Below are 72089 nucleotides of genomic sequence, written 5' to 3' on the forward strand. Positions count from 1 at the left end.
AGGAAGTTGTACGACCCTGACACAGTTGATTATACCAAATGGCTAGGGTCATCAAGAAGTGAGAAAAGCAATTCGCCTTCTGCCTTCTTTACAATAAGATAGCACATCTATAAGTTACGAAGAATTCTCTGAAATTGTTGGAGCAGAAAAGACTGAACAGTCTGAAACGATTCAGAATATGATGGGTCAGGAGGCAAATAATGAGTTTATCATTCTTTTCCATATATGGAGAAAGTTTCAAGTCAAAAATGGGAAATCAGATGGGAGTGCTGAATCATTACAAGCTAATTCCCAGACATTAGATAAAATACCTCCAAACATAGCAGTTAATCTACCGACAACTTTGAGTGATACCACCTCAAACATAAATGATGAACATCAGTTGGGGGTAACTCCAACGCACCCAGCAATCCTATCCAGGGAACAGATTCACAAGAATCCAATAAATAATCTGTCATAAGAGTAGCTAAAAATGATCACATGGGTGAATTCTAGGTTTGGCCTGAAACCCCTAAAAGGAAAGACAAGCGCGCATCTGAGAGATTTCCATTTGCAATTACATCCCCAAAATACAAACTCATGTATCACAACGAACAATAAGCAAAAATTAAAGCCCAAAAAGATAAAGAAAGGAAAATAAAACAGGAAGAGAAAAAGTTCATACCCAGTGAATTTATCCTGTTTTAAAGTAGAGTGATATTAACATTGTGGACGTTTATCAATAATTAATATATTGGCATCAGTGCGTAGGAGGAACGTATAATACTTCTGTACTTCAACCACCTCAGAATTGATGTCCTTTGTGTCAATTATTTACCTTAATTTAAATAAGGAGCAAATGGCCAATAACTGTATTTTTTAGCATCTTCTTAAACTTATTAAAATTTGGGAATTATATTATTATCTGATCGAATAGAAATTGTACTGCACGTTAACAGACACTACATAGACGTCAATAACTCAATCAAAAAATTAAACTACATAAGTAGACTAGTTTCTTTGTGTAGAAATATAAAAATCCTTAAGTGGGCAATCACTATGTGGTTTACCCCACTTAAACAGCTAAACAAAATAGATCCACATATAAAATTTACTATGGAAACTGAGAAAGATCACACATTCAACTATCTTGATTTATCTGTCACTAAAACGGAAGACCCCTTAACCTACAAAATCTATAGGAAACCTACACAAATCTCCAACACAATAAAAATTGATTCCACTCACCCAAACGCACACAACAAAGCAGCATACTACAGCACGATTTACAGAGCGTTCAACATACCTCTCTCTCAGGAAGAATTGAAAAAACAACTGAACATTATTAACGAAATAGGGGAGCATAATGGATACAATAGAAACATGATAATATCATTTACAAAATAAACCGAAATCCAAATAAAGCAGAAACAGCGAAAGTAAGAAAGACTACGCACTTTTTACATTCAACAACACCCACATCCACCCCATAACATACATTTTCAAAAAACACAATCTAAGAATAGCTTACAGAGCCACACGTAATAATGCTTCTATTTTACATAACACTAAATCTGTCAATGAGAGTAACAAATACAGCCACTCAGGAGTATACCACATAAAATGCAACGATTGTGAAGTCAGCTACATCGGGCGCACCGGCAGATGTTTTTCTATTCGATACAACGAACACATCAACGCCACTAAATATGATCACTTTTAATACTTTTAATCCATAGGGCAACATGTTGAGGAACACAAGCATAAATTCACTAATATCGGGAATGACATGGAAATTTTAAATATGAACCCCACAGGCCCATTGCTCAATATAACGGAAGAATTTTACATCTACATGGAGCAATATGCTAATCCTAACTTCAACTTAAACGAAATCACAGACAGAATAAACATTATTTTCAACACAGCCATACCCATTCTAAAAGAGACATATTTAAAAAGAATCAGCAAAAACAAACCAACACATACCCCAGCAGACGCACCCCAACCCACACAACCCCCTCCACAAGTTGCTTCCTCCTCCCCACCACCTCTCTTTTTTAACGGTACGACAGCCACAAGATGTACACGCAACAATGTGCAACATGCACCCAAATATGCTCGAGGACATGTCCAGTTCACACGTAAGTAACACGCACACCATGTACACAACCTATTTAAGTCACTATCAGTTAATCTAATACCTATTTTCCTTATCTTCTTTCTCAATTTTTTTAATTTACCTGAGGGAACGCAAGTATGGAAAGGGAAGCGCCCACAACTCACTTTCATTGATTTCAGTATGTCGCACACAGCAACATAAACCTCAAAAGGAAATTTAATATAAACTAGCATATTTTTCAGCATTGAAATAGACTGAGAATGAGCTATGCATCTATAAACAGGTTACTAAACCTCTTATTCTAATGAACACGACGTCTCCGCATATTTGCGGCCCAACAATGCACATTGCATTATCTCATAAAACCGCTGGACATAGTGTTGGCATTTAACATTAGATACCCGAGCCTGACACCAGAATGTCTGTGATTCTTCATAAACTCCAAGAACTGTATCCAATTTCAACCTCAACAAATATAATTTTTGAGATACGTAGAAATCATGGGGCCAGGATAAAAGCCCTTTAACCCCAAAACTTGACCATTGGCATTTAACATAGATATTCGAATTTGACACCAGATGTCAGTGATTCTTGATGAACTCTTAGAATTGTATCCAATTTCAACCTCAACAAATAAGATTTTTTAAATATGTAGAAATCATGGGGCCAGGGAAAGAGCCCTCTATCCCCAAAAACTGTACCAAATGTATATATCTTAACCTTAAGTATTTTTTAGAATAGTGGCATTCATGGTTATTTTAACTGCATTCTTGTTTAATGTTTATTTTAGTAGGATTTATTCTGTACAGTCACTATTAAGCAGGTTCTTCAGCAGCTGAAGATGACCTATTTACAGTTCAAAACCAGTACTGTCCTTTTATGTAAATTACATATTGACACTATGTAAAATAAAGTATTGATTAGGTGGAAAACTCATCCTTCATACTTGTGTACATTCCCCGTAGGTGTAATAGGGGTTACATATACAGCAAGGTGCATCTTGCCTAGTCTCTAGTTTGAATAATGCACGCCTCTAGTATCCAGGTAGGTCTACCTTTAGTAGCCGTCAGTTTCTCTACTTAGCCTATTAATTCGTGTAGCTGCTGCTGCATACAATGCCAGAATGCGTATCCTTTATAACTATGTTATACTGCATCAAAATAGACCTCGGTAGAAATGAATGTCCTAGTCGCTTGCTGACGCATATTTACGGAATGGGGAAGGCGCATGGTTTGACATTCGCAAACTCGGCACAAACAACATTTATCTCATTCTACCTGTAGGCCCACGACATGCTGCTCACCACACAATGCGGGGACCAATTATAAATTTCTTTTGGTTTTCTTCCACCATTTCTTAATGTTCCCCCTCTTCCTCCAGTTCTCTGAATTTTGTATTAATTTATTTAGCAAAATCCTGCTCCCATCTCTGGAGAATATTGACTGTACACTAAAAGAAAATTACATAATTGGACCTCCTTAGTCAATACACAAATAAGTCTTAAAAGGAAATTTAGTAAGAATCGCACACAATGCTTAAAATATAAGGTTGATAAAACACTCAAAAAACATACCACGGAAAGTCCTATGAAAAATTTATCTTGAAATATCTAATTGTATCGTTAAAAACTTAACAAAAAATACCACACATAGGAACATATGAAAGCACTCATTCTCGAAGTCTTGATGTAAGAAACGTTTTACAAATTTATTTCTATACCAGTGGTTCACACTTCTTAGGTCACTTCTTACATCAAGATTTCAAGTGCTTTTGTATGTTCTTCAATATGAAGTTTTTGGTTATGCTTTTAAAGATAGGATATTACAAGATTAATCTTTCATAGGACTTTGTGTTTTATTAACTTTATATTTTATTTTTAAAGCTGAAAAATGGAACAAACATGTGTTTTTCCTTAAATTTTCTTTTAAAACATACTGTTATGTTCACTATGGTCGACCAATTACATAGTTTTCTATATTTGTTCATATTTCTGGCTTTAGTATAAATGTTTATATTAAGGAAAACTTTCTTATATTTATGTAATTTAACATTATTTTAAATATATTTAATATTTCATAGTTTTCCTTAAAAAGTTATTTTGCTAGAATCAATACTTCAAAGCTGGATTTTGGTATTTCTATGAAATGTGGCAGGAAGTTCTAAGCATTTCCTTTCTGGCCTTGTCACTCAACCTTTTGTGACCCATAAAGACGGTTTCATTTGAACTCTTATTTCCTGGTTTTCATGTTAACTAATGAATTAGTAACTACTCTTTTTGTAAGTATAAAAATTTAATTTAGAGTAGATATGTTTCACAATATTTTGCACAATTTACATGAATTTTAGTCCACATGTAATACATAAGCCAATTTTGTTACCTAGAAATACTAGTCCGGTGAGCAAAAGTAATTGAATTACATGCAACTATTATATTCTTAGTAATTTCCACTTGTAATTTATTTCTTGAAATAAAATTGCAATTATTACATTCTAGTAATTGATATATATCGCAAGGAAGAAGAAATGTGAAAAAATAAATTATGATGACTTGAAATAAAATTGTAATTGTAACATTCTAGTAATCAATATAGTTTGCACGGAAGCAGAAATGTGAAAAAATAAATTATGAAGATAACATTTTCAGATCTTCTACAGCAGAATCAGTACCTTTACTAGTTCTGGATGAGGTGCTTTCTTACCTCTCCAGTACGTCCAAAGACGTTCCAATGATATTCTTAAAATTAAACACAGGCATTCCTTCAAATGCCCCAGTAGGGAGTCTTAAATAAATGCAAAGATGTACATACTCCCCCTCCCCACTTAAGACATCAAGGATTAGCGATGAGAGTTTTAAGAACCAATTAATTTATTTTCAAAGTAAATGGAAAAAACCCCAGACTGAAAAGCTCGGACAGATCGCAGCACAGGAAAATTGGTCTTAAAATCTCAGACGTCAGTCTCGAGCAAGAGCATTGCTCTTCACTACGGTTCTAGTAGTGATGGGAAAAGCTAGCAGAAGATGGAATCTTGCACTGAAGATGTTACAACAATAATATAAGTGATTAGATGACCACAGTAATTAATGAAATGCCATACTACAAACCATAAGACAACAGGTTTTTAATATTTATTATGTAAAATTATAAAACTGATTATACTGCATATACTTAAATTATTGAACTTATATACAATATACATATGCTACACAGGTACAAGACTTGACAACATCTCCCTTCTGCACTGTAACTATTTACAAAATAACTTACAATATAATAAATATATGAATTTTAGTAGCGGTATTTTGTGGAATAATCTTTGGGAGAAACAACCAAACCCCTTCCTTTCCGTGCACCTCTGTATACAGTCTCTATGATGTCAATCATTTCCTGCTTGTCTTCCAAAGGCCAATTGATTTTGTTGTTGTTTCCTGTTCCCAAATCAATCATGATGTGTTTGTTGCGGAAGAAGAACATCACTGTGCAGGGATCATACAACTCGTACCTAAAACAAATAGAATAATGATAGAAAGATGAGGGAAGGCAGTTTTTAAGAACTTCCTGAAAGAAAAAAATAAAAAAGGAAATAAAAAAAGGCTGAAACATCGTCCTAGGAAAATAGTTATAATAATACAATAACTTATTTATGATGACAAAACTATCTGGCAGTAATAGTGAAGTTTCCGTAATCTTGTTTCATTCCTTTGCAGATCTGCATTGTAAATTGTAATGGTCAACATCAGAGCAGGATTAGTTTTTGCAAGAAGTTACTGAATCATTATTTTCAACAACTTCCTTTGTTGTTTTGATCTTTCTGCATTTAAGGACACTTTCAATTTGTGTTCCCGCATAGAAGGAAATAAGTATAGTGAAACTTCTCTACTATGGATGCCATCAGTTGCATGGAAAAATGTCAGTTATAAGAGGTGTTCTGCTGAAAAACAGTTGTAAAATTTAATCAAACACCTTAAGGCAATGTATCAGTGAAATTTGGTGAAAATTGTGAAAAAAATCCATTTTTAGTTTTTTACGTTCTCATAATGTTTATACCTTGTACTTTATTTTTGAGCTTTGTTTTATTTAAATATCAGCCATTTAAAGCCCTTAGTGGCCATTTAAATGACCCGGTGCAAGTGGGCGTTGCCGCCCATCGACACTATTCTCATGAATATCTTTCGTTTTTCGAAGATTTTGAATTGAGCGTGCAGGTTGAATGTAAGAAATTTTGTTGCTGTGGTTCTTTATGTTGGCTATTCTGATGGACTATCTTGGCTATTCTGATGGACTATCTTGGCTATTCTGATGGACTATCGATATATCGAGTGGAATTGGCGATTATTTCAAGGATGGAGCTTGTCCATGTGTTGAATGTAAACAAAGAGTTGTGATCTCACGTTTTGTGTTTATCATTCATGTTTTAGGCCTACTCTGCTTTTCTGTAATTTCTTAAATATTACATTTGTAATAAGTGTATTATAAATGATCCATAAACAATAACAGTATCTACTTAGTGCAAGCAGCTTAGTTTTTGAGGCTGGGATTTGTGAGGTTGTGTTATTATCAGTGTACATAATGGGCAGAAGAATTGAGACTTGTCGTCGCCGGAAGAAACGACCTAGTAAAGTGTTGGATAAAGTGAAACAATGACATTTCTGACAGGAATAAGAATGTAAGTACTATTTTACAAGATCAAGTAGGGGAAGTTAAAATCCCCACACCAAATATTGTGCCCGGGGAATGCATAATGTAATTTGGGCTAAGTATCCGAAGGAAGTGTTTATGTCAAATAAAGATATGGAGATTGCTGTAACATCAGCAATTGCTGAATTCAACATGGGTTGTGAAGCAAGTGAGAAACTAAAAGCTAGTGTTAGGGGTGTTAAAGTTAGCAGCTCAGGACAGAAAATTAGTGTAATGAGGGACAAGGGTTCAAAACAGCCCGAAGGAAACTAAAACTCTCTAAACTGCTAATGAGGCCAGGAAGAAGGCAGCAGAGGGTCCAACATATGGTGCTGGGGAGTTTTAAGTCAACTAGATTCAGGTACTGGACTATTGTTCATCTCTAAAATTTCAATCTCTTTTTCCTCAGAATTTATTTTCCAGCACTTTTCAAGATTCAAAATGCTCCTCATGCCACAGTTTTCAATCAATCTACTTGAAACTTATAGGATAGTTTCAGATACAACATAATAACAAACTGATGTGCAAATTTTAAAATACATGCAATAGTTCAGTGGCAATCTAGTTTTTTCTCATCATGATCATCATAAAATATATTTTAAAAGTTAAGCCTATATGAAATAATTTGTTCCCTTCAGTGTAATTAAAATTTGTCAAAACCCACACATCACTTCTTTTATATTGGTCTTTTAAAACCAAGATTAAATTTTACGCCATATCTGTTGAGCCGTTTGGCATGAGGAACATTTTATAAATACATCGAAAATTGTTAAAAATATTGATAAATTTTTGAATATCTCAAAAACTGTTATTGATAGAAACTTGAAACTTTGTATGTTGTATCATGCTGATACTGATATTAAATGAGCAAAATTCCAAGGTGATAGGATGAAAGCTGTAGATTTTAGGATTTTCACAGATGCATTGCCTTAATGACAAAGAACATCCACCTTAAACAGGGCTATCAGCACACTGGTAGCCTAAGGGTACGAACATGCCGAGTGGATTACTCCTTGCTCAGTGCTCATCACTAATTCCTCTTCACACAGGAAGCCGAGAGACGCAAAACAAATCCATATATTTCAATAGTGATGTTCATGCCAGCACTTCACTCATCCCTCTTCTCTCTGCTCCTCCCTCAAGAATAAAATCGGTTTGATTTTGGAGCGCTGTGCTTCTTGAGCGCTGTTCCGCGATTGGTTGGCTCAAGGCCACGGCCTCCTACTCATAATATTATCGGCCTGCGTTCATTGAAGGTAAAATATCCAGGCTACTTGTTGAATATTATCTTTATACTCTGTAAATTTAATCTTTCGATGAAGTGCAGATTGCGTCATTGAAGTGGAGAATAATAATATTATATTACTACAGCTTACTTTATTGTAATGACCAGTTCTTCTTCAATGCAAATATGATTGACATGATAGTTGCTGTACTTCCGTGGTTTCATATTGCCTTCAATTCCTTTCAGCAAATATTGAAATGTCTTCATTCTGCTTCTACCGCCTTTTGCCACACTTTGTGGGGCCGCGGATGTGAACCGTATCACACATGTGAACTGACCGTATTCTACGGATAGATGCCTTTCCTGACGTGAACTATATGTGGAGGGATGTAATTACTATTGCGTGTTTCGGTGGTAGTTGGTAGTATGCTGTGTTGTCTGAGTAGTTTTGTCTTCGCGGTCAGGTCTTTATTCATGAACACCGGGGGTGATAGCCATCCAAATGGCGCATGGGCAGCACCTATTCTCTTCTCCACATCATTCACACAGCTACACCACACAGAGAGACCATCCAAGCAAGAAAAGTGATCCACTTGCTCCAGTGGAGTATATGAGATGGAGATGTTTAAATATGGAAAGGTTGTGCCACCACCTTGATCTTTTGAATGTTAATGGTGAGACCAAAACAATTACATGCACTCTTGTAGCAGTTAACTGACCTTTGCAATTCCTTTGGCGTGAATGTAGGTGATGCAGCATCATCTGTTATATGGTTACTTTTAAAACCTGGGAGAGCCTCAGTGAGCGAAGTCTTGCAAGGCTGAAAAGCTCTCCATTGAAACGATACTGAACCTCCACGTCTGGGTTGTTCGTAGAAGATCCATGTAGCATGGCAGCCACATATAATGCAAATAGTGTTGGATCAAGCACACACACCCCGCTTTTAGTCCACGAGTAATAGGAAATTCATTCGAGGTCCTATTCTGATGGCAAACTTGTCCGGTTATGCCACCACAGAGGGCCTGAATCAGATCAACAAAATGATGAGGACAGCCAGTGTTGTTGTACTGCCCACACAGCAGGTCTTGGAACAGAGTCAAATGCCTTTTCCAGGTAATAAAAGACTAATGCCCGGTTTCTGGAACGCGAGATATCGAACCTATAGCGGTATCGAATGGTTACCTTGTCTTCTGGCATTGCATGAACGCAAGATATATCTATCGGTTTGATAAATTGCCTGCTAACTTAGAAGGCCCTGAGCAGGGGATATCTATTTGTTAACTTGGTGGGCACGTGCGCAGTACTTCAGTATCGGCAGCTAATATTGTGTTTGTTAACATTTTCTATGGCTTTCTCATCTTCTTCCAACAAAGAAATTGTAGATATGGTCAACATTCTAGAACAGGGCCTCTCAGGATGCATGCACCAGTGCATTGCAAGGTGCAAAAGACTACTTAGCTTGGTTGACCAGAGTGCAGACCCCCACTCCTCGATTTGGAGAAATAGAGTTATCTCTCTCTTTCCTCATGCCTCTCTCCCTCTTCCCCACTTGCTCCATAGCGCTCCAAATCCGAGCCAAGCTTAGCAGAGTCGGCCTGAGATAAAGCGCTAGTCCGAGCCAAGCAGAGTGGGACCGATGCACTGTGCACAGGACCTCTGCGCCTCAGATTGCACGCGTGAGACTTTGGGTGTTTGAGAGGCCCTGTTCTAGAACGAACTTGATTATATGAACGTCGGCCTAATGTTCTAATGAAGTAAAGTGAAAGTGAATTCAAAGACAGATTCAGGCTAAATAAGTATACTGTCGACATGATATTGTATAGGCTTTTGGGCTTGTGCTGTGTCAAGAAAATAAGTCTCCCGAGAGTTATTTTGTTTACACCTGCTGTTAAGCAACACTCTCTCGCGGGAATTGTGGTTGACTTAATCGCATTTACTGCTATACAGGCTGACCAAAAATTCAACCAGGTGTCATTCAGACAGAAATCAAAGTTCCTCCGCCTGTACAGATTTCACCCAGAGAACCAGTCGTGATGTAAACATAAGCACGTATTTGGGTTAACGTTTATTGGTTAGTGCTGCCGCGGCACACCTACGCGGAGACATGAAACTAGTTCGTTAGCCACATCATGGCTAATGCGATCCTAGATGCAAAATGTCCGAAATATAATTCCACAAATAATTTAAGGCAGAGAAATATACAAGAAACTATTTGAATTCAATGTTATTTAATATAAACAAGCATTTCAAATTGAAGAGCACAAGGGACGCATTCGCTCATGCTTGACCGCCATTTTGTTAAGCTATGAGCTTGGGAAGCAAGCAGATACAGTGCGTGGGTGAGACATTACTTGTTCTTATGCAATGTGGATCACAGAGTTGAGTTCGTTAAGCATCGCAAAGGGAAACCTTTGAAAAGTGGTGAGAAGGCAATTGCATTGAATGTGTTTCATAAATTTTGTAAGAAATACCCGACTTTAGCTTTAAAGGATTTGCGAAGCTGACATCCGAGTTCACTTGTGTTTCGGAGTGGAGCATTAATACCGCGCGCAGCGAACGACTGCACCAAGGATTGGTAAGAACACCTGGGAAATCGAAGAAGCGCTTACTTGGAAGACGTTCGTCCTTTATCATATTCTGCTTAGGTAAAGTATGTACATTTTGTTTTAATATTGCCTCTTCTAAGTTCCTCGCTACAATTTTATTTTACAATTTTATTTGATTAGAATATTAAATATGTGAAATTTTACTTATATGCGCTGTTATGATTGATTACGTATTTACGTTTTGCCCATAAATTCAAATCTACCTTTCTTTTCTGATATGTTAAATATCGAGATGCCATTTATCATTCATTGTTGTTTATTTTACGCGGACAGCGAGTGCAATTTGTGCCGTAATCCGCATCACAATTGCCTGTTAACTACTGTACATGTTGACGTCAGTGGTATCCGGCAACAGTCTATGTAGAGCTAATCCTGATGTAATCGCCGCAATCAAGCGAAGTAATGACAGTTTCGAGACTGCCCACATGGTTCCTGCCATGTGTCCGGGAGTAGTCCAGTGATTCTCCAATCAGCGTTTAGACCGCGAATGGATACATACGGATACACATTTTTCTTTGTTTACATCAAGATCGGTTCTCTCGGTGACGGAAGAATAGCTCAGAAACGGGCGGTCTCTTGCACGAACCCGGATGCTAGTAAAACTGCCGTCAATCTTTCCAAGAAATCTTTGGACGAGAACCAAACAGCAGTTCTAGCTAGGGGTAATAATTTCGCTGTTGCTCCCTCTAAAATTCCCACTGAGGAGTTAATTGCTTCCGTTGAGGCAGCCACCCACAAATTACCTACGGATGAGACTGAGGAGTTAAGACAGAAATGTGTGAGACTCATAAGGTCCGCTATTGTACCCGCACCCAATTTAACAAGAGGCGAAAGGAGAGCTCTGAATGAACTTAGAGATGATTCTGAACTGACCATTCTCTCAACTGATAAGGGTAATGCGACAGTGGTTATGGACACTGACGAGTATAAGGATAAGATATCGGCTATATTGTCAGAGCCTGTCTACAGACTGAGCTCACGTGCCCCACCGCTCGTGTGTCCAACACCACCGCGAAGCCGTTAAGGCAATCGTCAATTCCAAAAGAGGAGGCTAAACATCTGGCCCTGGGAGATGCAGTGTCACCTAGATTATATGGACTGCCTAAGATCCACAAGAAAGATGTTCCCCTCAGATCTATTGTTAGTGCGATAGGTTCTCCTACGTATGCTCTGGCTAAATACCTAAGCAAATTGCTTCAGCCACATATAGGACTACTGAATCATACGTCAGGGACTCTCGGTATTTCGTCAACAAACTGTCAACCATAACCCTTCAACTTAATAAACTCTTGACGAGTTTCAATGTGGAGTCCTTGTTCACTAAAGTGCCGATTAACTCGGTCATGTCTGTCATTGAACACCTGTTCCCTGAGGACATTACTAAGCTATTTTACCACTGCATGACATCCAGCTATTTCTTGTGGGGTGGGAATTTTTACGAACAGACAGACAGAGTGGCTATGGGAAGTCCACTTTCGCCCTAGTGGCTAATTTCTTTATGGAGCATTTTGAGGAGGAGACTGTTGCTTTGGCGCCTGTCAAGCGTATGATATGGTGGAGGTATGTTGATGTATTTGTGATCTGGACAGAAGGTCCTGAGAATTTTCATCTATTTCTAGATCACCTAAATCAGCAACGTCCGTCAATAAAATTCACTATGGAGATGGAGTCGAACGGATGCCTTCCTTTCTTGGATGTTCTAGTAAGAAAGAAATCGGACGGCTCCTTAGGACATACCTTCTATTGTATGCCTACCTGCACAAATCGCTATCTGCGTGCAGATTCTCACCACCATCCAGCACAAAAACAAGGCATCCTCACGACACTCGCCAAGAGGGAGAGACGAATTTGTGAGCCATCACATATCCAGATGGAGATGGACACGCTCAAATTCGCATTTAAGGGTAATGGTTACAGCGATTTGCAAATTCATAGTGCCCTACATCCCTACGACCAAGCAAATCTCACAGAAGGAAGAAGTGAAGGGAACTGCGTATTTGCCTTACATTCACAACACCACAGATCGATTGCCAAGGTCCTCCGCAAACACAATATAAAAACCGTGTTTGGCACCACCACTAAAATTGCTCACAGTCTGAGTAAAACTAAGGACAAATCATCCCCACTTTTACATCATGGGGTATACGAAATTCCCTGTATGTGCGTCAAAGTATACACCGGCCAAACATGCCGGTCCAGTGGTACCCGTATCAAAGAACATGAACGTAATATTAGTCTCAACCAACCTGACAAATCGGCAATAGCTGAGCACGCTCTATCGTCGGGACATGATGTCACGTTCCAAGATGCTCAAGGTCTTATCCACACTAGAACTACAGGTCCAGGATTATACGGGAAGCTGTGGAAATACGTAGAAATCCTGACAATTTCAACAGGGACACCGGCTATCAATTAAGTAATACCTGGTTGCCAGCCATTAAGAATTTACATAGGTAGTTCCCTTCCCTGCCCCTTCACTATTGTTATTTCGTGTCGGTGTTTTTTCCAAATTCGTACATTCCTCGTCGCCAGATTTTTCATTCCAGGCTTATGTCTATATCTTACATCTGTCATATGTTACACAAACACGTTATGTTAACCACTTAGTCTGATTGTGATAGTCTGTCAGCTTCCGCTTCGAACGTTAGCATTGTGCCACGTCCTGGGGGCAATCTGGCGGTGAATGTGAATGAACGTACCATTTCCACTTCTACTTCTATTATAATGTTCCAAATTCAAAAGTGTCATTGTTTAAGAAGCCTTTCTCATGGACAGTCGAGAATTCTTCTGAGGACGCAGAGCACAGTTTTCTGTGAAACATTAAGAATTTCACCTTATTTTCTTGACACGGCACAATCCCAAAAGCCTATACACTATCATGTCTATAAGTACGGGCCGTGAAAGCATTAATAGCAAATATACTGCCATACGTTTGGGTGAGGTTATAGGCGACAGTTTGTGTCCTATGACAACTTTCCATTGTCCCCTGCTGATCAAATATTAATTACAATACCCTTTAATATTACTGAGTCTTATCATATTTGTATCTGTGACTGCATTCGTGTCCATAAATGCACTGGTACCAGTAACGGAGTATAACAGATAATTACACATTTATCGACTAGGCCTTCTGCAGGTCTGCTTGCATTGGCACTGACCATACACTTTTATTGTGGGATTGTTTTTAATTAACAATATTACATTACAAGGAATTAAAAGGTTAAACACTATGAAACCGACACCCACGTCTGCAAGAACTAGTCAAATACCAGTTTCTCGCTGCATGGCAAAGAGGAGTTAATAGGACCAGCACGGAAAGCTTAAATGCGATGCATTACTTGTGCGCATGTGCCTGACAGTGTACGGAACACATCCAATGCACAAAAGGAAAGCAGCTGAGGGGTGGGATCTAGTGTATTTATGAAACTTGATCAATGAGCCAACAGTGAGCTTCTATTCCGCTGTGCAACACAGCGAAAATTTATCGAGTCGACAACTGTAACAAATCAATAGCTTCCACACAGATATCTCACCATTCCAGAAACCGAGCATACGAAGACAGGATTCTGTTGCTCTCTGCACTGTTCATGAAATCGCCTTGCACAGAATATCAGATAAGCTGTGCCAATGGAAGTTCAAAATCCACACCGGGACAAAGAGAGGACTCAGAGATACCCGGGAGGCAGTTAAGCCGAATTCTTGCAAGAATTTTACTTACAACAGATAGTGATACACTGCGATAGTTACCACAAACACTGATCACCCTTGTTGAAGATTGTGATTATAGCGGCAATTTTTTGGTTCGCAGGGTACTTCTACAACTTCCCAAATTCTGAGGATAAGAGTGAAAATCCTCTTTTTGAGTGACTGACCAGCAGCTTGAATTAACTCCAGAGGAATATTAACTGGGCCATATGCCTTTCCGTGTATCAGGCGACAGAGCTGCACTGAATTCTTGGTAAGTTCGCGGAACTGCCATCCATGGTTGTTCGGGCTGTTGAGGCACATCACAAAGAAAGTCTTCATCAACAGTGGAAGGACGAAGGGTGGAGAAAAGCTTCTTCCAACATTTCCAGGAATTCATGGCTGTCAGTAAGAGTAGGTAGAGTTGTCAGCAGTTTTCATTGTACCTGTTGGAGAGCGAGATGGACCATACAGCTCTTTTATTATTCCTGCGTAAAATTTTTGAAGTTCCTGTTGCCACCAGTTATTCCTAATTTCTCTTCTTTTAGACACATTCTTTTGAGTTCTAAAAAATGTGCTTTCTTGAACATCTTTAAGATGGGATAGATAGGCTTAACATCTTGCATTAAGACAAAATTTCCTCGTCGTCAAACTAGTCTTGCCACTTCTGCTTTACAAAACCAATGTTTTCCTTAGCTGACTTTGTGATTACCTTCTGCAAAGTAGTTCATTCTTGCTGAGCGACATTTGTGCTAACTAGGTGAACTGTTACACTGAAAATATTCAGAAATTCTAAGGCAAAGGATTCTTCCTTAAGTTTAAAAGTGTTAAACTTTATTCTGGTCAACTGGAGATGTCTAAGGCCCGGTTGTATAAAACTTTTGATCTGAGTTTAAAGAGGAAAAATGGCTGCCAGTCAAGTTGAACTTCGATTTTCCGTTGTATAAACGCTAACCTAAGATCATCTCGTCTTGATCTAAGTTCAGATTTGACTGCCGAATATTCGTCGGTTAATCTCCTTGAACTTAGATCATTATCATTCATATTAAACATTGAACTAGACCTGAAGACTTGAGAAGTGTTTCCTTGTATCGTATATGCGTAAGAATACCGTACCTTAATAATATCGAGGTGCGTTATAAATATATTGAATGCTAGTAGTTAAATAATGCTAAAGATCGCTCGATTTTTTCAGAAGTGAGGTTATGTGAATATCATAAACAATAGCCTACTGCTATACCAACATGTTCTTACTTAGTTTTCTATTATGTTTCAAGTTTACAAAACAAAGCATATATATTTTCTTTAGCAGGGATGTCAGATTATTCCGACTTTTCGTCTGATGAAGAGTTGATTTTACAACGAGCTCCTCGCGTCTTTCAGCACAGACGGAATCCGATTATTGAATTGTGTGAAATGTTCAAAGTAAGATTTCGTTTATCGAAAGATGTTGTGGAACGACTGGAACTAAAGTTAAGGGACACACTACAAAAACCTAGTCAAATAAATTATCCCCTGTCACCCATGTGTATGTTCCTAACAACTCTTAGGTTTTATGCTACAGTAAGTTTTCAAATGGTTGTTGGAGAGCTCTTTAACATTGACAAGTCAACGGCTTTCTCTTTCAACTTTGATGTCACCATATAGGTTCTTTTATTTTATATTATATGTTTGTACCTTGATAGTACAATATCCACCAGATCGCCCTTTTCTTTCTGTGTGAAGTTCCTTCCATGTTTACTTCGCAAGATTACAATATAATCTTCTTCTCCTTCTTCTTCGACAGTCACGGCAATTTCGTATTTCATTTGTTGACAGTCACGGCCAGGTCAATCCCACTATTTAAGTATTATCAAACGGACCGAGCTATTTCGTATTTCATTTGTTTTGAGGTGTTGCCACGTCCAATTTTTTGAACTCCGATTACATTTGAACTACACATGTGTAAACCGAGTTCAGTTTTATACAACGCGATGAAGTCGCAATCTCAGTTCATTTTCAGAACTAAGTTCTTAATTGATCTCCAGTCAGATGTCTTTATACAACCGGGCCTAAGTGGTTTAGGGCGTATGGAGGTACTGAGTTGACATGCAAGGAGTTTGTAATCAGTCCAACAATCATCAATATTTCTTGCTTTTCTGGTAATAAGTATGTCATTCTTATCACAATGCCGTGTAATGACAATGAAGAATGTGCCAATGCTTGGATCGAGGATGCATCCACATGGTCTTGAAGCGGTTAGGCACTCTAAACTGAGTGTTGGCGACGAGTTCATATTCTGCACTTAGACCAAGAAGCAATAGTTCATTCGCATTACAATTGCCAACTCCTTGCTTACCCATCACATTTTTCCACAGCCGATTATCTCTCCCAACACTACTACTACTACTACTAATAATAATAACATCAATGTTGTAATGGTCCACCTTTTTCAATGCTATAATATGCAATATTATTGAATTACATTACTAAACTAGGGACTAGTTTAGGCTTTAGCTGACCATCTTCAGCCTTAATGTAATACATCTAATGACTAAAATGTACAAACACACAGTTGACATAGAAACTAATGTACAAACAAATAACATTAAAAACTGGGATGAACTATGTGTAAAATCTGAAAAATAAATTAAGCTCTAAATTCTTAGCATCTGGAGTAAGCTCATCATCCAGACTCTTTCTTGTATTAATATTCATAGAACTGTTAGTTCTATCACTGATAATCATTACAATTTCAATTGCGAAACTGGAAATGGTAAAGTTGATTCTGTAGTCAGATTGTCAATCACCAATCTACTTGAGCGGTGACAGCAGCATGCACGCCACTGGATGCCACTGTAAATATACACCAGCTGACGCAGAACTGCTAGATGGTGTTTCAACATCAACGAATGTAAATAAAATGCGATGTTCCCGTAGTGCTTGTTACAATCATGCTGAAATGCTGTTGGACATTGTCAGGACAGCACATGAAGAAACAGTTAAAACTAACTTTCTTAATATGTGGCTGGTATAAATTTGCAATTCATTGTGGTGTCCATGAAGTTAACCTGAATAAATGATAGATAAAATTGGATAAAATTAATGAATAGAATGAGAGAGAGCAGGTTAGTCAAATGGCATAGGTTATTTGACACTTACCCCTCGTTGCGGCAAGTGGTGCGTAGCATATTGTTGTGTGCTTCATACCTCATACTAATGGTTGTGAGATTCAAAGGAAAAGGAAGGGGCGGGGCAAGGAGAGAGAGGCAGGGTGAGGGGTGTGGGGCAAAGGGAGAGGTCCGGAAAAGGAGAGAGGGAGGAGGGGAAGGGGGATTAAGGCGGGGCCGAATGATGTGGGAAAAGAGATGGCTGCCGAGGAAAGGTGCTATGAATATAATAAAAAAACTTACTAGCGGCGTAACCGCAAGGTAAACACAGCCAGTGCCTGCGCCCCATATTCCCTCAGTCGTGATTGCCCTGTTATAGTGTGCGGAGTGTAGCCTTGTGGTGAACGTGACAAAATAACGGCACGACGCCACCATTTGGACCCCGTTTTGCAGGGTAGAATACTCGGGCGCCTGGAAGCGGGCCAGACAGAGCAAAGTCGCAGTATGCTTGAATGTGCCACTAAGTGTCATTTCCAGGCTTTGGAGACTATTTCGAGACACAGGAGATGTTAGTCGTAGGCCAGTACAAGGTCGACCAAGAGTAACCACTGCACAGCAGGACCAACATCTGGCCTTAACCGCCCAAAGAAATCGGAATGTACCTGCAAGATGATAGTTGGCGGAGCTTACAGCTGTCTCAGGGGTTGCCCGGCAAATTGTGTATCGGAGGCTCAGAACAGCAGGGCTGCTTGCCCGACGTCCAGAGGTGTGCGTCCCACTCACTCCAGCACAGAGACAGGCCCGTTTACTGTTGAGCCATCAACATAAAAAACTGGACTATGAATGAATCGAGGCATGTGCTCTTCACAGATGAATCCTGCTTCAGTTTTCATACAACCATAGGAACATTGTGGAGTGGGATCAGTATGGTGGTGGTGGTGGCGGCGTCATGATGTGGGGTGGCATCATGTTGAATGGCCGCACGGACCTGCACATCTTCACGGGTGGTCACAGGAACACTGTTAACGCTCTGAGATACAGGGTGAAGTACAGAGACCACATGTTCAACTCTTCAGAGGTGCAGTTGGTCCAGACTTCCTCTTAATGGACGATAATGCCCAACTGCACTGTGCTGCTCTGGTGGATGAATTTCTGGCTGGGGAAGACATTCATCGCATGGACTGGCCAGCATGGTCTGCGGATCTGAATCCTACAGAAAATGCCTGGGATGCATTGGGGAGGCAAATTGCATCCCGTCAGCCTCCACCAAGGACCCTCCAAGACCTTCGCATTGCCCTTTCAGAGGAATGGGATCGATCAGCACAAAAGCTCTTGGACCATCTGAAAGAGAGGATGCCACGTCGCTGCAAAACGTGCGGCTGTTAGGGGTAACCATACACCCTATTAACAGCACATTTTGTTGTGGAAGACATTGCCAAGTTTTGTTAGTTGTCAAAGGTGTATAGTACGCGAACTTTTTCTTGAGTCCTAGTTCCCATTCAACATTATGGAGCTCAGTTCAAGAAAATTTTCACGTACTATAGTTTAACTATCAGAACCGTTCTGACACTGTTTTTTGGACATGACATGGTGTGTGAGTCAGCTTCCGTTTGTTCAGCAATCCGTCTGACATTCATATCATGCGGTATGACCTCGTTTAGTGATTATGCTTAACTGTTGGACACTAGTATACATGTATGAAACAGCTTTCAGTAATGTTAAGAAGAAGTCCTTTGTTGATGATTTTGAGAAAATTCGTACAGTAAAACCCCGTTAATTCAAAGTCATTGGGAAGCAAAATTCGGACTTTGAATTATGTGATTTTGAATTAACCGCCAACTCTTAATTCAGAAACACTTGACGCGTCAAAAAAAAACTTCTAAGACCCCATACTGCATGCAATTTTCCTTAATTCACAGTTCAAACCTTTGAAATGCCATGGAAAAAAGAAAAGAGTTTCCAAAATGTATCCAACAAGGTGCATTTATAGTATTCAAATTCACAATACAGTATTCACTTGGATAACTCACTGACAATCAACCTACATGCAATGAAAGAAAAAAAACATGATTCAAAGACTAGGAGAAATCTATGCTGGCTCTCCTGAGCAAATCCTTCATTCACTGGATTACAGAACTGAATGCATTTTAGATGTCCTGTACTTGCACGGAAAGTGCCTGACGCCCTTACCACATTGCTGTCCGGCCCCTGTGCCCAGAAGGTTTTGGCGGAGACATGCAGTTATTGCAGGGTATCATAATTTAATAATTTTGGGTTCATTCACAGTTATACCTATTCACGTTAAAGTTTTTGGTGAGATTTTGTATTTTGGTTCATTCTGGTAATGATATCTGTTTGATTCCTCCACCATATACTCCAACAAATCATTCCAAATGAACAACTTAACATCACAACCTACATTTCCAGGTTCACTTGACAAAATTTTTACGCTAGGCGTCCCCGAGAAAGACTCCAAAAACAGTATAATATCCTGTTTAGACCACTCACTGCCAGAAATAGGGAGAATATTATCAACAGTACTTACATCTAGACGTCCTTTGCTATCTGAAACAACAGGTCATTGCTCGCAAGGTGCAATATACGTGTCATTCAACGCATCACTTCCACATAAACGCATGACACTAGCACTAGAATTATCATTAGACAATTCATCTTCACTCTCCTCACAATCACTGGAAACATGACGAATTATCAGTGTATAATTCACGTATAATATGACCAGGAGTCAATCCACTGTTTACCGGTGCTGTAATTTTTGTTTATTAGCATTGATGGATACACGGGAGATATTCAAAGGCAAAAACAAATGCCATTGACGCACTAAAACGGGCAAAACTAGTACCAAACGAAGCGCAGGTTTTCTATCATTTAGGTGCATCAACGATAATCTCCAAGTAGCTCCTCATTAACCGTTAGATGGCATCAGAAGACTGAGCTGCATCAACATGTATTCATACGTGATCGGTGCAAAGCACCGTGCCAAAACATCCTGGCTTATTACAGAACAATTTAAAAGTTATACTTGAATCCACCTTGTCAATACACCTTATAATGAAAGAACACTATTTTACCATGCATGTTTCGGGAAGTCATCAAGTGACCACTGATGAAGGCAATGTACAAGTCTTGCATAATGCCACATCCATAAAAAAGTTCAACAGTTTTTCAAAATCAGGAGTACACAGGATTATTTACAACAGTTGTAATTCTTCTTACGTCGAACAGACTGGGAGGAATTTTAATATAAGGTACTCGAAACATGTCAATGCCCTGAAGTATAATAAATTTTCAGCTGTAGGACAGCATATGCATGACTACAATCACAAATTCACAGACATAAACAAGATACAATAGAACCTCGATAATTCAAAATCCCACCTAATTCGAAGCAGCTCTCATTCCCAAGAAGTGAGGTACGGTTTTGCATGTTATTTAAACAGTTTAATTCGAAATACAGATAATTCGTAATTCGAAGAACAATGTCGGTCCCATTACCGAAATTCAGACTTAATTCAAAACTGCCTTTACATTTCGAAAAGAAAAAAAAAGTATTTTACACAGTAATTTAAATTCAAAATTTCTCCGCGTCATAAAAGAATGCGTCTTCCGGAACGTGAAGGGATAACTTTGCGCACTTTCACCTACTTCGGAGTTCCTACAGTGTGCTTCAAATCTGCTATGTTCAAGAGGAATTGTAATTATTTTGTATTCAGCGTTTTAAGGAACGCCACAATGTGTGCGAAGAGGTAGAATCAGCGAACACTGGCGATGCCAACAGTTGGCGAAAAAGCGTGGTTTATAGCCACGCAACAAGCAATATTATCAATGCTGATGGAACTGCACTGTTGTTTTATTTTTTTAAATGCTGAGGCCAAACGGCCTCATGGTTTTAAAGGAGAGAATTGCCAGCCGGGAAATGTGTTGCTATACAGTACACACGGAAGTGAGACTTCCTTCCCCTGTCATACATAGGAAAGTTCGAAAAGCCACGATGTATTAAGGGCGTCCGACACTTTCCATGCCAGTACAAGGCATCTAAAAATGCAGACAGTACAGTTTTTTTTCTAGAGGCTTTACGTCGCACCGACACAGATAGGTCTTATGGCGACGATGGGATAGGAAAGGCCTAGGAGTTGGAAGGAAGCGGCCGTGGCCTTAAGGTACAGCCCCAGCATTTGCCTGGTGTGAAAATGGGAAACCACGGAAAACCATTTTCAGGGCTGCCGATAGTGGGATTCGAACCTACTATCTCCCGGATGCAAGCTCACAGCCGCGCACCTCTACACGAACGGCCAACTCGCCCGGTGACAGTACAGTAATCAACAAGATAAAGCATTAGCACAGGGGAGCCAGCATCATTTTTCGTCTTTGAATCGTGTTTTTCTTTCGTTGCGTGAGGTTATGTTTGTCATTGTTTTATTCAAGTGCATTATTTGAATAATGTAAATGCACCTTGTTGGCTGCAGTCGCTTAAGTGCGGCCAGTATCCAGTATTCGGGAGATAGTGGGTTCGAACCCCACTGTCGGCAGCCCTGAAGATGGTTTTCCGTGGTTTCCCATTTTCACACCAGGCAAATGCTAAGGCCACGGTTGCTTCCTTCCCACTCCTAGCCATTTCCTGTCCCATCGTCGCCATAAGACCTATCTGTGTCGTGGCTATAAACCACGCTTTTTCGCCAACTGTTGGCATCGCCAGTGTTCGCTGACCCACCAATGATTTATGTTACCTATTGCTGATGATGCTCACTAAGATTGAGCGAAACATGTCCAATTTGTAATCAAAATGGTTTCATCCTAATTATAAGGATTTTGTGTATTGGAAAGGTGGTTTTTTAATTTTAATAATTTATCACTTCATTACTGTAGCGGAACATCCGAACAGACTTTATATAATCATAGCAACTGTGTCAAGAATTTGAGAAATCCAAAGTATTCCTCGAGGTTCTGGTTGAAAGACCGATATACTCACGGCAACTGTATCAAGAATTTTGAAGAAATCCAAGTATTCTTTGAGGTTCTGGTTGAAAGACCGAAGTTGATTTCCAAATATAATTCTGGCATGGCCGCAACTGATACAATGGACCAAAATGTTTGGATTCGAGGCCAGAAACGGTACTGGGCCCTGTTTACGTGGATGTTGGATATAGCTATGCAAAATAGCGGGCTACTATGTAAGAAATCAGAAGATACCACAAATTCTCTTCCAGCCATTTTATGATCTAACAGGACAAGAACGCTGTGTTATATTAACGGAGAGTTTAACAACGTGTTAGCATTAATGATGGCTGATTAACAAGCAGTCTGTTAGCAAACCCATTAAAACAATTTAACTGTGATGTTAAATTCTTACCAGGGTTTGATCAAACCACCCCATAATCTATTTGTGAACTCTTAATTTTCCATAAGAATACAGTAACTTACATTTTGTTGAAATCTGGAACTTTGGTGATATCAACCAAATACAGCACAGCAAAGTTTTTAACTTTCTCAGCAATGCTGTACAAAACTTCGTCCATTTTCATACATGATGGATCCCAGTCATGACCAAAGCGTATTACCTATAAAAGAAAATAATACACCTGTAGCACAATGAGCAGATTAAAACTAGTCACACCTGTGCAGTGAAAGTTATTTAACGGACTAGGAAGGAGCCACTGGAGTCTCCATAACTGATAAGCTACTAGCGCCTAAAGACACATTACAAATATACTTTTTTCCATGAGAACAGTAAAGATGACATACGAAGAAAATAAAACATTCATCAACAATATGGATGTATGTATCTAGAAATGGCAATAATTCATATGCTCTAAAGAAATATACAAACAAAAGATACATCACTGTGTAACATTTTTTGAAGTTTGGAGAGCATTGTTTTAGAGCCTTGTACCAAAATTGCACAGAATAAGAAATATATTGCTGAACTACAGTCCCTAAGATAGTACTCGTGACATGCAATTTTACCTCCCCTGAATTTGGGCAACAACTTTTGCTCCTTACACCTGTGCCAAATAGTGTAGCTTACATAAACAACCAGCAAAGATAAATAGGGTTATACACTGACTGTGCAAATGTCATGGGATAGCAGAGCACTGATGCGCAGGTGTGTTGTCTGCGCACCACACGCCCCCTGTGCCAGCGGCAGTTGTATACAAGACCTTGTGAGCAGTGGCTGTGCATGTGACAGGTGTAACATGGAACGTCGTCATGAGCTGACGACACCAAACGGGGTATGGTGGTCGGTGCCCGATGGATGGGAAGTGCGATTTCGGAAGTGGTGCGGGAATTCGCCTTCACACGATCAACCGTTTCCAGGGTGTATCGTGAATTGTTGAATGCCGGTGTCACTGTCATCAACAGACGAACGACCGATCGTCCAGCCACTCTCGATGACCGTGACCGGCGACATCCAAGATGGATTGTCAATAGTGACAGATCGGCAACCATGCAACAAATCACTGCTCAATTCAATACAAGCCATGCTAGACACGTCTCCCAGTGGACAATCCGTAGGAACATGGATTCTATGGGGTATGGGAGCTGGCGCCATACACGGGTGCCACCGTTAAAGGCTTGGTTTCTCAGAACTGACGCATACGAGGTGCGAGGCCGACGTTGCGTACTTTCGTCCCAATGACGCTGCGAGGCTCGTGGTTTCCCAGGCTGCGAAGCGGATCAGTTGCCGAGCACATGTCTCGCAGCCTGTGCGCTAATGTTGGAAGAGGAAGCGGATTATGTGTCAGTACTGGAGGGTTTTCTTCACCCCTATAGCAGTATCAGTGGAAACTGTTGATGATCTTATGATGTCAGCCTGTATCGTCCACAACCTTCTCCGCAATGAGCGAATTCCTTGCCCAAATGAACACTTTATTGTCAATTTGGAATTAACAGAAGAAAATATGATTCCTCTGGCAGCTGACAACGGAGGTAATTCTACACATGATGCTTTCATGATAAGAGACAGCTTCAAGAAATATTTTTGTAGCAGGGAGAGAGAATCGGTATGACAAAGAATATGCTAACAGGGTGGAGTGAAAGTTTTTTTTCTAACGGACAAACATGTATTTGTTTACCTATAGTTTACTTTTTCTGTGACCCAATTAGCATAATAACAGAATGAACACCGTTATTAAAATAAAACACGTGATTTTATGAAATGAACAATACTGAAGTCAAATTTTGTAAAATTATATATATATTGGCATATTTGATATTAACGTACCGGTAATGGATTTATTGGTTGATATATCATTTCTAAATCTGTTAATTATTTAATCCTTTGAAACTGAACTCATATTTGTTATAAGTAACATCAATAATAACAATAATAATTATAATTGTTACCGTGTTTTTGCTGTAGTTAGAGGTGAAAGAAGGTGCGGGTGTGAACGGGTCTCAAGCTACGAAATTAGAGTTCATGTAAAATTAACAAGGTTATATTTTCTTTTCAAAATAAAGAAATAACAAGCATGGCAGGTACAGAGTAGCAAGGCAACAAAATGTAGTTACAATATTTACCGGATTTGGGCTTCGCGCCCCGACTTCACAATTCTTGGGCAATCAGCCCAACCTTACTCCAAAATAAGTTTTAACAGAGGGGCAGAAAACCCCATTCATGCTCAGGAGCACTTGCTCCAAATTACACAGAAAAGCCTCCCCGAGGCATACAACACTCAATTTCCGAGAAAGAGCCACACGCTCTCAACATTAAGCCTATTAAAGGCCATACCAAACTCCACCTTCAAGTTGTCCTCTAAGGACATAGATACAGGGGTAAAATACACAACCTACTGAGGTCTATTAAGTAAGAAAAAAAAGGTTAATTACACGACCTCTAAAATAACCACTTGAGAGGAGGCGACCTGCACTCCTAATACATTTGTTTAAAACCTACTTGGCACTAGGCATTAATGCAGGGGCTAATCCCATACTAAAGAGGTGACTTTAGAAAGGAACAATTTACATTACGTTAAAGAAGAATAGGTTGAGAAAAAATAAGTTCACCTCAAACAATATGAGTGGGAGCTCGAGAGGGTTAAGCACTCTCTATCCCGATATGCAGTTTAAAGATAGAATAGATACCAAGGGGCTTTACATTTTAAGGAAGGTTACATTATGGAAAAACTTCGGACCCACCCCGAGAGTTAAACTGCTGAGCTAGCAAAGAAAGAAGTTATTAATCGGCCATTACCTTGTTGTTGACCGCTGCCGAAGAAAGAGGCGCTTCCCGCCCCCTGCTATGTACTTTACATACTAAACGATGGAACAGAAGTGGCGCAGAGACCCAAAAATCAGCAGTTTATATACTCTCGCGGAAAGTTCGAGGCGTTTTTGGAATGAGAACACCCTCCCACCAAAACTTTATTGGTTAGGGATAAGCAGCATATTCAAGTTGGGGGAAGATACATCAGATTGGTCAGAAATTAATTAAAGAAATTCGGGATTGGCTAAATACAAAACAAGGAGAAAGAGAGGGGTATACAGCCAACTTAAACAATAACAGAAAGAAATTTAACAAGAAACAAACTTTTGAAATAAAAATTTCTCCAAAAAACAGTTCTTTCACATCGCACTAGGGTGCACCATTGCAGTTTTTCAGTAGTGTCCTCTAGAAGAGAAAGTTCACACTTCTTACTACCGGTAAAACAAAGATACATCAAAAGTGGCACAGTTCAAAAACTCCAAACTTTCCAAGTAGTGACATCTTCTGAGAAACTTGAAAATTAATACCGTCGATAATGTTCAGACTTCCTCCAGCAGAGGAGTTTCAACTGGCGCACATTTTAAATTAGCGGCGTGGAGGTGTACCGCCCGGTACAATAATAATAATAATAATAATAATAGACACCCTACCACCAATCCACAGAGACAGCTACCACATCAATGTAAAAGCAAAGAATCCCAAGAACGGAGGTTCCAAATGACAGTAAATTAACATTAATCGTCTGGTACCTCCGTTTTTTGGAGTTTCTATTTTTACGAACTCTTTCCTTCTCAAGATCATCGTATAATACATAAAACTAGCAACATTTATTAGCTGTTCTATCCAACTTCAGTGATATAATTTTCCATAAGTTGTCTTTCACAACGTTATTTTTGTAGCTCTTGTGTTGTAAGTTATACAACACTGGGTGCATTCGAACTTCTTCAATCAGTTCCTCGTCCACTTCGTCCGTAAAGATCACCGTGTTGCTTAAAACAGTAAAAACAAGAACAGAAACAATGTCGCCTCGCACAAATCTGGCCGGACGAATCAGTGCGCGGTGACGCTGCGAGGTCTCACTGCGAGGTTGCGCACCGCGCAGCTTGAGAAACCACTTGCATAAGTTCGTGTAGTCCGGATTTGTGCGAGGCGGGCCACGCACCTCGCATGCGTCGGTTCTGAGAAACCAAGCCGTAACTCAACGCCATCAGGCACAACGACGCGCATTTGTCACCAGTCACCAGGAATGGACACTGGAACAATGGCGTAACGTGATATGGTCGGAAGAATCAAGATTTCAACTGCATCATGCCGATGGGAGGCACCATGTATGGCGCAGACCACGTGAAGCGATGGATCCCGCCTGTCTCAAAGGTGTGGTCAAGGGCGCTGGTGTCTCTTATGGTCTGGGGTGCATTTTCCTGGTATGGAATGGGCCCCCTAGTTATTCTGGAAGAGACTTTGAATGGTACGCGGTACGTTAAGCTGCTCGGAAACTATCTCCATCCATTTTTGGCCTTTCAGCGCCCAGACGGTCCAGCAGTGTTTCAAGGTGATAACGTGCCGCTACATCGCTCCCACGTCGCCCGGGAATGGTTCCAGGCACATACAGCGGAGGTCCAACAACTGCCATGGCCACCCAGGAGCCCCGACATGAACCCTATCGAGCATATCTGGGATGTCCTGGAACGCAGGCTCCGTGCCATGGATACTGCACCCACGAACAGACCAGCATTGGCGGCCGCTCTGCAAACTATTTGGTGTCAGCTGCGTCTAGAGGACTACCGGAGACTTGTCGACTCACTTCCATGGTGTCTCACTGCACTTTGCACGGCCATAGGAGGTCCCACACGCTATTAGGTGACTATCCCATGACATTTGCTAAGTCAGTGTGTACGGATATGCTTGTTTCAAGGGGCCCAACATCGAAGGTCATCGGCCCCTACAAAGATAAATTATATGCCCTATATTGGCATATATATACATACACATGTTCATTACAGCCTGTTATGCCTTTCAGCATTCAGTCTGCAAGCCTCTGAATTTACTAAATGCCCCCCATAATCCTCTATTTGTAACGAGTTCTGTGGCCTTGTTTAGTTCAATACAGCTTACCTTTAAATCATTATAAACTGGGTCTAACCATCATAGCCTTGGTCTCTCTACTTCTCTTACCCTACCGAGCTTGATGCTGCAGTCGCTTAAGTGCGGCCAGTATCCAGTATTCGGGAGATAATGGGTTTGAACCCCACTGTCGGCAGCCCTGAAGATGGTTTTCCGTGGTTTCCCATTTTCACACCAGGCAAATGCTAAGGCCACGGTTGCTTCCTTCCCACTCCTAGCCATTTCCTATCCCATCGTCGCCATAAGACCTATCTGTGTCAGTGCGACCTAAAGCCAATAGCAAAAAACTTCTCTTACCCTCTATGACAGAGTTCATTATTCTCCTAGGTAGCCTAACCGCCTCCGTCTCGCATGACCCCATCACTGAAGTCGGTTATGTGTACAGGTTCATCAATAGAGTTCATTCTTAACTTAGCCTTTATCTCCCCATTCTGAGTACACTCCTGCCATTGTTCCCACCTGTTTGTACCAGCAATCTTTCTTTCTACTTTTGTGTCTTACTTTTAACTTTATAAAACGTTAGTCTGTAAACAGACTAGGGTTAATGTACTGATCTACACTGCCGAAGAAACTGACTTCCATCCTACCAAACACAGTCGATCGTAACAGTAAACGCATTAGCTTTGTTGCACCTTGATACATTCTCACATATTACACAACCATCCTCAGAGAATACACATCCTAAATATCTGAAATTATCTACCTATTCCAGCCTTGTATTCCTAGCCAGACATTCAATTCTATGATTCCTTATTACCTATTCACATCACTTTATCCTTGGAAAGGCTAATTTTCATATCATACTCAATGCACCTACTTTTAAGTTCCGGGATATTAGACTGCAGGCTTTCAGTACAATCTGCCATTAACACCAAGTCCTCAGCATAGGCCAAACTGCTTACTACATTTCCACCTAACTGAATCCCTCCCTGCCATCTTATACCTTTCAGCAGATGATCCAAATTATGATCAATGGCAAACGATTACATCTCTGTCTAAATCAAGAATTTGTTCTAACATACATTTTTTGTTAAGAAAGATTGCATGTGAATATATGTACAGTATAGTTTACGTAGCGTGAACTTGTCAATGCTATGGAGTTAGGTGATAATATGAACCATATGTAAATAAAAAATGATTGTATGTGAAACAACTAACACCGTATAATGAAATATTTTGCACTTATGTACACTGCCAAAGGAACTTCTGTTGTCACCTCTGACAATAACAGATCTGAGATCCTGGGAGAGGAGCGGTTTTGAGCGCTGATTATTAATGTTGTAAACTTTTGGCTAACAGTCTTTAATATTTCACCAGTGATTCTATAATGCGTAATTTCAAAAAAAAAATTCATTTGACAGCCATGCCCCCTTGCTTATGAGACCACAAAAAACATGGTGGACGTTCGTTCAATTAGCTTCAGCCAGGCAGCGCTTCTGCCTCTATGTTATCTAGCTCGTTGATTTAAACCCAAAATGTTGCTGTTATGACATATCAAATCCCCTGGAAAAGTTATTGATTTCTTCTGGAAAAGGACTGATGTTGCTAAAATATGAGACTATTCCTGGCATTCCAGGTTTCTTCATCATTAATAAACTGGAAATTTTGTTCAGCTTCATACCTTTCCATATTGTTGGATGAAGTCAAAACAGTAAGCGAGGAATCTTTCTAGTCTCCTCATAACATAACATTTATCAAAATTAATCCCGTACAGCACTCAGTCAAGGCAGTTGTTTGCATTATTTGCTTTTATGCGCTATAATGTTCTCTTGCAAAGAATCATCTTTCTGTTCACAAGTGATCCAAAAATGTGTCAATATTTTTTTTCAAGTTGTTCAAAACAAAGCTGAGCATCAGCAGTCCACCTATCTGGAATAATTACAGTACTTTCATATATAAGAATACCTTATAATCCTAATAGGCACAGAACATAACCTTTCTATCAAAGCAATACTTAGAAATATTAACGGGTTAGCCCTACTCAAGCCACTGTTCACAGGTGAGAGGATTGTTATAACACGCCCATTTTTCTTTACATGTTACTCCCTTCTGCCTGCTGTTATTTCTTGATGGATACAGTACTTTTGCATCCATCTCTTGGCACAGGCCAGAGTAAAGTGTAGCTTCCACTGAAGTCCCAGTCAACATCCATGGCTGTGACAATATGGAAGTTGCTGGGGTATGGGTAGTGCTGAGTAATGACATTCAGAGCATGACTAGTGCATCTGAGTGTTGTGAAAGGTGCTGCTCATAGGGTCAGTCGTGCTGCAATAGTACTTTCTGACCCAGTGAGGAAAGCAATGGCAAACTACCTCACTCCTCATCTTGCCTAGTACGCCTCATTTTGGTGCTGCCATTGGTTTTTGGGGTTTCCTTATAATCGCATAACCTTGGGTGGTGCTATTTGAGGATCCAACCAGCCTCTGGGCTGATGACCTAACAGACAGACAGTTACTCCCTTAATAAACCATTCATGGAATTAGTGACAAGCCAACAAGAGATTAAACACCAAGCGGTGAGTTGGCTTGGATGTAAATTCCTCCCAAAGTAATGATCAATTTGGAGTCGTGATGTAACAACGTCCCATGTCTTTGGATACACCATATCCCCCAGACTGTCTACGGGGCTAGTCGATGGATTCTCTCGCAATGCTGTTGCAATTTCCCACGCATGAGGCCTTTCCGATTGCAGCAATTCTTCAATGCCTCAACATCCACTTGTGCTTGTGCTAGTATCTGTTGCTAAGGCAGATCACATTGTAATGATATCCATTTTAATCATTATATCGTAATCCCCAATCATGTATTTTAAAACGAGGTAAACTTACATTTCTAATGCTCACATGCCAACTTTGAAAGTAAAAAAATCAGGAGAAATTTGACAGTGAACTGTGACGTATTACACATCACTGATGGCAGAACATGAATTCATTAAAGTTCAATACATTAACAACTATTTGGCCTACACATACATATTTCTTTTTCATTATTTATGTGTGAATACTAAATACTGGACATGCCTGAACTTTAGGAACATGTGACTTATCCTTCAACATGCGGAACACCATATGACTAATTGTTGTCCCGTAGCTGACTTAGCCTTCATCAGAAACTCTGAACTAAACTTCTGCTCAAAGCACTTGCCTTGCTGAACTGATTTTAAAGTTTACAGTTTCTCCAAAGTTTGTACAGGCAGCAAGGATCTGAATTATAGTTTTGTCTTTGTGACTGTTAAAATTCCTTTCACACTCTGCATTGCTATGTGGAAATGATAAAACAGCAAGCAACATAAAATATCAAGCATCGCCTTAGAGAAACTGTCATACCATCAGCTGATTTCATCTGACCTAACAATACCCACTGAACATCAATTCTCCCTTTTGTCAGGTCTGTTTCTTCGAGCTGAACGTTACAGAACGGAGTGCAGAATATCAGTTTCCTCATCTAAATGTTCTTTTTTCACTAGTGAGAATGTTCAGAAACTTGTTAATGAAAAATCTAAAGCTAGAAAATGCCTTACATATAGCATAAGTATTTGCAACTTCTGCATCCATTAAAACTTAATCACTGAACAGAAATGTGTGTGCCATATAGACATATGATGAAAAACACTTTCTAAAAGAATACACACCTTTCCACAAACTTAAAAAAAAAAAAAAAAAAAAAAAAAAAAAAAAAAAAAAAAAAAAAAAAAAAAAAAAAAAAAAAAGCAGAGTTCCCTATTATCAGACCACAATCATCCTTTCGATTTGCTGGAGTATGATAATCTACATCAGTAGAGAGGAGGAGCTTTTAGTAACGTGTGGTTTTGAAAACCTTGCCATCACATTCTTCAATAGTTCCTCCAGAACTGACGTCAGTAAGTGGATGTGCGACATACTTGACTGAAGAGCTACATTTGGATTCCCAAAGATAGCCATAAAAATTGAGAGAAAAAGGCAAAAAGATTTATGTAAATTTGGTGAAAGGAACATGAACAGTCTTTCTTCATGTGACAAAGCCTCACTCTTAGTATCATCAGCAGTTTCACTTCTTGGGAGTGAAACCGATGACTGGGTTTACCTTTTGACTGAGTAGTTTGGTGAAACACTATGACAAAGCTTCAGCTTTTCAGACAAACAATAGGAATTTTGTAAATCATCCAAGTTCCCATCTGAGAATCCTTACTCACAATTTTGCTCCTGAATAAAGTAACCAAAGGGTTCCACTGCTGCAAAATCCTATCTAAACACCTTAACGATAATCACTGAATATGCACGTTTCAGAATTTTCCTGATCTATGCGTTATCCAGAGAATTTTGAAATTTACACTTTTTCTCCCCCACCTCTTTGCATTCATTTCCAGATAATGAAATTATCAATTATATGTGCATTTGCTGGCAGGACCTAGTGTTTACAGTGCACTATGTCTTCTGGTATAGGCTAGAGCAATTTTGTTACTTTCATTGATCTGTCTCAGCTTTATCCTTGGCTTTGACAATATGAAAGCGACTGAGGTATAAGTGATGCTATAATGCCATTCCTTCTGCAGCCATTCCCTGCTATGAATGGTGTGAAAACATTGCTCATAGGGTCGGTTGGTGCATGCATTTCTGTGGGCTTGGCAGACTGATATGTAACAGCAACTTCTGGCTCGGTGAGGAAAGCAACGGGAAACTACCTCACTCCTCATTTCCCTAGTATGCCTCTTCAGTGATGCTTAGGCCATCTATGACAGCTGATGGCAAAGCTGTTGAAGATCCAACCAGCCTTCGGGCTGAGGACTAAACATACATACATCAATTATACAAAGCGTACTAACAAAGTTTTGCAATGTGAGTGAACACTTTAGACATTTTCAAAATAATATCCACCACACTCAATACACTTCTCCATACGTCGAAACCAGTCACTGAACCAACTCTGCCACTTTTCTTTGGTTACATTTTCACACTCTTGATTCCATGCTGCCAGAAGCTCTTCGTCAGATGCAAAACGCCGCCCTTTCAGGTTCATGTTCACTTCTGGGAAGAGTGCGAAGTCACATGGGGCAAGATCAGGACTGTATGGAGGCCGATCAAACACAGTCAACACTGATCTGGCAAGAAAATCCATTGTTACAATACCACGATGTGCTGGAGCATTGTTCTGATACAAGAGCCAAGTGTTGAGCCGTGACCTTGGACGGAGCTGCTTGAGAGCCTGGATGACCTAAAGGCAGACAAGTCTCACTGTACTACTTCGCAGTAACTGTCCTTTGTGTTTCTAGCACAACCCGAGTCAGGATGCCTCGTTTAGTGAAGAATACAGCTATCATCCTTTCCTTCAGGGACCTTGACTTTCGTACAGTCACAGGCGTACCCTCATCTTGTTCTGGGATTTTGCTGGAACATCATAATGATAAAGACAAGTTTAGTCACCTGTAACGATGCTACTGACGTTACACGAAGTCCCACTTTCAAACTGTTTTAAGTGAATGGGGCACCAGAAGGGAACAAACATTTCTAACATGGAGATGATCGTGTAGAACTGAATGAATAGCTGGTGCAGGGATGTGGAGGGTGTCTACCTGCCGGATATGTCAACCGCCTCTCTTGCTGCAACATTTTCCTCACAGCTTCACTGTTTTCCTCAGTCTCTGATTCAGACCGTCGCCCAGAACGAGGATCGTCTTCAACCCCAAAATTTCCCCTCTGGTACTCTTTGTACCAGCAGAAAATATTTCCAGGCATTGGTCAACAGTTAATCCACGAGCAAAATTGTAGCGGATAATTACACTTTATTCAGCTTTAGACCACACTGACATCTTAACTTGCTTTCAATCCCACTGCTTGGTAATAACTGGTGTGAAAGTCGCACTTTGCTGTCTTCTAGACCGATTTTCACCCCTCTTTTCATCCTTCACCATAACAGGGGTGTTCAACTACCGTTTTTACGTATTGCTAAACTTTCGTAGTGCCCTCTGTAGGATATATTTTGAAGTTGCTTTTATTACTGCCATCAGTACCAACAGAAAATGCATTCACCTGCAAATGAGATGCAATTTTCTCCCTTTCTTCCATGCACATTTTTGTAATGACAGCCGTGGTAATGACAGGTAGGTTATGTTCTGCGTTAAATGACGTAAATAAAGCCTTGGCATTCGTCACAGGATTTACATCTTTGTTTCTATAAGAAAAGTTCAGTTTATGGTTTCTTTGTACAAACTGGATACTCTCCTTTGTTTCATTGTTTGCACATATGAGTATATCACATTTCCTCCTATATGCAACTGAAAATTCACACGTACATATACATTATAACCCCGACTTTGCGTGACCTCTATTTATAACAAAATTAAATTCTTTTCAAGGTCCACCTATTCAATACAATGACGTTTTATTGTGATTTAATCACATGTCAAATAGTCAAATGGTACCAGTTTCGGCATCTATGTGCCATCATCAGCCTTGGGTACAAATTAAAACAAGATATACATTCCTAAAACATCTAAAACACATTTTAACACATTATAAAATAACATACAATTAATGTGGTGATACATGAAATACGATAAAATTATGATACAATTGGTATGATATAAAATTCTTAAAATTCCGGCTGTTCGTTACATAATTCAGTCTGTGTGCATCCGGGTGAATTTTTACAGTTGTATGCTGTCTATGTGAATGACATTTGTTCCTTTAGATATTAGGTGGTTCCAGGGAAGTTTACTTTGATCATGTAAACCCGCATTTAACGGAAGAAATTTCAGGTTCTGAAAATTATTCCATATGAGGAATGCAATTTCATATTTGTTTTAATGCAATTCACAACACGGCAAAACACGTATTTGGCGTGAGGAAATGTTAAAATTCTCCAGCAGGGCTTATTTATTTCTATTCGTTTTGGTTATGGGACATTAAGAACCTATGAAAGGACGTCAAACTTTCTAATAAGGATGATTCAAGGATTTTAGAGCGTGGGCACTTAGGGCTAAAGTGAGAAGTCTGACTGATACATATCAAACCACAGCCGCTGCAGTAAAGTTGAAGAAAACATCAGTTTTAATAACAATATAATTATCCTCTTCGAAAACTCCTATTTTAATCTGTGCAATATCGTTCGGTTGCAATGAGAATCCTTTTACTGATTCATCCAAAATTATGGGAAAATTTGGGTGTGATAGTTTTTCCGTTATCACTATTCATACACTCTACTCCAGCGTTTATATTGAATGCGATCGATCATCTTCCGTATCGATTCCTCGCTACGTATGAGTGAATCAATCCTGAGTGAGCCAGAGCTTTCCTCACAACACCGGTGTAAACAAACATTGGGAGAACATATTTTTGCAATAAGTACAATGACAGCAGTTAACTCCTTAGAAATAAAACTGAAGTAAACGATTGCTTAATTTCAATACTACAGTATGTACAAAAATAAAATAAGAATGTGATACTTCAAAATACAGCGGTGTGCACAACTAATTTCAGAGGTTAGGTTATGTGCTTACGCGTCTTGTTAAATTTCAGAATGGCTGCTCCCATCCAAATGTACAGCAAAAAGGTTATCATTACTCTACAGGGAGCTTGAAATATGTTTTCATAATACATTCGCAGCAAAACCTAGGTTAGTGACTCCGGTTTAAGAAAGAAAATGAAAACGATTGCACAAGCCTCTGGAGGGATATTAATTTTTAGAATGAAACTGAATATGCGTGTTCAGACTATTGGAATTTGAAAACTTGTGCTAACAACTAAGCTGCCATTTTTCATCCGTGAAAATGTTTAAACTAGTCTATTGCTGCTTCATACTGATTTTAACATGTTTTTGTGCGAGTTTCACATCTTTCCTGCCTTTTATGGAAAATAATGAATAACCTTATAAGAACAACCTTAAACCGAAGCGGTTTTGCATTCACCAACGAAAACTGCCAAAAGGAAGTGTTAGCCAGGGTCTCACCATTATCAGGTATAACAGTAAAGATCATATTCTTTCTTAACTTACTGTACTAAGAGACATAGAGGGAGAATTTTCTAAGGAGAAAGCACGTTAAACTGTGAAACGTTTTATTATTTACATTGTTATCGTCTGTTACTGCGACCCTCAGGTGCTTAGATAATTTTTTCATGAAAGTAATCAATGTAAATAATAATGCAAATGTTTCACAATTTAACATGCATTTTTGTTTGAAATTCAAGTGATCCATTATTTTTGCCGGTCAGTGTAAAAGAAACTACAGAGCTGGTAACTATTATAGGATTATGGAAGCACTTAGCTAATTTGCAGAAGCTTGCAGACTGAATGCTAAAATGTGTAGTGTACAATGAAGATGCATGCATGAGATAATGATCCATCATCAAGCAACCACATTTCCTTATGTGTGTGCCTTCAGCAACTATTCAGTTGGGTTCACGAAATAGCATAGGTCTGTTATCTGATGAGAGTGCAAAAGAACAAATTTGTTAGGGTGCTCCCAAACATTTGATTAAATTTACTTATTTTCAAAGAACAGTCTGAGCCAAAGTTAGTTACGGAGCAATACAAGTCTCGCTTAGACAGCAGGGACAGTTCAACACGATTAATCAGCACACTTCATAAAAGGAAAGAAAAATTCCACCTAATCAATACATTTATTTTCTTGTAAAGTATTACAATCTTTCGACATATATAAAAAAAGGCAAATTATGGAAATATAACGCAAGAATCAAGGCCAACACGTTTCAGTGTCACTAAACACACTGACTATATTACTAGACATTCAAGTGTTTTTAAAACTTCTGTAGTAAATGATAAGCATTCAATTTAATAGACATTTATGTTTTATACAATACATAATCAACATAATATGAAACTTGTAATTTTATGCAAGAAGGAACTGACATTTAATCATTAGATTTAAAAGCCAACCATACACGGCATATTTAAACATTATCAATATCTGATGTTATATAAGACAAATTGTTATAATATCTTACCACATAACAACGCAAGATCCAAGCAATAAGTATTTTAGACTTTAAAGTACAATGATTAGACTTTAAAGTACATTAGTGTGTGTATGTAAAAATATTTTATAGAGTTCAACTCGCATTTATATTTTGCCTAAAATAATATCACTCCAGCAATAAGGTATAAAGATGTAACATGATATTTTATTATAATTATCACGCAAGCTTTATTTATCAAATTTTACTGATAGTCTATTCACGATTGTACATAAGTATAAAAGGGATTCGATTCAACAGAATAAGCAACAATACCTAAGATAGATGCTTAATCAACCCAAGGATGCATTCTGTCAGCCCAAGGGCATGTATATAATAGACAAAGTTTTGTAATTTTAATTTTTAATTTTAACACAACGCTTAGAAATTTGTAAGTTTTTAAGATAAGTTTTCACTGAAAATTATGAAACAATATATCATGAAGGTCTTTCAGAGGTATAAGATAGAAATGCAAATGTGATTCTGATATAGCTGAGGATGACCTATGAAGGGTCGAAACCGGTCCTAGATTGTAATACTTTACAAGAAAATAAATGTATTGATTAGGTGGAATTTTTCTTTCCTTTTATGAAGATTGGTAAATGTCAATACGGAAAATGAAATTCATACATCAAGATAATCAGCACATACCGTACAAAGTTGTAACTACAGTATTGTGTGCAGGGTATATATCTCATTGTTTTATAGCTGTCACCGTGTAAATAATGTGCGGTGGTGCAGTTTATGTTAATACAGGCAAAGATTTCTGGAAAAGGTGTGCTGTCCAATTTAACCTGTTCTTTCTGCGAAGGCCCAGTAGTGTGGTTAAATTATACCCCTATGTAAATATTGTAAAAGTGTAAGACGGACCTATTGAAACCTCAATGTAAGGTAAACACCCATTTAAGGTTTTTAAAAAATCAGGTCCCTGTAAAAACATTAAATAGGGATTCTATTGTAGTACAAACATTGAACTTTGGTCCTTTCCTGGACTCATTCAAGCAGGGATACTATTCCCTATAAGCGCTTTTAAACACTGGATCATATTTCTTTTTTGGACATTTTGGTAAAAAAATAATTAAGACATACAACCAAGAAGCACTACTACGTCACATGACATGAGCTGATGCAGATCCTACCCAGGGGAGACATCTATGGCGTGCCACCTCTAAGGTTAGGTTATTTGCTTGCGGCTTCTACAAATTATTAAGCATTTGACTGTATAATAGACCCAAGAGGAGCACATGGCTGGCCAGTGTGACTGACCACCCTGGCCAGTACCACCCTCCGTTGTGGTTATTAGAACCTTTTTTCCTAGAGTGGCTTTACGTCTTATGGCGACGATGGGATGGGAACGGGCTAGGAGTTGGAAGGAAGCGGCCGTGGCGTTAATTACGGTACAGCCCCTGCATTTGCGCGGTGTGAAAATGGGAAATCATGGAAAACCAGCTTCAGGGCTGCCAACAGAAGGATTCGAAACCTATATCTCCCGGATACAATCTCACAGCAGCGCGCCTCTAACCACAAATCACCCGGTGGTTATTAGAACTACTATCAACCAGACATGATCAGCCATATATCAATAGAACGAGAAAACACGCGGGAGTTTAAAATAATATGAAAATTACCAAAAAATGCTCTCAAAATCGGGGGTGGGGTGGGAGATCGGTCCTGGCGATCAGAAGTCTCCAACGTAATTCAGGAGAGCTGGCATGTCTGCTTACCATACACACTAAAAATATTTGGATTTGCTAATTATTTGAGTAATGAAAGGTACAGTGAATGAGACCCCAAGTTCAATCTGCAATAGTTGAAAAGATAATTATATTTCATTTGCCACATATTAATACTTACAACAACACGATCCTCTTCCGACAAAATAGCTTGATCCACCTGCCACCCATTGTGAAGATGTCCTAACATATACGACATCCTGAAACTAAAATAGAAAGCGGAAAACTGAATTTAAGTTCTGTCTAATAGAAGTACATAATATACCCTAATCGATAAAAGAGCAAACATTATTTGTCCTTAGCTAATAAGGATATGATAAAAGAGCAAACATTATTTGTCCTTAGCTAATAAGGAACATTTACAAAACTAGCAACATACTGCAACTTTATCAGAACTATTATCGAACACACAAGGCAACAACACACATATATACATTATCATTATAGACTGTTATGCCTTTCAGCGTTCAGTCGGCAAGCCTCTGAATTTACTAGAAGTCGCCACTATCCTCGATTTGCAATTAGTGTTGTGGCTTCATCTAGTTCTATACCTCTTATCTTTAAATTGTTAGAAACCGAGTCTAACCATCGTCGTCTTGGGCTACCTCTATTTCTCTCACCCTCATTAACAGAGTCCATTATTCTCCTAGGTAATCTATCCTCCTCCATTCGCCTCATCACCCCACCACTGAAGCCGGTTTATGCGTACAGCTTCATCCATCGAGTTCTTCCTAAATTAGCCTCTATCTCCACATTTCGAGTACCCTCCTACCATTGTTCCCACATGTTTGTACCAGCAATCAAGATATCCTGAGTCCACCCAGCTTTCGCTCCCGTAAAGCAAAGTTGGTCTGAAAACAGACCGATGTAAAGATAGTTTCGTCTGGGAGCTGACTTTCTTCTTACAGAATACTGTTGATCGTATACTGCGAGCTCACTGCATTAGCTTTACTACTCCTTGATTCAATCTCACTATATTACCATCCCGGGAGAACACACAACCTAAATACTTGAAATTATCGACCTGTTCTAGCTTTGTATCACCAATCTGACATTCAATTCTGTTGAATTTCTTACTACTGACATCAATTTAGTCTTCGAGAGGCTAATTTTCATACCATACTCATTGCACCTATTTTCAACTTCCAAGATATTACACTGTAGGCTTTCGGCACAATCTGCCATTAAGACCAAGTCGTCAGCATAGGCCAAACTGCTTACTACATTTCCACATAATTGAATCCCTCCCTGCCATTTTATATCCTTCAGCAGATGATCCATGTAAACTACGAACAGCAAAGGTGAAAGATTACAGCCTTGTCTAACTCCTGTAAGTACCCTGAACCAAGAACTCATTCTCCCATCAATTCTCACTGAAGCACAATTGTCACTTAAATGCCTTTGATTGATTTTAATAATCTACCTTTAATTCCATAGTCCCCCAGTATAGCGAACAACTTTTCCCTCAGTATCCTGTCATATGCTTTCTCTAGATCTACGAAACATGAACACAACTGCCTATTCCTCTCGTAGCCCTTTTCAATTACCTGGCGCATACTGAAAATCTGATCCTGACAGCCTCTCTGTGGTCTGAAACCACACTGGTTTTCATCCAACTTCCTCTCAACGACTGATCGCACCCTCCCTTCCAAGATGCCAGTGAATACTTTGCCTGGTATACTAATCAATGAGATACCTCGATAGTTGTTGCAATCCTTCCTGTTCCCTTGCTTATAGATAAGTGCAATTACTGCTTTTGTCCAATCTGAAGGTACTTTACCAATATTCCATGCTAATTTTACTACTCTATAAAGCCATTTCATCCCTGCCTTCACCATTTCAAGTCTAATTTCACCTATTCCTGCTGCTTTATGACAATGGAGTTTATTTACCATCCTTTCCACTCTTCAAGCATAATTTCACCAACATCATTTTCCTCCTCCCCATGAGCTTGGCTGTTTGCAACACCACCAGGATGATTTCCTTTTACATTGACAAGATGTTCAAGATATTCCCTCCACCTCTCCAGTGATTCCCTGGGATCTATTATGAGTTCACCTGAATTACTCAAAACAATGTTCATTTCCTTTTTCCCTCCCTTCCTAAGATTCTTTATTACTGTCCAGAAAGGTTTCCCTGCTGCTTGCCCTAGCCTTTCCAGGTTATTACCAAAATCTTCCCACGACTTCTTTTTGGATTCAACAACTATTTGTTTCGATCTGTTTCTTTCATCTACGTACAAATCTCTGCCTGCCTCGGTCCTTGTTTGGAGCCATTTCTGATGAGCCTTCTTTTTACATTTACAAGCTGATCTCACTTCATCATTCCACCAAAATGTTAGCTTTTTCCTATCCTTACACACAGTTGTTCCTAGGCATTCCCTTGCTGTTTCTACTACAGCATCCCTGTATGCCACCCATTCACTTTCTATATCTTGAACCTGCTTACTGTATACTGTTCGAAACTTTTCACTTATCATACCCATGTACTTCTATTTTCCTCGTCCTGGAGATTTTCTACCCTTATTCGTTTGCAGACAGATTTCACTTTCTCTACCCTAGGCCTAGAAATACTTAGTTCACTACAGATCAGATAGTGGTCTGTATCATCGAAAAATCCCCGGAAAACTTGTACATTCCTAACAGATTTCCTGAATTCAAAGTCAGTTAAGATATAGTCTATTATGGATCTGGTTCCCCTAGCCTCCCATGTGTAGCGGTGAATAGCCTTATGCTCGAAGAAAGTATTCGTAACTGCTAAACCCATACTAGCACAGAAGTCCAGCAAACGCTTCCCATTCCCATTAGCTTCCATATCTTCCCCACATTTACCAATCACCCTTTCGTATCTTTCTATTCCCAACTCTCGCATTGAAATCGCCCATTAGCACTATTCTATCCTTGCTGTAGACCCTGACCACAATGTCACTCAATGCTTCATAAAACTTGTCAACTTCATCCTCATCTGCACCCTCATATGGTGAATACACGGAGACAATTCTAGTCCTAATTCCTCCAACTGACAAATCTACCCACGTCATTCGCCTTGGAGCTACTCGAGACATCATCTCAGTTCTCCAACTGACAAATCTACCTACATCATTTGCCTTGGAGCTACTCGAGACATCGTCTCAGCAACGACGTGGGCATTCCGAGGCGCCGGCATTTAGAAACCAGTGACATGGTAACAATGATGAACAATATTAATAATAATTGTTACGGAGATATCCGTGGTAGGTAGAGGTGAAAGAAGGTGCGGGTGTGAATGGGTTTCAAGCTACGAAATTATAGTGCATGTAAAATTAATTTAAAATTTAACAAGGTTATATTTTCTTTTCAAAAACAAAGCAATAACCGACATGGCAGGTACAATGTAGTAAAACAAGGGGAGTTACAATATTTACAGGTTTTGGGCTTCACGCCCTGACTTCAGCGATCAGCTCAGTTTTACCACAAACACAAGTTTTAACAGAGGGGCAGAAAACCCCATTCATCCCTAGGAGCCCCTGGCTCCGAATTACACAGAAAAGCCTCCACGAGGCATATGACACTCCATTTTCAAAAGAGCGATCCGCTCTCAAAATTTAAGCCTCTCAAAGGCCACACCAAACTCTACCTCCAAGCTGTCCTCTAAGGACGTATTCACAGGGGTAAAATACCCAACCTACGGAGGTCTATTACATGAAAAGAAGGTTGATTACATGACCTCTAAAATAACAATTTGAGAGGAGGCGAATTTGCACTCCTAATACACTTTGTTTTTAAAACCTAATCTGGCTCTGGGCCGCTAACGCAAGGGCTAATCCCATACTACAGAGGTGACTTAGAGAAGAACACTTTACATTACATAAACGAAGAATAGTTTGAGAAAGTAAGTTCACCTCAAAACAAATGTGAGTGGGAGTTCGAGAGGGTTAGCACTCTCTATCCCAATATGTAGCTTTACAAGAAAAAGATGAAAAGAGTAATTACATTTTAGGAAAAGGTTACATGATGGAAATGCTTCGAACCCGCCGCGAGTGTTAAACTGCCGACCTAGCAAGAAAAGAAGTTATTAATAGGCCATTACCTGGTGTTGAACGGCTGAAGAAGAAAGAGGCGCTTCCCGCCTCCTGCTATGTACTAAATACACTGAAAGATGGAACAGAAGTGGCCCAGAGACCCAAAAATCAGCAGTTTAAATACTCTCGCGGAAGTTTCTAGGCGTTAGGGGAAAGAAAACACCCGCCCACAAAATTTTTATTGGCTAGGGAAAAGAAACCCCTACATAGAGAAAAAGGAAACACATTATTGGTGGAAAATTAATTAAAGAAATTCGGGATTGGCTAGATCCAAACTAAGGGGAAAAAGAGGGGTATACAGCCAACTTAAACAATGACAGAAAGAAATTTAACAAAGAGCAAACTCTTGAAATAAAAATTTCTCCAACAAAATAGTTCTTTGACTCCGCACTAGGTCGCACTATTGTTGATCTTCAGTAGTGTCCTCTAGAAGAGAAAGTTCACACTTCTTACTTCAAGCGAAACAAAAACACATCAAAAATGACACAGTTCACAAACTCAAAAATTTCCAGGTAGTGACATCTTCTGAGAAATTAGTAGATTAATCGTGTAGATAAAGTTCAACCTTCCTCCAGAAGAGGAGTTTCAACTGGCGCAACTTTTAAATAAACGGTGTAGAGGTGTACCGCCCGGTACAGACCTCCCCCCCCAAAAGTTCCTCCAGGGGTGACACATGAAATCAGTTTGAAACAAGGTCCAAGTAATGATGTTGATACGAAGATAGATAGCAGAAGCATTTACAAGATTTCTTAATTCAGTTTCAAAATGTTGTTGTTGCAGGTGAATGAAAGTCTTTATGTTTGTAGAATTTGAATTTCTGAAGATAAACTTTTAATACTTAAAGGTGAAGAAAAATTTTGCAATGTCCACCAAATATTGTTGTTGAATTCCCAAGTGTAGTTATTGCTTATGGTGACTGTCCATGTAGTTGATGTAGATTGAGTCGGATGGCCAGACCGGCCGTTGCAGCTTGCGTCCAACGGAGGCCGCTCGGACCCCTCAAGAACCCTGAGATACCGCTCGCCCGCACTATGAGGGGAGCAGAGGTGTTGAAGTACGCCGCGCCCGCGGTGAACAGATACAGGCTGCGGGCATGTAGCAGGTCGTGCGCCGCACATCAGCCTTGGCCGGGAGGAGAGCTCCGGCTCGCCGTGCACATGTCGTCCTCGCTGGAGAGGAGGGGGCCCATCCCCCTCCCCAGTCGCTGCACGGCGCTGCGCAGCTGCGGGGGCGCTGAAACATTAAAGCTAGGCGGCAGAATTGTGTTGGACTATCATCTTCTTTGAGGGTACAGGCTTGTGGAGAGGTTGAGGGGCCAGCGGCGTGTAGATATCCATGGCATTTACTATTATGAAGCCACAGTGTAAGGTGGAGCAGGAGACGGGAGCGTGGTAATGGCCATGGCAGGAACAGGATGGCAGTTTAACGGGTCGGGGCAGGTTTTACACAAGGCTTACATCTAAAACCAAAATATTACAGAAGGGGCAGAATGCCTTAAAAGTGAAACTCAAAAAAAATATAACCTTCATATCCTTTCAAAATAATATGAAGCAAGTTAACACAGAAATTACACCGGTTTCACCTGGGACAGGTGAACCCTAAATATCCTCTCGGTGGCTGGATTACTTAGCAATAAGGTAACCGGCGTAAGAAAATCGAGAATGATACAAGGCCCATGAAATCTGGGGGCAAGCTTGCCCGCGGGAACAAAATTTTTGACCATAACCTGGTCACCTACCTTCAAGGTGGTGGGTCTCCGTCCACGATCATACCTTTCCCTAACCTTTTCATGAGATACCTTAAGATTAGCTTTAGCCTTCTTCCAAAGATCTTTAATGTTGTCCGGATCTATTGTCTCGGGCAGAATGTCACTCAGAGACCAGAGGTTAGAGAGCGGCGTGTTGGGAACAAACTTAAACATCAAAGAAGCTGGAGTAAACTTGTGTGATTCATGAACCGCCGAATTCAAAGCAAAAGCTAACCAATGCAGGGACGTGTCCCACCTAGAATGATCTTCATGATGATAGGCAATAAGTGCGGACCTGAGATTACGGTTAACCCGTTCAGCCAGAGATGGTTGAGGGTAATAAGCAGATGTAGTTACATGAGAGATGGACAAGTCAAAACAGAATTTACGAAACAGATTTGATGTAAAAGCTTTAGCATTATCAGATACAATGTATTGGCACGGACCAAAAGAAGCAAAAATAGAATTTAGGCAAGTAATGGTGGACTGAGCGGTAGCCAGCTTAGTCGGAAATAACCAAGAAAATCTAGTAAAGCCATCTACGCACACAAAGATGAACTTGTTAGCATTATCCTTTGACTGGGGGAAGGGTCCTACATAATCGATATACAGGCGTTCCATGGGGCGCGACGCTTGATGCGAAGACAAAAGGCCTACCTTGGTGGACATGGTGGGTTTACTAAGCAAACAAGATTTACAAGCTTTTACGAGTTCACGGATTTCACCGTCCATACCTTTCCAAATGAACATTTCACGAATTTTTTCACGGGTTTTAAAGATTCCAAGATGCCCTCCTAATGGGGTCTCATGATAATACTTGAAGATCATAGGCACAAGAACAGCTGGAACGACAACCTTCATCATCTTGTCATGCCTCGAAGGGCAACATAAAACACCATTCCTCAGAACATAAGGGACGACATGTTCCCCAGAAGAAAGGGTTTCCATTATCGGAGCCAGCGTCGGATCTTCACGTTGGTATTTCTCGATATCCCTAAAGAGCATGGGAGCATCTGTTAGGATGGCATTAACCTCAGATAGTATGGACTCGGAAGGTGATGAACTGTCGACAGGTTCATGGGTCTCGACGTCGTTAGAAAACATACGGCTGAGTCCATCAGCCACAACATTTTCGGTACCTCTGATATGCCTGACATCGAATTGGAAGGCGGAAATACGGATGGCCCAACGGGCTATACGACCAGTACGACGCGGTCTACCTAAGACCCAGCTTAAGGCTTGGTTATCTGTCTCCAGGTCGAATTTGACATGTTCCAGATAGAGACGGAACTTTTCTAAGGCGAATAAGACTGCCAACCCTTCGAGCTCATAGATGGAATACTTGGCTTCTTGAGCCGACAATGTCCTAGACGCATAGGCGATGGGTCGCCCCCCTAGTTCAGTCTCTTGAAGAAGTACTGCCGCTACTGCTGACGACGATGCGTCGGTTTGGACAATGAATTTCTTCGAGAAATCAGGCATAGCAAGGACAGGGGCATTACAGAGAGCTAATTTCAGATCTTCAAAAGCGGCTTGTTGAGAAGGTCCCCACTCGAATTTGATGCCTTTCCTACGAAGAAGGTTTAAGGGCGCCGCTCTATTAGCAAAGTTAGGAATGAACTTCCTGAAGAAATTCACCATACCAATGAACCTGGCGATACCTTTAATGTCCTTGGGAGGTTTAAAATCACGGATGGCCTGTGTTCTAGAATGATCGACTGCTACTCCATCGGGTGACACAATATGCCCTAGGAATGACATAGAGGGCTTAGCAAAGGCAACCTTGGACAACTTAACAGTTAACCCAGCCTTACGAAGGCGATTGAGAACTTCTCGCAGATGATCTAGATGTTCTTCAAAAGTCTCTGAAAATACTACGACATCATCTAAGTAGTGATATAAGTACTCGAATTTGATGTCGGAGAAGACCCTATCTAGCAGCCTAGTGAGCACAGCTGCTCCCGTGGGGAGCCCGAAAGGCACGCGGTTGTATTCATATAAATTCCAGTCCGTGGCAAACGCTGTAAGGTGTTTAGACTCTTCGGCAAGGGGAATTTGATTATAGGCCTGATTTAAGTCCAAGATGGTGAAGAACTTGGCCTTACGAAACCATGAAAAACAAGAATGAAGGTCGGGAAGGGGCACAGATTGTAACACCACCTTCCGATTGAGAGCCCTGTAATCAATGACAGGCCTGAAGCCTCCTTGGGGTTTCGGGACTAGAAAAATAGGCGAAGAATACGCTGACTTAGAGGGCCTAATAATACCATCCTTCAACATCTGATCGATGATTTCTTTTAGAGCCTTCATTTTAGGTGGAGATAGCCTATAAGGTGGAGAACGGACAGGAATCGAATCCGTGACCTCAATTTTGTATTCTATAAGGTCAGTAACACCAAGAGTATCAGAGAACACCTCGGGAAACGACTGACACAGTTTGCGAATACTATCAGCTTGCTCCTCAGGTAGATGTCTAAGGTCTAACAACATCTCATCCTGGGTAGGCGAAATAGAAGAACATGACACAGAATTACACTTTAATAGTGGGATTTTACAACTAGAAGCAAATTTGAATGTGCACGACCTAGACTGGAGATCGAGCACAAGACCAGTGTGAGAAATAAAGTCAGCTCCCAATATAATGGGGCAAGACAATTGCTTGGCCACAAACAATTTAACTTTCCATGTAAATTTAAAAACCCGAATTTTGACATGTAAGGAACCTAGAATTTCTAATGGAGATGAATTAGCCGAAACATATTTAACAGGAGATGAGTCATAGTCAGGGAGTTTACAAACAGCTTTCAATTTAGAATACCAATCAGCCGAAATAATGGAACAAACACTGCCTGAATCTAAGAGAGCTGTTATAGGCTCGTTATTTAACTCAATCTTAAGAAAAGGAACAGGTGCGGGGGTATCCGCCGCAATCCTAAGGCACTCTTTAGGGCATTCAAAAGATGAATTTGAAGGCTGGTCGTCCTCTGCATTTACAACCTGTTTACTAGGGGCTGAGTCTCGGGAAGATGGATTAGTCGGCTCAGCCGACGCCACTAGTCACTTTTTATTATTGGCATAGCTGAAATTTGCACCAGAAGTTGAGCAGGAGGGGGTGCTATTTGAGTTTGGGCAATTCTTGGCGATATGTGAGAAGGCCCCACACTTAAAACAGCCTTGTGATGACCCTGCTCCATTCCTTGTCCCACTTGACTTGGTCAGAGGACACTTATTCCGCAGATGGTCAGGCGACCCGCAAGCATAACATTTACGGGGATTGACTGGTCGGCGAGGTGGAGGCCGAGTGTTGCTAAAGGAAGGCGGGGGTTCTTTCGCGACGCGCAAAGAATCGGCGTATCTAACTCCTTCCGCTGAGACTGCCAATGCTTCAAGTTCCGAGAAAGTTTGCGGGCACGCCGCGAAACACAAATATGACCTATAGGATGGTGAAATACCTTCCACAATAGCTTGTACAATTTGATCCTCAGGGAAGTGAAGAGCAAACACCCTAGTATAAAACTTAATGTCCTGTATGAAATCAGCCAAGTTTTCATCCAAACGCTGTACACGATAATAGTACTTCTGAATAAGGGAGGACCTGGCCCTAGCCGGGATGAAGTTAGCTAGCAAATGGGCATGGAAATCCTCAATAGATGATTGCTCGGCAATGGCTCTTACGATTTTGTCAGATAGAACACCAATAGCATAAGGATAGATAATTTGCAAAATTTGACATGGGGAAAGAGAAAACACAAGGGCATGATCCTGAAATTCCACTAGAAATCTTAAAAATGAAATTACGTCACTGGTGGTGTTGACGGAAAACTTAGAGATACCTCTAAGCAACATTGCCAATGGATGAGGCAAGCTGTTGAACCCAGGTGACATAGTCATTAAAGGTTTCAATGGCAAAGAAGTTAATTCAGAGCGGATGTTACTCAATGACGCACGGCGTTCAGATTCGTTGTTCGATGGGGCAGAGATAGTTTGAGAAGCAACGGTTATCCTATTGACTTCTCCCTGAGGAGGCTCTTCCTCGTTACCTACATTCACCGTGGCGGGTTGATCAGTTTTGGGAGGAACTTCGCCGGTTAGCAATTGAGTGACCTTATTAGACAATTCAGAAATAGTTTCAAGGAGCGTATTGGCTTCCTTCCTCTGAACGTCATTCACCTTTAGAGACAACAGATCATTAACTCTATTTGCAAAGTGATACAGCCTGCCTTGCACACGCTTAATTTGATTAGGAGACGGATCGTTTTCATCAAAAAAGCTGACTACAGATGCTAGCCCAGTAATATTCTCGACAATCGTGGAAAGAGAGTCATCAATTTCTTTCTCTCCCAAGTTGGGGATGGAAATGGGCAAATCAAGGGACTCTCTAAGCTTGTTGGTGTCGATTGCAACCGTGCCTCCAGATTGCACATTTCTGATAGTTAACTCGTATATCAACTCCTCTTTGCGCAAGTAGTTAAGGAGGAGAACATCGCGAGGGCCGGGCATGATGACAGAACAATTTTGAAAAACTCAAAAAATTCCAGCAACTGAGAAAATTGTTAGAGTTCGAATCAAAGCAATGTTTAGCCGTCAAAAGGGGCTAAATTGAGACCCATTCAACCACGCTCTGCTACCACTTGTTACGGAGATATCCGTGGTAGGTAGAGGTGAAAGAAGGTGCGGGTGTGAATGGGTTTCAAGCTACGAAATTATAGTGCATGTAAAATTAATTTAAAATTTAACAAGGTTATATTTTCTTTTCAAAAACAAAGCAATAACCGACATGGCAGGTACAATGTAGCAAAACAAGGGGAGTTACAATATTTACAGGTTTTGGGCTTCACGCCCTGACTTCAGCGATCAGCTCAGTTTTACCACAAACACAAGTTTTAACAGAGGGGCAGAAAACCCCATTCATCCCTAGGAGCCCCTGGCTCCGAATTACACAGAAAAGCCTCCACGAGGCATATGACACTCCATTTTCAAAAGAGCGATCCGCTCTCAAAATTTAAGCCTCTCAAAGGCCACACCAAACTCTACCTCCAAGCTGTCCTCTAAGGACGTATTCACAGGGGTAAAATACCCAACCTACGGAGGTCTATTACATGAAAAGAAGGTTGATTACATGACCTCTAAAATAACAATTTGAGAGGAGGCGAATTTGCACTCCTAATACACTTTGTTTTTAAAACCTAATCTGGCTCTGGGCCGCTAACGCAAGGGCTAATCCCATACTACAGAGGTGACTTAGAGAAGAACACTTTACATTACATAAACGAAGAATAGTTTGAGAAAGTAAGTTCACCTCAAAACAAATGTGAGTGGGAGTTCGAGAGGGTTAGCACTCTCTATCCCAATATGTAGCTTTACAAGAAAAAGATGAAAAGAGTAATTACATTTTAGGAAAAGGTTACATGATGGAAATGCTTCGAACCCGCCGCGAGTGTTAAACTGCCGACCTAGCAAGAAAAGAAGTTATTAATAGGCCATTACCTGGTGTTGAACGGCTGAAGAAGAAAGAGGCGCTTCCCGCCTCCTGCTATGTACTAAATACACTGAAAGATGGAACAGAAGTGGCCCAGAGACCCAAAAATCAGCAGTTTAAATACTCTCGCGGAAGTTTCTAGGCGTTAGGGGAAAGAAAACACCCGCCCACAAAATTTTTATTGGCTAGGGAAAAGAAACCCCTACATAGAGAAAAAGGAAACACATTATTGGTGGAAAATTAATTAAAGAAATTCGGGATTGGCTAGATCCAAACTAAGGGGAAAAAGAGGGGTATACAGCCAACTTAAACAATGACAGAAAGAAATTTAACAAAGAGCAAACTCTTGAAATAAAAATTTCTCCAACAAAATAGTTCTTTGACTCCGCACTAGGTCGCACTATTGTTGATCTTCAGTAGTGTCCTCTAGAAGAGAAAGTTCACACTTCTTACTTCAAGCGAAACAAAAACACATCAAAAATGACACAGTTCACAAACTCAAAAATTTCCAGGTAGTGACATCTTCTGAGAAATTAGTAGATTAATCGTGTAGATAAAGTTCAACCTTCCTCCAGAAGAGGAGTTTCAACTGGCGCAACTTTTAAATAAACGGTGTAGAGGTGTACCGCCCGGTACAATAATAATAATAATAATAATAATAATAATAATAATAATAATAATAATGGCGTGTGGCCTCCAGAGAGGCCTGGTGCAGGTCTTTTGGTTTGACTCCCATAGGCGACCTGTGCATCGTGATGAGATGATGACTGCACATAAACCCAGTCCCGGTGGCAGGGGTAATTAAGCAATTATGGTTAAAATTCCCAACCCTGCCGGGAATCGAACCAGGGACTCCTGTGGCCAAACGCCAGCACGGTAACCATTTAGCCATGGAGCTAAAGGGAGAGGGTAGAAAATAAGTTTAACTGAAAATATTTTTAGAAAATTACTAAATGAAAGAAAATGTCCATTGTAATTTGCAAAATTTAAACTGTTCACAAGACACAAAGATCGAGGTAATCTAAATAATAATAATAATAATAATAATAATAATAATAATAATAATAATAATAATAATAATCATCATCATCATCCAATATATATACATTTTTTTTTACAATTTGCTTTACCTCGCACTGACACAGTTAGGCCTTATGGCGACTATGGAAGAGGAAAGAGCTAAGATCAGGAAGGAAGCAGCCACGGCTGTATAAGTACAGCCCCAGCATTCGCCTGGTATGAAAATGGGAAACCAAGGAAAACCATCTTCAGAACTGCCAACAGTGAGGTTCAAACCCACTATTTCCCGAATACAAGCTGACAGGTATGTGAACCAAACCACGCAGCCATCTATATATTTAAAAAAATTATGAAAACTAAAGTCAGTCAGCCTGGCCAATTTCCTTCATTTTTTTAAAACTGAAAGGTGTTCATGCTCAGATTTGTCATCAGGTACAGTCGAACCTGCCCTAACGGACACCCTTATTCAGCAGACACCTCCCTATACGGACAATTTTCCTCGGAACTGACTTTATTTTACATAAGACAAGTGTTAAATTGGCCTCATTTAAGCGGACACCTCGAACTCCAGACATCGCCATTTGTCCCGTTCAGTTGACTTAAGCGGACACTTTACATGTTGCAGAACAATTTATTACTCCGGACCACGTCATCTTTCTTTTAAAACCATTCTTCAGACACAAGGAAATCAATTTTGAATGTTTGTACTATTTCGAGTGCAAGGTGAGAGAAAGTACATCGGAATGCAGTTCTACTTAGTGGTGTATAGGCCTATTCCGAGAATTCTAATTGCCCAGAAATGCTGCCAGAGACTGTTGACTTACAAGTTACCTGGGATTTTCCTCCCTTCTTGCATCATTCCATTCATAACTCGGATTGTCACTGATAAGGTCGAGCTCAGGTAGTCAACTTGAGAAGGAAAAGACAGTACAGGCACTAATTAGCAAGACAGAAATACTGTAGTTGTCTGTTAAACATGAGTAACAAGGGATGATTGTGTTTAGATCTCGAGGCAAGAAGAAATGTGATTATAGAAAGTGACAAGGGACTTTCAGTAAGAATTTGTGTGTCACGGACATCGTCGGTTCCGGGGAAAAATGTCCGTTACGAGAGGTGTCCGCTAAAACAAGTTTGTAAAAATAATTGAACATTTTAACACTACTTATAATAATTCTCTATTAAATACTAACACAGAAATGACTTAGAATAATAAAGATGTGTATGCTTATATTTAAGGTGGATGTTCTTTGCTCTTCAAATGTTCAATTATTTTTACAAACTTGTTTTACCGGACACCTCTCGTAACGGACATTTCCCCCCGGAACCGACGATGTCCGCAGAAGGGAGGTTCGACTACTATAAATAACTTCCGCCTTCCTCAAATTATTTGATATTTTCAATTTTTTGTCTCTTCAAAGCAATCTTATCTTTGGTTCTTACTAAAATATGGAGTTTGTTTCGGTATAAGAACACTCGGTGGATAAAGCTCTTTCATTTCAGCTCTTAACTATTCAAACTGGTTAATTCTGAGAAATGTTATGAGTGCACATTCAATTTGACGTCTCATTTCTTCAACATTTTTTTCTCATTGAAGCAATCATATCTTTTGTTCTAATTGAGGTACACAGCTCGTTTTGGTCTAAAAACACTCAGTGGATCAAAGGCTTTCTTTTGAGGTAATAACTACTAAAAATTGATAGATTCTGAGAAAAGTTATGAGTACATTTGTTTCCATGACGAAGATCTTTGAAAGACTTTTTAACAGTTTGGCGCATAGTGTTGTTCCAAGGAACGTTTAATTCTATTTCTTTGTGTGATGTATTTTCAAGTGTTCTGTTGACACATTACATTCTATTACTACAGCAGATCATGTGCTTTATTTCATTAACTCGAAACTTTGCAAATACATCCGTGAGGATAGTAACGAACAACACCATACTTTGTACACTGCGGGCGGAGCGAGGTAAATTGCCCTCAAGGACACATGAAATATGCAAACTCTAATGGGACTCCGGTCACCAACAAAGCAATACTTGATTCATGATCATTTTACAGTTCCAGTTTCCTGGGTACTGTTGGCGAGCCTCTTCCATTGTGTCTTATTGAGATACGTTCTGTTGTTAATGACGTCCTCCAGTGTCCTTCCCCGATCTGCTATGTCCATCTTTACAATGTCCATCCAGTGGGTTCATGGTCTTCCCATCATCCGTTTCCCTGTCACATGTCACTCCAAGTTAACATATACTGTCCTTGTTGGCTCCATCCTCATTACATGCCCAAACCACCTGTCTGGACATGCTGATCCAATCTAACAATGATGTAACAATCTCAGCTTCCTTCCTAACCACATCATTCCTCAACTTGTCCAGTTTTTCTTTTTTTTTTTTTGAATTGTGGACATAAGGAACTTCATCTCGGATACCTGCAACCTTGATGAGCCTTTCTTAGCGAGGGTCCACGTTTCAATATCATAGGTTAAGATTGTTATTAAGTACTGATTGAACATCGCCAGCGTTGATTTTGTTGGTACTTTGGGATCCCAGAGAAGTGTTCGTACTTGCTGATAAAAGTGAGAGCTCTTCTGCACTATTTGCCACCTCCTTTGTGGCTAGTGTATCTCAAGATATTACATTGCCGATTTATGTAAAACTTTCCACACTTTCTAGTGGATGGTTTCCTAGCATGATGTTCGCTGGTCGCCCCTCTCTGTTTATTGCCATGAGTTCACTTATCTTGAAATCGAACTCCTATAACTTTACCTTCCATTCATCGAGTCTCAACTGTACTTGTTCCTCAGTTTGGTTCTCCCCAGATCATATCAGCAAAGGCCATTGCATTTACTTGATTCTAATTTTTTATTTTTTTTTATTTATTCATTTATTAGCCAAGGCACCTGAGCTAAAACTCAATGTGGTGCAGTACATTCTAATGTTACCATCGTTACAGAGTATTTATACAGTAAATTAATACACTCCAGTAATATAAGTTTGTTGCATCAAATTAGTTAATAATTTTTGTACATTAATAGATCTAAGTACTACATATCACACATAAGTTACGTTAGTATCATAAAATATTAATATATTTAAATATATATGAATATATGTACACTGACCCGCAGGTGTGTTGCCTGCGCACCACACGCCCCCTGTGCCAGCGGCAGTTGTATACGAAACCTTGTGATCAGTGACTGTGCATGTGACAGGTGTAACATGGAACGTCGTCGTGAGCTGACACCGGACGGGTTATGGTGGTCGGTGCCCGACAGATGGGAAATGAGATTTCGGAAGTGGTGCGGGAATTCGGCTTCACGCGATCAACCGTGTCCAGGATGTATCGTGAATGGTCGAAAGTGGGTGTCACAGTCTACAACAGACGAACGACCGGCCGTCCAACCATCCTCGATGACCGTGACCGGCGACATCGGAGACAGATTGTCAATAGTGACAGACGGATAACAGTGCAACAAATTACGGCTCAATTCAACACCGGCCATGCTAGACACGTCTCCCAGTGGACAATCCGTAGGAACATGGGTTCTATGGGGTATGGGAGCCAGCGCCGCACACGGGTGCCACTGTTAACCCGTCATCGGACACAACAACGCGCATTTGTCGCCAGTCACCAGGGATGGACACTAGAACAATGGCATAACGTGATATGGTCGGACGAATCACGATTTCAACTGCACCATGCCGATGGGAGGCACCGTGTATGGCGCAGACCACATGAAGCGATGGATCCTGCCTGTCTCAAAGGTGTAGTCCAGGGCGCTGGTGTATATTATGGTCTGGGGTGCATTTTCCTGGTATGGAATGGGCCCCCTAGCTGTTCTGGAAGAGACTTTGAATGGTACACGGTATGCTGAGCTGCTCGGAGACCATTCCAACCCATTTTTGGCCTTCCAGCGCCCAGGCGGTTCTGCGGTGTTTCAAGATAACGCGCCACCACATCGCTCCCACGTCGTCCAGGAATGGTTCCAGGAACATGCAACGGATGTCCAACAACTGCCATGGCCACCCAGGAGCCCCGATATGAACCCTGTCGAGCTAATCTGGGATGACCTGGAATGCAGGCTCCATGCCATGGATCGTGCACACACGAACAGACCAGCATTGGCGGCGGCTCTGCAAACTGTTTGGTGTCAGCTGCGCCCAGAGGACTACCAGGGACTTGTCGACTCACTTCCACAGCGTCTCACTGCAGTTTGCAGGGCCAGAGGCGGCCCCACACGCAATTAGGTGACTATCCCATGACATTTGCTAAGTCAGTATATATTAATAACCAAGAAGGGAGTCTCTTGTCATCATGGGTTAGGGATTACACACAGTACACAGAACGGTAGCCTACATACAAAGTCAAGCGATTCCAGACTAAATTGAGAAATATATTTTATACATATAGGAAATGATATATTGTTGCCATATATTATTAGTATATATTAACTTAAAAATTCAAATACACAAAGTATGACACACACACACACACACACACACACACACAGAGAGAGAGAGAGAGAAACATAATGACAGGTGTTACTTGACAATAAGCCCCCCTCAATAAGTCTCCAGAATTTAACACATTCACGACTTGTACCCTGTATCAACAATACACACTAAATTCTAAAAAAGGATTAAGAACAAATTTCTGCCTGGTCACTCAAAAAAAAAAAAAAAAAAAAAAAAAAAAAAAAAAAAAAAAAAAAAAAAAAAAAAGCAGTGTCTTCAGACGACAGTCACCCCATTTTTGAAATTTATCATCATGCTCACATACAAAAGTACTGTTACAGAACATCTCTAGCCTAATGCAATCATACATTACTGATCATGATGCTTGTTGTTGAAAGGGGTCTAACATCGGAGGTCACCGGCCCAGTCATACATTACCATGGCTTGCATAGTAAATAGTATATTGTTAAGATACACAAAACCTAATATTCACCAAAACAGTACAGTTCCACAGATGAACAAAGACAAAATAGAAATATAGAGAATTTAATACAGCACGCAAAAGGAAATCAAAATGTAATTTTGGTGGTAACGCCGTTGTACACTAAGAAAGAAAAAGTAATGTAGCCAAGCTAAGTGGCCCAACAGTAAAGCACTGGCCTTCTGAGCACAAGCCAGAGGAATTAGTTCTGGCTCAATTTGAAGGTGCTCAGATTCGTAGTTACTGGTAAGTAAAAGAACTCCTGCAGGACAAAATTCTGACACCATCAGCATCTCTAAAAACCATATAGTTAGTAGTAGGCCTATATAAAACTATTATCAATTTAAACACAGCTGTGAGCTTGCATTCAGGAGATGTTGAGTACGAATCCTGTCGGCAGACATGAACACGGTTCTCTGTTGCTTCCCACATAAATGCTGGAGCTGTACCTTAATTCAGGCCATGACTGCTACCCTCTCAATCCTAGAACTTTACGTCACTGAAAACCTTTAATGTATTAGTGCGGCATTAAACCGCTAGGAAAAAAATTAATGTTATTTTTACGTCCCACAAATTTTTAAATGGTTTCTGGAGATGTCATGGTGCTGCAATTCTGTCCCACAGGAGTTTTACGTGCCAGTATATCTACCAACACAAGGCTGACGTATTTCAGCATCTACAAATAACATCCGACTGAGCCAGGATCAAATCTGCCAAGTTGGGTTCAGAAGAACAGTGCTCTACCGCCCGAAATACACAGCTTAGCATTATTATTATTATTATTATTATTATTATTATTAACTTGGACACTTGTGGTTCTATTAAAATGTCCAACTTGAAGAGGTGCCCAAGACAGATGAACTGTGCTATGTGACTCGAGGGGAACAAGATATTCAAGGTAACAATAATCTTTCCTAAATTCCTCGAGTTGAGGTTTCTCCAAGATACAGGATCATCAGAATTGTAGAAAAATTATGGAACAGTAAGAGCAACATTAGTTGGCTTACAGAAATCAAGGAAGATAAGAAAGAACTATAAATTAAAATAGCAGATTTATAAAATAACACACAAATTAAAGAAATTCACAAACCTCGACTTACTAACAGTCCTGATGTTCTATGATGTGGAAAAGGCCTTTGATAGAATGCCAATAGAAGCTACTGCACGTGGATGGTTTCAAAGTGCTTTGGCATGTAGAATTATTCTGAGCACTTCATGCTCGTCCCGGTACCCAGGTTCTGTATAAAAACGATTCCCAGTTTCCAATGGGAAAAAGCAAAGCTGTGTCCGTACCCCAACAATTTTTGCCTTGTACCTTAACAGCCATGCACCACAAGACATCGGCTATCAACACAGGTGTGTACACCTACAGAACTTCAACCTGCTTCAAGAATGCATATGAACAGTTTGGTCCAACCCCAAACACTCGAATCTAAGGTGCTTTCACAACCTGTCCTTGAAACTACTTTCCAAGATTATAATATTATAATCATCTCAAATACATCTTTGGAACAAGTTTTTTTTTTTTTTTTTTTTTTTTTTTTTGCTAGTTGCTTTACGTCGCACCGACACAGATAGGTCTTATGGCGACTATGGGACAGGGAAGGGCTGGAAGTGGGAAGGAAGCGGCCGTGGCCTTAATTAAGGTACAGCCCCAGCATTTGCCCGGTGTGAAAATGGGAAACCACGGAAAACCATTTTCAGGACTGCCGACAGTGGGGTTCGAACCTACTATCTCCCGAATACTGGATACTGGCCGCACTTAAGCGACTGCAGCTATCGAGCTCGGTCTTTGGAACAAGTAGAACAGTTCTCTTATCTTGAAAGTATCCTCTAAATACAGCGTACTTTGGAAAAAGACATGGTAAACCGAACCCGTGCTCCCCATGTAGCTTTTGAACGTTCCCCATTGGGTTCTACTGAATAATGAACTGAGGATATGCACCAGCTGATGACGTATCAAACTGCTGTCATTTCAACATTACTGTACGGATGTAAAAAACCCGGACTCTTTACTGCTGTGACATCAAGAAACTGGAACGCTTTCACCAGCAAAAGCTAAGGAACATTATGAAAATTAGATGGTAGGATTATGTAACTAATGAATCAGTTCTTGAAAGAGCATGGATGAATAGCATAGAAGCTCCCATCCACCACCAGCTCAGATGGACTAGTCACTTCCAGTGTATGAATGAAAAGTGACAACTTACTACCTCGACAAATACTGTAAACACAGCACTGGTAAGAGACTTTGCGGTGATGCTCTGAACCATTACGAAGATATGTTTAAGAAGACCACGATAAGCTCTTGAATAAATCCAAATGCGTGACATGCTCAGGCAAATACATTCCACTCGCTCGCACGCAAATATCTCAGCCAGTGTTGTGCAATTTGAAGAAGTACGCTGAAGAGAAGAAAAAGAGGCTTGTGAATGACAAACTTGGTCAAATCCGACCACGCCCTCTACCTTCAAATAGGTAGGCCTACTATGTGTGACCACAAGTTCTATGAAAGGATTGGCCTATCATGTCATCAAAGACAGCCAAAATTTAACAAAATAAACAGGAGCAGATCGTACAAAGGGATAAGAGTACCGGACAATGACACAGCATAGAATACAGTGACAGCAATGCTGTTACCGAGTCATCAATAAATCTAATGAGATATACTATTTGGCAAATCTGACCAGAGATAGACCGATAGGGAGATTAATAGATTTAGAGGACATGTGTACAACTAAGCCAAAACACATAAGAAACAACGTGAAATTATAATTATCTCAAGTACATCTTTGGAACAAGTAGAACAATTACAAGGAGTTAAAGAGATTACCACATGATAGAACGATATGAAGAGCTGTGACAAACTAGCCCATGGTCTGATTACCTAAACAATATAGGTACACTAGTGTAAAGGCACCACAACTTATAGACAGACTTTGTACGAAAAGATGAGGACAAACAAAAAAGACAAAAAATCATTACAGGAACAGCAAACTTCACATCTTAGGACACTGTGAGCACCAAGAAAGGACACCTCCGCTCGCTCAAGCCCATTTCTTCCAGATTCCTATAACCCATTACAACAAACACTGATGCAGTACAACCTGGTGAACAAACATTTTTCCCATTACGTTGACATATTATCATCAAAATATAAATACCCCTTTTTTTTTTTTCAGTACTAATTGCTCGCTAAGGCTATTCCCCCACCTTTTTCTAAATTACGAAATTTCAGGTTAACCTCTTGAACAAATTTACTCAAAAGACTTAACGCAGTGAAATGTACAACACACTTTTTAAAAAATCCCCGGAAGGAACCTCAATGTAGATCCCACACCTTTCGTTAGAACCATCACCTAATCTGCACCTAATCCAGTAACCAGCATTCAAACAAAACACCACACACCCCTTACATAAATCTGAAACATGCTCTTCAAGAAATACTTACAGTAATTATAACTGCCAGGGTCGTAAAAATATTTCACTACTACAACGGTCAATGAAAAAAGGCGATATGAAAAATTAAAAAAAAAATGCTACGGCACAAATAAAATATACGGCAACAGCCGCTTACCGAGTCACGCAACAAAGAGTGTAAAGTTGCGAAAGGAAGACCTGTCGTTGATCACCAGGGCCACCACACAACACATACGCCAAAGAGAATGACATATGCACATAAGGATATGATCCTCGTTGCTGTTCGCTGCCTTGGTCTATCTAGAGCAAAGAGAACGTTCTAGAAATTATATCCTCTTAGTTCTAGAAGCCGAGACGGCAGCGGTTTTATAGCAAAATCAGTAGCGTATACCATTCTCTTTGGCGTAAACGAGTCCAACACTCGGCCACCTGGATTCCTCGTTGTACACACTCTTTTCTGCACAACTTGTAAGCAAAAGGAATGCTTGTAAGCAGCAGTAAGGATTCTCGATTTCAATAATAGCCGTGTGAGCTCTAAAGGTGTGTTTTATAATTTATTTAACGCGCACAATGTGCAAAGAATTACTATATAAAACATTAGTCTTCGTTGCAAAATTTCACCAGTAATTCTGATCGCTATTTACAATTTAAAACATGGTGGGTCTTACTAATAAAAAGTCCTTATACCGTTGTTTAACTCTTGTTTAGTTATACAGTGAATAAACCCTGTATAAGCGTTTTACATTTTTCTTACTAATAAACGAGGTATACGCATTGTATTACTAAACAGCACGTATACACTCGTTCCAAGGAGTAGGAATCTCTTCCTGTAGTTCACTGACGTATTTCGCACGTTCAGCGCCTTTATGATCGCTTCTGCTGGTTATCTACGAGCAAAACTTTCCGGAAAGTCGCACAGTAGCACGGCATATCGAAAAGGCAGTGGCAGCACTAAGTGAGACAGCTGGAAATTCGCTTATATTGATATCAACATTTCTTCAGCTTGCTTGTGTAATGATCGCCAAAAAAAGAAATGGAATGGCTTAAGAAAAGATCAATAGCTCTTAACTGGGATAGTACGGAAAACGTAAGCAATTGTACTTCAATCGGCGGGTTGAAAAGGGTACACATTCCAAAATCCTTCCTTTTCAGGAGAAAGGAAAACCTGTTTTGTAGCTAAACGAAAGGTTAGATCAAAAAAGTTTCTATTAGGCATTTATACATCACATTTCTACGTATTCAACTACAAAGTATGGAAATCATATTACGTACGATTTTCAAGTTATACCATTTTTTATGTCAAGGAATATGTCCCTTTTTATACTCAAATTTGAGAAAGATCTAAGATCTTTGTAGAGGCAGATAATGTATAATAAACTCGCAATTTAAAGTCTATTAAGCAGTAACACCTTATTACACAAACATACGCCCAACCATAATTTCTTTTATAGTTACCATATTCATTGTCATTCCGTGAGACAGCTGGAAATTGACTTATATTGATATCAACATTTCTTCAGCTTGCTTGTGTAATGGACGCTAAAAAAAGAAATGGAAAAGCTTAAGAAAATATCAAAAGCTCCTAACTGGGGTAGTTTGGAAAACGTAAGCAATTGCAATTGAATCGGCGAGTTGAAAATGGTACACATTCCAAAATCCTTACTTTTCAGGAGAAAGGAAAACCTGTTTTGTAGCTAAACGAAAGGTTAGATCAAAAAAGTTTCTATTAGGCATTTATACATCACATTTCTACATATTCAACTACAAAGTATGGAAATCATATTACGTACGGTTTTCAAGTTATACCATTTTTTATGTCAAGGAATATGTCCCTTTTTATACTCAACTTTGAGAAAGATCTAAGATCTTTGTAGAGGCAGATAATGTATAATAAACTCGCAATTTAAAGTCTATTAAGCAGTAACACCTTATTACACAAACATACGCCCAACCATAATTTCTTTTATAGTTACCATATTCATTGTTATTCCGTGAGACAGCTGGAAATTGACTTATATTGATATCAACATTTCTACAGCTTGCTTGTGTAATGGACGCTAAAAAAGAAATGGAAAAGCTTAAGAAAATATCAAAAGCTCCTAACTGGGGTAGTTCGGAAAACGTAAGCAATTGTAATTGAACCGGCGAGTTGAAAAGGGTACACATTCCAAAATCCTTACTTTTCAGGAGAAAGGAAAACCTGTTTTGTAGCTAAACGAAAGGTTAGATCAAAAAAGTTTCTATTAGGCATTTATACATCACATTTCTACGTATTCAACTACAAAGTATGGAAATCATATTACGTATGGTTTTCAAGTTATGCCACTTTTTATCTCGAGGAATATGTCCCCTTGTATACGGTAGGTACTCAATTAAGAAAGATCTTTGTAGGGGCAGATAGTGTATAATAAACTCGCAATATCAAAGGTCTATTAAGCTGTAACATATTTTTACACAAAAATACGTCCAACCATAATTTCTTTTATAGTTATTCATTGTCATTCCGTCTCTTTAAAGTGTTTTACTTTACGAAGATGTCTAGCTTCCATAACCTCTGAATGGTGTGCGGTACCGTATGTCTTCTATGTTTAAAATATCGTGAAGATCATCAACGTTATCGTCATTCTTTCAACGTGTGTTCAATGTTAAATGGATAAGTCGAATATTTTACAACGATTATATTACTGTCGACAATAAATACCACGAAAATAAACTGCTCGCTCGTTTCTTTTTTTCCGCTACACGCTGCTATACAACGCTTGTACTAGGGTCCTGGACTGTATAAGCAATTCAGTGAATAACTATAACAGATGTATACACAGGAGGCTTATACACGGTTTATTAGTAACGAATTTCGCGTAAACGGTGTATAAACCTTGTATAAAAGTTATACACCGTTTATTAGTAAGACGGGGTGTGTTTTGTATGTGCCGTCTGTCAGCATTCAACTAAAACTAAACTATTAGAATGCATTCCTGTCGCGTACTACTTCCTAGCGCTTGGCGGCAAGGGTCGATGATGTGAATTTTTAGAGGGACGTACTTCGTAGCGTTATGCAATAACCTGCGAGAACAGATTAAGAGCTTCCAAAGTGAATTCATTTATATATCAATCGGTAAAACTTACGGTACCCACTGGGCTAAACTTAGGTTTGGGGCCGATGACCTTCGATGTTAGGCCCCTTAAAACAATAAGCATCAAACTTAGGTTAGAGATCGAACATACCGCGGACGCCACCTTTAAGTCAATATAAAATATTATTCAAATATTCTATATGTAGCACATCGTCGTTGCCGGGACGAAACCTCCTGTGTGATAATATATTTGGAGATAGACTGACCCGCAGCACATACATTATGAAGAGCGAGAATGCCATGACAACTGCCACACAGACTAATTGCAGAAACAGGAACTATGATCCCCGAAATGCAATTTGGTTTCATGAAAGGAAGAGGGACATTGCATGCCGTCAAGAATCTCTTGGACAATATACGTGAATCAATAAGGTGGTCAAAGGGGAAATTTTATGTAATCTTTGTGGATTTTAATAAGGCTTTTGACCTCTTAAACAGAGAAATACTCCTTAGAAAACTAGCGAATATGATTGGAGCAGACAACACACTAACCATAGCCATAAATAACATACTTGCTTACAACAGGGTCACGATACAAGATGGCAAAGCATCCTCAGCAGCCATTATACAAAGCAACGGGGTATTGCAAGGGGAGCCCTTAGTCCGATACTATTTAACATAGCCTTAGCAGATATCACAAATATGAACCACAACACATCGGTTGTGATGTACCAGTATGCAGATGACATACCAAGAGGATAGAGCAACAGAGATGACCTACAAGCTGTAATGGATAAGCTCGATGAGTATACCGACATGAACAGTCTCATAATCAACAGAAAGAAAACAGTCCAAATGATTTTCCGGAAAGGAGGGAGAATAGCAGCAAATGACAGGATAACAAGTAGTGAAACAGCCCTGGAAGTTGTGAATTCATTCAAATACTTGGGGATTACGCTCCAGCCCTCTTCTACTTCTTTTAGAATTAATGTAAGAGAAAGGTCATTGGCAGCCATCAGAAATATGTATGATATGAAGGAACCCACTAAACTGTCTCTAAACACAGCCATGACGCTGTTCTATGCAAAGGTTCTACCTGCCCTGAAATACGGTTTGGAGCTAATTTGGGAACATCTAACTCTATCTGACCTTAGAGTTATTGAGAATGTCAAGGCTAGATTCTTGAAAAGAATTTTTGGTATTTCAAATATGTCACAATCAAGACTTGCTTATGAGCTAGCCAGAGAAACCTTCCTTATGGAAGACATAAGAATGAGACTACAATTACCCTCCACACGTCAAAAACAAGAAATACTTCATATTAGACTAAGAAAACGAGCGGAAATTGACTTGGAATTCTACCGGACAGACGCAATGATTAATCGAAGCTGGACTGGGCCGAACAACGAACTGAGGAGTGCTCTGAACAGATTGGCCATACATGGTTTCCAACACAAACTCTGCGTACGACCTGGTTTTCATGACCCATTTGTGCAGTGCATGTGCGTGTTATGTAACAAACGAAGTGATCGATACCATTTTAGTGAAAGCAGTAAAAGAACAGTTTCCTTATTGGATTACTCCAAAATGTAATGCACATTTGTGCGCAATTTCTTCTTATTATTATTAATATTGTACCTTAGATGATAGAACCTTAAAAGAGAAAGTTCTAAGCTAAAATATTTCACATAGGAGGTTTGGTACCGGCAACGACGATATTCTAATTTTTAAAATTTACTTCAACAGATTCTTTTAACACCGCAGATGGGTCTTACATGGATATTTTCTCCCTGTCAACATCATCAACATCAACATCATTAGGAATTATTTATCTACCTAACCTCAAATTACATTGACAACACCTTTCATAATAATTAGAAATACGTTCAACAAGTAGCCTATATAATCAGTACTGTCGATGATCACGAGCGTGCGAGTTCGGTAAAATATATATGGAAATAATAAGGCAGAGGAGAAAATAACATAAATAGGTTCATTATAATAATCATATTCTTACAGTTGGACTGGATGATATAATACATATATGGTATTTTTTTACTGGCTATTGCAACTATTCCAATAGTTCAGTTGAATACTGAACCGACAGATGGCACATACAAACCATACCTTTAGCACTCACACGGCTCGTTGCCTACGCTATAATAGAAGGCCTGGACAAGCCGACACATTTCTGGGCGAACGATGTAGTTCAGGAAATGGCCGCTTGGATCGCGTTTATATTCTATTGTTCTGATGTTCTGTCTATATCCTTATATTGAATATTCATACAATAACGCGAAATAATACATTTTTATTATCATTATGTCCCGTGTGAATGAAATATAAATATACAAAACAACTTAAAACACATTACACTTCATAGAGTTCTTTCATTTTGCACTTGTTTATCACAAAGGAGTAAAGAATAGGGAAATAGGCCTAAATAGAAGTACTGACCCAATTTTTCCCTAATTCTATAATTTCAACACTTTTCTGCTCAGAGGCTTGCTCTTGAACTTGTTTAATAAATCACAGTCATTAGTCACTTTCTTTGCGTTATTATCAAGAACAGGCCTGAAAAATGTAAGTATAACGTATGTGATGTGTGCTTGATCACAGTCGCGGCACTGAAACGTCTTTTTAAACTTTGGAGCGGTAAGGAATTTCAGCTTTCGGACAAGTTTACATTTTCCGAGATATCCTAACGCCCGCGTTGTAAATATTAATACATTTTTAATAAGAAGAATTTGCAACGGCACTTTGTCGGGGAGGCAGAATTCCCCTCACAGTACTTACACCGTAATCTGATTCGACAAAGTGCAAGCTACATGTTCTGGAGTTATCATTAGGAACCGGAAGAGATACTTTTCTGCTGCCCTGTCCAGAAATAGCAGGCCTCCATTTCTCCCGTAAACTCGGATCTTTAGGAAAAAATGAAAATTTATATTTGTGTATATTTCTTCGCTGTGTCAGATGTGCAGTTAGGCACGCAAAATTAACCATCATAATAATGTTAATAATAAATAATGTTATTGGCTTTACGTCCCACTAACTACTTTTTCGGTTTTCGGAGACGCCGAGGTGCCGAAATTTTGTCCCGCAGGAGTTCTTTTTACGTGCCAGTAAATCTATCGGCAGGAGGCTGACGTATTTGAGCACCTTCAAATACCACCGGATTGAGCTAGGATCGAACCTGCCAAGTTGGGGTCGGAAGGCCAGCACCTCAACCGTCTGACTCACTCAGCCCGGCAATAAACCATCTTAACCTACAGAATGGAAAGAGAAACTTGACGGTAATTGGCCCCAGGGGCTCGGAAATTTTGAACGTGTGTTGGCAACCACGGGGCCCTTAACTGAGTCCTGGCATTTCTTCCACTTACTTGTGCCAGGCTCCTGACTTTCATATATCCTATCCGACCTTCCTTGGTCAACTCTAGTTCTTTGCCGACCCCTACGCTATTAGGTTTCCGAGGGCTAGGGAGTCTTTTATTTTCACGCCCTTCGTGGCCCTTGTCTTCCTTTGGCCGATACTTTCATTTTTCGAAGTGTCGGACCCCTTCCAGTTTTTCTCTCTGATTAGTGTTATATAGAGGATGGTTACCTAGTTGTACTTCCTCTTAAAACAATAATCACCACCACCACCTTGACGATAATTTGGAAGCACATAACTAAACAAATGTTACTGTAAATGCATCTCAGCAACCATCCATATATTGCAAATCGTGAGACCAAATAAATTAAAAACGACAAAACTCTTCATATTTCACGTTAGATAAGGCCTTACCGTATAAAATAAAGTTTAATATATTATTTCTTCTTATAAAACATATTGCAGTAACACACATCATCATAGAATTCACGCCAAACAATAGAACATAAACGCGAACCTAGCGGTGGAAAAGAGAAAACTATTAACCCGCTTTTAATGCAAGAAATTGGCTTTCTGTCCAGGCCTTCTAGTATCTAGTAGGCTTTGCACGGCTCTACTGAAATCGAAATTCCTTACCGCTCCTTAGGCCTAAAAGCATTCTCTTTGCTTACAAGTTGTGCAGAAAAGAGGTTGTGCAGCGAGGAATCCAGGTGGCCGAGTGCTGGACTCGTATCCGCTTCTGCAAAATCACCGCCAGTGTTGACAACGCAATTTTAATTTCCTTCTTTTCCTTCTTGACGTTCGTAATTGGGCTTTAATAATCCTAATTTAATAAGCTAGATGTTCTACCAATATAAGCAAATACAGTAGAGACAATACGCGACACTGTGCGAGATATCGAGGGACAGCTATTAGAGCGCTCTCTCTAGCGGATGGACCTGAGAACCACTGATTCGGTCATAAGAGCACGTGTGTTTTTGTGTGTGACGTTTTTGGTGTTATTTATGCGTTTTCACTGAGTTGACATAATTAAGTAGTAGCGTGAGTCATTCCTTGATATCTCCTCTCAACATGAGGGGAAAGGTATGTTCTGTGTTTGGCTGCAGTAACTATGAAGTAGAGAAGAATGCGCGGTCTTTCGTTCGTTTACCTCGTGACAAGAAAATGTAAGTCATATTGTGTCTGCATATATATTCTTCCAGTGACAAGGAGACTTTTATAGTACTTCATAATCTTCTGACCTGTTCGACCCATATTTCAACTGGCCTAAAACATAATACGCATATTTTATTGTATAGTGCAGCAGTTAACTTTCAATACCGATGTGTTGTTGTAGGTGTGATCTGTGGGTTTTGAAACGTCAGAGAAGTGATTTGGATAAGGTGTACAAGAAAGAAGGAACGTTACGCTTATATAAGAGGGTATAGTGCGCATTGGTATCACCCAAATATCACTATAAAATTTGTCACAAATGGAACATAATAATTGCTTTTACACATATCAAGTGAAAAATCCTTGGCAAATTAAGAAATATTTGATTTTTTGGAGAATATTATGTATACGTACTTTACCACTTTACAAGTACATTTGGTGTTGCGCTCACAGTGACACACGTATGTCTTTTGTCTTACACTTTCAACAATTTCGTGTGTGATATCTGTGTTCACTGAAGTTCTTTGCTTTCGTTTCATTGCTTCACTTGTCAATGACATCATCTCATGAATTGTATCGAGATATATAATATTTAATAGGCGACAAAATGGTATGGCCAACATACATACGAAAAATTCAGTGGACTGGTGTTTATTGGTCCAGGGATCGAGTTACTTTCGTTCGAACAGAAATAAAAATATTTATTGGTCCAGGGATCATGCTATTTTTCTGTTGACCTCCATTTTGCTGTTTGAACAGGCCACTCTAGTCATATGGACAAAGATAATGAGAATCTACAGATATAGCACTCCCTGAAGAAAGTAACAAAAGATGGCACCAGCAGCGAATGGACAAGGATAATGAGAATCCACAGACATAGCACTCGCATTCCTCGGTGCGAGCCCTGGACCTCAAGAAAGTAACAAAAGACGGCATCAGCAACGGAATACGACACAAACCAGTCCTGTCTACAAGCCTTAAGTATGTTTTCATATTTTTCAAATAACGACGGTATTTCTTACTTTGCCAGAGATTTTTCACTTGATATGTGTAAAAGCAATTGTTATGTTCCATTTGTGACAAACTTTATAGTGATACCTATACGCATCATACCCTATATAAGAATTAAGAGGAAAATTGCCCTGTTTTTAAATGTTAATTCATTGCATCATGTGTGTAAGGAATTTTTATTGACAAGTGTCTTCATGTGATGATAAAATGTTTTTAAATGAGAAAAAAGACAAATCTAACCGTAAAAGTTCAGGCAGGAACACTAAAGCAAAAAGAGTAATGCATAAATGAGTATTTTATCGTAAATTAGTGCGTTTATTCTATTACTGTGAAATATTTGTGTAGTATAGTATCTGTAGTATCTACAGTATCTTTGGTATCTGTATTAACTCTCTTACTAGAATTCTGTTGCAGTAATTAGGGCAGACTTAACTGCAGTTTAGAATTGTGTAGACCTAATTCTTGTGTATTACTTTCGGTTTTCAGTAATTAACAGCAATTTTCATTCTGTTAGGGTGTTGTAGAAAAAAATTTGTACAACTAAGTACCGGTAGTATTGTAGTGTGGTAGTAGCTTATATTAATTACCTTCTTGTTGTGTGATTTTTGTGAACTATCCTAGACAATATTTCTTTCCTTTCATTTTTATTTGCACAGAATAATTAATTTTATTTTTCCATTTCTTTCCATTATTCCGTAAATAATGGCCAAGCAGTGCAACTATAGGAACTGTGGGTGTGGCCAGGCATTAAGGAGTATAAGGGAGGAGTTAGAGAGTTTGAGGGAGATAATTAGGATTCTCTCAGAGGACAGGAAGGAAAGTAGGCTTCCCTCAAATAATGTACAGGATACAGTAGGTGTAAAGGAGGCATAGGAAGGAAATGGGGGAATTGTAGAAGACAGGTGGTCTAATGTTTTAAGGGGAAGGAGATTGCAGGCTAATGGCTACATTCAGGATCAGAATTCCGGAGAGTTGTATGTTAGAAATCGGTACGAGTTACTGCAGGTAGAACAACCGAGTGAAGATGAGGTACAGGGAACTGTTGCTGAGATGTGTGGAAGTAGGAGGAAGGGAAAAGGTAGGAAAGGGAAATGCAGTGTAGATGAAAGGAAGAGACAGGTGGAACAGGGTCATGGGAGGGAGAAAAGGGAGGGAGAAGTAGCATCTGCAGCTATCAGGAAAGATAGGGCTGACCAGGACGGGAGGGGATCAAATGAGGTGGGTAGGGTTGAGGCTCTGGTTATGGGGGATTCCATCGTTAGACATGTGGGGAAACTGTGTGGTGGAAAGGGAACCAGGGTGAAGTGTTATCCAGGAATTAGGTTGAGGCAGATATTTAGGAAAGTAGAAGAGAAGGAAGAGGGAAAGGAGAAGGTGGTGGAGTTTCACGTTGGTACTAACAACGTAAGGAAAGCAGGTATAAGTACCAACATAGTTGGGGATATGTGGGATCTGGTAAATGCAGCACGGATGAAGTTTAAGGAAGCGGAGATTATCCGTGGAATACTCTGTAGGAGGGATACTGACTGGAAGGTGATTGGGGATTTAAACGAGACTACGGAGTGGGTATGTGGGAAACTGGGAGTGAGTTTTCTAGATCCTAATAGGTGGGTAGGAGATTGATTATAGGGAAATTTTGAATATTCTTGAGGGTAAATTTATAGATTGTCCTTCTGTTAGTAGGCTTCAAGTGTCCTAATGTGATGATACAATGATTTAAATGAGAAAAAAGACAAATCTAGCCGTGAAAGTTTAGGCAAGTATGCTAAAGCTAAAAAAAGTAATGCATAAATAAAGCTTGGCTCTTTATGGGGCGTTTGAGCCCGCACACAACCTCCGATGTCATAAAGAAATACCTAGAAAACAGAGGAATCAAAGACGACGTTACGTGTGAAGAAATAATAACCAATTACGACACGAAAGCTTTCAAAGTGGGGATTCCATTTGATCTAATGGACAGGGTATATGAAGAGGAATTCTGGCCGAAAGGGATTACAATCAAACGTTTTCAATTTCGATCCTTTCGCCCCATGCGAGACAATGGACGCTCCTTCGAATAATTCGGAAAATAAAATAGTTGAAGGAAGAAACCAAAACTTAAAAGACGCTTCAAGAAGTCTAAGAATCATGATGTGGAATATAGAAGGGCTAAAAGGTGCAATGAATATGAGCCCGGAAAACTTTCTATTAGGATACGATATAGCAATTTTATTGGAAACATTCGTCACTGACGACTGGCAACACCCAGACTTCTATGGTTTTCATCTTACAGCTAGACAGGGAGAAAAAGGAAGACCTTCTGGGGGGATAACTATCCTCATAAAACCACACCTAACCCCAATATTATCAACAAGGCAACAGAACCATACCCTACTACTGGAAATAGGCGGTCTCGTAATTATAGCCGCTTACTTCCAACCGAACATAACAGCTATCGACATAATGGACGAGCTAGGCCAAATGATCACTCAGAGCAAGCAAGATAAACCAATAATTATAGCAGGTGACCTTAACTGCAGACTGGACATTCCGAATTACAAAGCAAAGCTAGTCCTCGAGAAACTGGAAGAAGAAGGCTTCATCCTGCTAAACAACCCCACTATCCCTACATACATCTCACATAATGGAAAGAGCACAATAGATATTGCACTTACGAAAGGACCAATAACAGGCATCATGACTACAATATGGACAACAAACCAAGCCGTGATTAGGAAACACTTACCAATTGAAATACGTATCCAAGGGGAGTGGGAAAAACTACAGAAAAAGACAATTCACCCCCTTTCAAGGAAAATAGATGTTGAGAAAGTTAAAGAAATGCTAGATTCAACTACACATCTAGACACATTAATAGATAATTCAAAATTGGATGATGCAACAGGAATAATAGAAGAAATCCTACAGAAGGCCGCCATTCCGCGGGCCACAAGAAGAACAAAGATATGGTTTGATAGTGAGTACTATAGGCTGAGGAGGGAGACCCTAGACAAATTGCAACAATTAAGGCAGAACTTGAATAATCAAAGTCTAATATACATATACAATGAGAAGAGGAAACTCTACAAAAGAACACTGAAAGAAAAGAAACGCGCCTACTTAGAATCGGAGAGCAAGAAGCTAGCAGAGGTAGCCAAGAAAAATCCGTTCATAGCCCTACACCCAAAGAAACAACAACAGACGCACTACATAGACATGGAAATCTGGGAATCGCACTTCAGTAAGATTCTCAACATCGAAGGTCCAGCGCACCCCAGAAAAGATCTACATACCACTACTCCACATATACAATTAGACTGGGTACCCCTGACCATAGAGGAAACTAGAACCGCTATAGACAGCACCAAAAACAAGAAAGCCGCAGGTCCGGACGGGATCTATAATGAATATGTAAAAGACACTGCACACCTGCTAGCCCCTATATGGACAAAATTATATAACAAATGTATAGAAACTGCTTCCATTCCCGACCAGTGGAGAAAGTCAATTGTAAAAGTTCTATATAAAGGCAAAGGAGACCCAAGAGATCCCAATAAGTACAGAGGCATAGCACTGGAAAACTGCCCCTTCAAAATATTCACCAAAATTATAACAGGAAAAATGAATGAGGAAATAAATGAGCATCTGCCAGAGAACCAATTTGGTTTTAGGAAGGGACGATCTACCCTAAACGCTATTGAACTCCTGTTAAACCAAATCTGGGATGCCTTAGAAGACAACGGAAAATATTACACCATCTTCTTAGATTTTACTAAAGCTTTTGACCTGATAAACAGGAAGCTAGTGATAGACAAGCTTAAGGAGATGCTAGGCACGAACAACATATGGACCTATCTCATCACATCAATACTACAATGGAACGAAGTACGAGTTTCGGATAACCTCACTCTATCAGATCCAATAGCTCAATCAAAGGGGGTCCTACAGGGTGACCCACTGAGTCCTTTGCTGTTTATAGTTGCAACCGCAGATATCCTAAGAATTACCCAAAAGGAGGGAGTATTTTCTTGCGCGTATGAAGATGATATTGTAATTGGCTCAAGAGACATAACAAAATTACAGGAAACTGTAAATGACGTCCAAAACTGGTGCTCCGAAAACAAGCTGTTCATAAACATCTCAAAAACAGACACCATGGTGTTCAGGAAAGGAGGGAGAGTACCCGCCCCAGCAGAGACATTCATTCGGGATAAAAAATTAAAGATAGTATCAGACTTCAAATATTTAGGCATCACCCTGCAATCGAGCGCATATTGTTTCACAAAACATGTCACAGAAAAGGCAACTCAAGCAATGATGGCAATGCATGAAATAAAAGACATTAGATCACTTAGTCTGGAGACAGCAATGTTGCTATTCAGAGTAAAAATTCTTCCAATAATGACTTATGGCATTGAAATTATCTGGACACATTTAAC

At 39.8% G+C, this 72089-nt stretch overlaps 1 protein-coding gene across 3 annotated transcripts; it reads right to left on the bottom strand.

Moving 5' to 3' along the window:
* Nucleotides 1–5197: 5197 nt before the first annotated feature.
* On the bottom strand, nt 5198–59352 carry Dim1 (thioredoxin-like protein Dim1). Of its 3 annotated transcripts, none has more exons than XM_067143435.1 (4): nt 59222–59352; nt 38531–38615; nt 22824–22960; nt 5198–5602 (listed from the first exon to the last, which is right to left on the bottom strand). In XM_067143435.1, the coding sequence occupies exons 1-4, from the start codon at nt 59314–59316 to the stop codon at nt 5389–5391; spliced, it is 531 nt and encodes a 176-aa protein (XP_066999536.1). In that variant the 5' UTR covers nt 59317–59352; the 3' UTR covers nt 5198–5388. The 3 variants fall into 3 exon arrangements, with proteins under 3 accessions (XP_066999536.1, XP_066999537.1, XP_066999538.1); XM_067143436.1 differs by having other exon boundaries at nt 59096–59256; XM_067143437.2 differs by lacking the exon at nt 59222–59352 and adding an exon at nt 56735–56927.
* Nucleotides 59353–72089: the final 12737 nt, after the last annotated feature.

Source organism: Anabrus simplex, chromosome 3 (genome assembly GCF_040414725.1).
Source record: "Anabrus simplex isolate iqAnaSimp1 chromosome 3, ASM4041472v1, whole genome shotgun sequence".
Lineage (NCBI taxonomy): Eukaryota > Metazoa > Arthropoda > Insecta > Orthoptera > Tettigoniidae > Anabrus > Anabrus simplex.

What these genes read in the sequence shown, in the direction of transcription:
- Dim1 (XM_067143435.1), bottom strand. Translation starts at nt 59,316, where the DNA reads ATGTCATTCTCTTTGGCGTATGTGTTGTGTGGTGGCCCTGGTGATCAA. An exon ending in ACTCTTTGTTGCGTGACTCG is followed by an intron (nt 38,616 to 59,221) that starts GTAAGCGGCTGT and finishes TTTCTATTTTAG; the next exon opens with TTTCAGGATGTCGTATATGT. An exon ending in CGGAAGAGGATCGTGTTGTT is followed by an intron (nt 22,961 to 38,530) that starts GTAAGTATTAAT and finishes TTTCTTTTATAG; the next exon opens with GTAATACGCTTTGGTCATGA.